Genomic DNA, 72,089 nt, shown 5'->3' with positions numbered 1-72,089 from the left:
TCGTGGATTGGGCCTTTTCGATCAGGTTGGGATCGAACCTGTGATGACCCAAAAGGTCATCACTCGTTTGAAAGTAAATTCTATATTCCGAGGCCTTAAAAACCTCTTTTGTATCACCTCGATTTGCTTGCACAGTCCGGGTGCATTTTCGGAAAGTTTTTATGTGAAATCTAAGTAAAATAAGGAAAATTAGCCTTTAAAATTTATAAAATTTGGCTTTGGTCAATATTCTTGGTAAACGAACTCGGGCCCGTGATCCAACGGTCTCGTAGGGTTCGTAGTAAAATATGAAACTTAGGCGTATGCCCGGAATCGAATTTCGAGGTCTCAAGCCCGAGAAAAGAATTTTTAAAGAAAATTATTTGCTGGAAAATATAAAGACTTTTAGAAGTGAATTGATGCAATTTCTTGATGGTATCGGGCCCGTATCTTGGTTTTGGATCTCGGTACAAGTTTAAAATAATAATTTTGTTGAATATATGAAATTTGGTAAGAATCGGAGTTTGTTTGGTATAAAACGGACCTATAGTTGAGAAAATAGAAATTTCAATGTTCTTGAGTGATTTCATGAATTTGAGGCTTAATTCATAGTTATTGATGTTATTTTGATGATTTGATCGCACGAGCAAGTCTGTATGATATTTTTAGACATGCGTGCATGATTGGTTTGAAGCCCCGAGGGCTCGGGTGAGTTTTGGATAGGCCACAGAGTGAATTTGGACTTAGGAACTTTCAGCTGGCATCTGGTATTTTGCCCAGGCCTCTGATCTCGCAATTGCGAGATCAGGCTTCGCATTTGCAAAGTAATCCGCTTGGGAAATGCGACCAAAGTGTCTCAATTGCGAACAAGGCCTGGGCAGGCCCTCATCGCAATTGCGACCTCAAGGCTAGGAAATGTGAACTCCCTTCATCGCAAATGCGACCTCTCCTTCGCAATTGCGAAGTTGACAGGAATTTGTCAGGGTCGCAAATGCGACAATTTCTTCGCATTTGTGAAGGCAGAAATTCTCAGGGTTTGCAATTGCAAACCACTGGTCGCAAATGCGACAACTGAGACTTGCTAAATGAAATTTTGATGGGATTTCACCCATTTTTCAAACTCTTTCAAACCTTAAACTCTCTTTGGCGATTTTCCAAAGAAAGATTCTTCTCCAAATCATTAGTAAGTAATTTCTAACTTATTTTCTTCAATCTATGACATCTTTTACATGATTTCATTTCAAAATCAAGGGTTTTCATGGGGAAACTAGGTGTTTTTGGGTACAACTTAGGATTTTCAAATTTTGGGGATTTGGACCTCGATTTGAGGTCCAATTTCAAAACAAATTGTATATTTGAGTTCGTAGGGGAATGGGTGATCAAGTTTTGACCAAGCGGACCCGGGGTCAATTTTTGACTTTTTGGGAAAATCATTAGAAAACCTATTTTCATGCATTAGAATTGGTTTATTTGATATTTATTGATATCGTCAAGTAAATTGTGACTAGATACAAGCGAATTGGAAGTGGAATTGAGGGGTAAAACGGTAGTTGAGGCTTGATTGTGTTCGTGGCATTGAGGTAAGTGTCTGATCTAACCTTAGCTTGAGGGAATAGGAGTCGTGGTCTTATTTGCTATGTGTTAATTGTTGAGTACGACGTATAGGCATGGTGACGAGTATTTATACGTTGGTGTCAAGCATGCCCGTGAGTCTTATACTATAATTATTGTGACTCTGTTATGTATTGTTCATGCTTAACATGATGATTATCAATGTGGAACAAAGCTTATGGAAGTATTCTTGGTAATTGACCATTGTAGAGCATTGGCTCAAGTTGAGATTTATGTTGTGAAGTGATTGTGGAAATGAGGAGAGGTTTATGATATTGTTTCCCTTGCCGGGATGTTATTTCTTATGATATTATTTTCCTTGTCGGGATATCTTATTGTGATTTTATTGATTCCCTTGCCCAAATTGCTTGTGATTGTTGCTTGGGTAAGGAAGAGTAGAAAGCACGAAGGGTGAGGCCGTGCTATGATACGAGTCATAATGTACGAAGGATAATGTCGTGCCATGATTATGTGAGGTAAAATCACAAAGGGTGATGTCGTGCCGAATCTATTGATTCTTATGGTGAGAACGAGAGTAAAAGTGCGAAGGGTGATGCTGTGCACTTGTTATTGTTCTCCTTATTCTTGATTATAGTTGAATTATTGTGTTCTTTATACTTATCTACTGAAATTCTATTTGTACTTGATATCCCCCGCGGCATGTTTCCCCTTCCCTTCTTTATTCGCAAGTTCTGTTATTATTACTTGCCGTATATGATTTAACTGCACAGGTTTATTTGGTAGTCTTGTCCTAGCCTTGTCACTACTTTGCCGAGGTTAGGCTCGACACTTACCAGCACATGGAGTCGGTTGTGTTAATACTACACTCTCCATTGTGTGCAAATCCCGGTGTTGGAGCATTTGGACCATAGAGAAGTTATTGCCTTCAGTCCAGTGGAGACCCGAGGTAGTCTTGCAGACGTCCACAGGTCTTGATGTCCCCTTCTATCTTTCCTATTTTGTTTTTATGTATTTCAGAGACAGACTTGTATTTTCCATTCAGACCACTGTTTGTAGTATTCCTAGATGATCTGTGACATTGTGACACCAATTCTGGGTAGAGTTGTATGTTGGATTTTGTACTAGTATTTGGTTGAACTATTAGATTTTGTCTTCCGCATTTCTATTTATTATGATTATTCCGCTATTGATCATATGTTAATTCGTAAATGTTAAAATGTTAAGGAAAAAGGGTAATAAAACTTGTAACACTCGGCTTGCGTAGCTTTCACGAGTAGGTGCCATTACGACTCCCGACGGTGGAAAATCAGGGTTATGACAAGTTGGTATCAGAGCTCTAGGTTTCTTAGGTCTCACAATTCACGGACAAGCTTAGTAGAGTTTGAGGGATCGGTATGGAGACGTCTGTGTTTATCCCCCAGAGGCTAAAGAGTTAGGAAAAACTTCACATCTGTTCTTTCTTGTCGTGCGATTTGATTTCTCAATGCTAATTGAACTTCCACTCTGTTCTTTCGCAGATGTGAGAACACGTACCACTTCATTAGCTGACCTGCAGCCTAAGCCCCCCGTAGCAGCTCCTGCGAAGGGCAAAGGCTGAGGCCGTGCTAGGGCCCGAGGCAGAGGCAAGGCCCAGCCCAGAGTTCGAGCAGCAGTACCAGCGGTGGATCCTCAGGTTGAGTTTGACGACGAGGTTCCAGCCCAATCAGTTCCAGCAGGACCAGATCAGGTCCCAGAGGGGTTCATCGCCACCCCGGTACTTCAGGATGCTTTGGCCCGTCTAGTGGGCCTTACGGAGAGTGTCGCCCAGGCAGGCTTACTTATTGTAGCACCAACCGTCTCTCAGGATGGAGGAGGAGCCCAGACTCCTGCTACTCGCACTCTGGAGCAGATGGCTCCCCAGTTTCAGACTCTAGCATCTCAACCAGTTGGGGTAGTTCAGCCGGGTATTGTGGCACAGACTGATCAGGGGCCAGTTATGTCTGTTGATGCCTTGTGGAGGTTAGACAGGTTCACCAAACTTTTTACTACTACTTTTGGTGGTACATCTTCTGAGGATCCCCAGGGTTATTTGGACAACTGTCATGAGGTTCTATGGAACATGTGGATAGTGGAGACCAATAGGGTCGACTTTTGTGTTTTTCGTCTGTCTGGATCTGCCAAGACTTGGTGGAGAGATTATTGTTTGGCTAGACCAGCTAGGTCACCGACTTTGACTTGGGATCAATTTTCTCAGCTATTTCTGGAGAAGTTTCTTCATATCACTCAGAGGGAGAACTATTGAAGGCAGTTTGAGTCTCTTCAGCATGGTTCTATGATTGTCACTCAATACGAGACTAGATTTATTGACTTGGCCCGTTATGCTCTTCTTATACTTCCGACTAAGAGAGAGAGTGAGGAGGTTCATTGAGGGACTCGCTCAGCCTATTCGATTGCATATGGCTAAGGAGACGGGGAGCGAGATTTCTTATCAGGATATGGCCAATGTGGCCAGGAAGGTTGAGATAGTTCTATCATAGGGGAGTGGTCAAGGGTCTGACAAGAGGCCTCGTCATTCAGGCAGGTTTAGTGGTGCCTCGTCTGGAGGTAGGGATTCTTTTGGTAGGAGACATCCTTCTAGGCCGTTTCATTCAGGACTATAGACTTCTCATGGTGCTCCAGGTGACCGTGTTCTCATATGCAGTATTCTGATCAGCTGCCCTACAACGCATCGCCAGCTCCTATCAGTGCACCTCCGCTCTAGAGTTTTTAGGGTCGTCAGTCCCAGCAGCCGAGGGCTTGTTATACTTGTGGCGACACAAGGCATATTGCTAAATTTTGCCCTCGAGCACTGAGCAGCTCTCAGCATCAGGGTTCCCGTGCCATAGTTCAGGCATCGAGTGTTCCACCGCCTGTTCAGCCAGATAGAGATGGAGGTAGAGGTGCTAGAGGTGGAGGTAGGGGTATTAGAGGTGGAGGTCAGGCTGCTAGAGGTAGAGGCCAACCAGTAGGAGGCCACCCTGGAGATGTAGTTCAGAGTGGTGGGGCCCAGCCCTAATGTTATGCTCTTCCAGCCAGGCCTGAGGTTGAGGCCTCCGATACAGTTATCACATGTATTGTTCTGGTTTGTAGTAGAGATACTTCAGTTCTATTTGATCCAGGATCTACATACTCCTATGTGTCATCTTATTTTGCACCGTGTTTGGTCATGCCTAGTGATTCCTTGAGTGCTCTTGTATATGTGTCTACACCGGTGGGTGATTCTATTGTGGTAGATCGTGTCCATCGTTCATGTATAGCTGTGATTGGGGGTCTTGAGACTCGAGTAGATCTGTTACTTTTGGATATGGTTGATTTTGATATCATATTGGGGATGGACTAGTTATCACCTTACCACGCTATCTTGGACTGTCATGCCAAAACTGTGACCTTAGCCTTGCTGGTTTTACCTCGTTTAGAGTGGAGAGGGACTTCTGGTTATTCCACCTGTAGGTTTATCTTATATATGAAGACTCGGCGTATGGTTGATAAGGGATGTTTGGCCTATTTGGCGTATATTCGTGATTCTAGTGTCGAGGTTCCTTCTATGGATTTTGTGCCTATTGTTCGTGAGTTTCCTGAGGTATTTCCTTCAGACCTTCCAGGTATACCACCCGACAGGAATATTGAATTTTGCATTGATTTGGCTCCGGGAACTCAGCCCATTTCTATTTTGCCATATCGTATGGCCCTGCCTGAGTTGAAAGAATTGTAGGAGCAGTTGCAAGATGACCTATTTGATAAAGGATTTATTAGACTTAGTGTCTCGCCTTGGGGTATCGTGGTATTTTTTGTTAAGAAGAAGGACGGATCGATAAGGATGTGTATAGATTATCGGTAGTTAAACAAGGTCACAATCAAGAACAAGTACCCATTGCCGAGGATTGATGATTTGTTTGATCAGCTTCAGGATGCCAAAGTGTTTTCGAAGATTGACTTGATATCTAGCTACCATCAGTTAAGGATTAGGGTATCCGATGTCCCTAAGTTAGCTTTTTGCACTCGGTATAGGCATTATGAGTTCTTGGTGATGTCATTCGGGTTGACAAATGCCCCAGCAGCTTTCATGGATTTGATGAACTGAGTGTTTAATCCTTACTTGGATTCATTCGAGATAATCTTCATTGATGATATTTTGATCTATTCCTGCAGCCGGGAGGAGCATGAGCAGCATCTGAGAGTTGTTCTTTAGACTGAGAGATAGTCAGTTGTATGCTAAGTTTTCAAAGTGTGAGTTTTGGTTGGGATCAGTTGCTTTCTTGGGTCATATTGTATCAGTAGAGGGTATTCAGGTGGATCCGAAGAAGATAGAGGCAGTCAAGGACTGGCCTAGACCCGCATCAGCTACAGAGATCCAGAGTATCTTGGGTTTGGTAGGCTATTATCGTCGGTTTGTGGAGGGGTTTTCATCTATTGCAGCCCTGATGAACATGTTGACCCAGAAGGGTGCCCAATTTAGGTAGTCGAACGAGTGTGAGGCGAGCTTTCAGAAGCTCAAGACAACCTTGACTACAACGCCGGTGTTGGTATTGCGTAGAGGTTCAGGGCCATACATAGTTTATTGTGACACATCTCGTATTGGACTTGGTGCGCTGTTGATGCAGGATGTCAAGGTCATTGTGTATTCTTCGCAACAGCTGAAGATTCACAAGAAGAATTATCCAGTTCATAATTTGGAGTTAGCATCCATTGTTCACACACTGAAGATTTGGAGGCACTACTTATATGGTATGTCATGTGAAGTATTCACGGATCACAAGAGTCTGCAGTACTTGTTCAAGCAGAAGGAGCTAAATTTGAGGTAGAAAAGGTGGTTGGAGCTACTGAAAGACTATGATATTACCATCTTATATCATCCGGGGAAGGCCAATATAGTGGTCGATGTTTTGAGTAGGAAGTTAGTCAGCATGAGCAGTATTGTGTATATTTCGGTCAGTGAGAGACCCCTTGCTTTGGATGTTCAGGCTTTAGTCAATCAGTTTGTGAGGTTGGATGTTTCTGAGCCCAGTCGTGTGTTAGTTTGTACAGTCGCTCGTTCTTCATTATTTGATCGTATCAGAGATCGGTAGTATGATGATTCTTATTTTTGTATCCTCAGGGACATAGTACGGCACGGTAATGCCAAGCAGGTTACATTAGGAGATGATGGAGTTTTGAAGATGCAGAGTCGAGTTTGTATTCCTAATGTAGATGGACTTTGAGAGTTGATTCTAGAGGAGGCCCATAGTTCCCGGTACTCTATTCATCCAGGCGCCACTAAAATGTATCGGGATTTGCGGCAGCATTACTGGTAGAGGAGGATGAAGAAGGATATTGTTGCGTATGTGGCTCAGTGTTTGAATTGTCAGCAGGTAAAGTGCGAGCATTATAGGATTGAGATTCCTGAGTGGAAGTGGGAGCGTATCACTATGGACTTTATTGTTGGACTCCCACAGACTCAGAGAAAGTTCGATGCAGTGTGGATTATTGTTGATAGGCTGACCAAGTCAGCACATTTCATTCCTATGGCAGTTTCCTATTCTTCTGAGAGGTTAGCCGAGATATATATCCAGGAGATTTTTCATCTTCATGGTGTGCCTGTGTCTATCATTTCTGACCGAGGAACGCAGTTTACCTTACATTTCTGGAGGGCAGTTCAGTGTGAGTTGGGTACACGGGTCAAGTTGAGCACAGCATTTCATCCTCAGACGGACGAACAGTCCGAGCGTACTATTTAGATTTTGGAGGATATGCTATGAGCTTGTGTTATTGACTTTGGAGGCTTGTGGGATCAGTTCTTCCCTTTAGCGGAGTTTGCCTACAGCAACAGCTATCAGTCGAGCATCTAGATGGCCCCTATAACGCATTATATGGTAGGGGCGGTATCGGTCGCCGGTTGGGTGGTTTGAGCCGGGAGAGGCTCGGTTGTTGGGTACGGATCTAGTACATGATGCCTTGGACAAGGTTAAGATCATTCAGGATAGGCTTCGTACAGCTCAGTATAGGCAAAAGAGTTATGCCGACCGTAAGGTTCGTGATGTGGCATTCATGGTTGGCGAGTGGGTGTTGCTTTGGGTGTCACATATGAAAGGCGTGATGAGATTTGGAAAGAAGGGCAAGCTAAGCCCTAGATTCATTGGTCCTTCTGAGATTCTTGATTGAGTGGGAGAGGTGGCTTACAGACTTGCGTTGCCACCAAGTTTATCAGTCATGCATCCAGTGTTTCATGTGTCCATGCTTCGAAAGTATCACGACGATCCATCCCACGTGTTAGACTTCAGCACTGTCCAGTTGGACAAGGACTTATCCTATAAGGAGGAGCCGGTAGCTATTCTGGACCAGCAGGTTCGTCAGTTGAGATCGAAGAGTTTTCCTTCGGTCCGTGTTCAGTGGAGGGGTCATCCTGTTGAGGCAGCGACCTGGAAGTCCGAGTCCAATGTGCGGAGTCGATTTCCCCATCTTTTCTCTAACTCAGGTACTTTTCTTATGTCCTTTTGAGGACGAACGGTTGTTTTAGAGGTGGAGAATGTGAAAGGTAATCACTCATTTTAAAAGTAAATTCTATTTTTGAGGCCTTAAAAACCTCTTTTTGTCTCACCTTGATTTGCGTGCGTATTCTGGGCACATTTTCAGAAAGTTTTTATGTGAAATCTAAGTAAAATAAGGAAAATTGGCCTTTAAAATTTATAAAAGTTAACTTTGGTCAACATTCTTAGTAAACGGGCCTGGACCCGTGATCCAACAGTCTTGTAGGGTCCGTAGTAAAATATTGGACTTGGGCGTATGCTTGGAATCGAATTCCGAGGTCCCAAGCCCGAGAAAAGAATTTTTAAAGAAAATTATTTGCTAGAAAATATAAAGACTTTTAGAAGTGAATTGATGCAATTTCTTGATAGTACTGGGCCCGTATCTTGGTTTCGGAGCCCGGTATATTTTTAAAATAATAATTTGGTTGAATCTATGGAATTTGGTAAGAATCGGAGTTCGTTTGGCTTAAACGGACCTATAGTTGAGAAAATAGAAATTTCAATGTTCTTGAGCGATTTCATGAATTTGAGGCTTAATTCATAGTTGTTGATGTTATTTTGATGATTTGATCGCACAACCAAGTCCGTATGATGTTTTTAGACTTGCGTGCATGATTGGTTTGGAGCCCCGAGGGCTCAGGTGAGTTTTGGATAGGCCACGGAATGAATTTGGACTTAGGAACTTTTAACTGGCATCTGGTATTTTGCTCAGGCCTCTAATCTCGCAATTGCAAGATCAGGCTTTGCATTTGCGAAATGGTCAGGCTTGGGAAATGCGACCAAAGTGTTGCAATTGCGAACCAAGCCTGGGCAGGCCCTCATCGCAATTGCGACCTCAGGGCTGAGAAATGCGACCCAATTCTCAAGATTCGCAATTTCGCAAATGCGGCAACTGAGACCTGCTAAATGAAATTTTGACGAGATTTCACCCATTTTTTAAACCCTAAACTCTCTTGGGCGATTTTCCAAAGAAATATTCTTCTCCAAATCTTTAGTAAGTAATTTCTAACTTATTTTTTTTCAATCTATGACATCTTATTACATTATTTCATTTCAAAATCAAGGGTTTTCATGGGGAAATTGGGTGTCTTTGGGTAGAACTTAGGATTTTTAAATTTTAGGGATTTGGACCTCAATTTGAGGTCCGATTTCAAAACAAATTGTATATTTGAGTTCGTGGGGGAATGGGTGATCGGGTTTTGGTTCGAACCTCGGGTTTTGGTTCGAACCTCGGATTTTGACCAAGTGGGCCCGGGGTCAATTTTTGACTAGGAAACCATTAGAAAACCTATTTTTCATGCATTAGAATTGGTTTATTTAATATTTATTGATATCGTTAAGTAAATTTTGACTAGATACAAGCGAATTGGAAGTGGAATCAAGGGGTAAAGAGGTAGTTGAGGCTTGATTGTGTTCGTGGCGTTGAGGTAATTGTCTGGTCTAACCTTTTCTTGATGGAATAAGAGTCGTGGTCTTATTTGCTAGGTGTTAATTGTTGAGTATGACGTATAGGTGTTGTGAAGAGTATCTATACATTGGTGTCAAGCATACCCATGAGTCTTATACTATAATTGTTGTGACTCCGTTATGTATTATTCATGCTTAATATGATGATTATCAATGTGGAATAAAGCTTATGGAAGTATTCTTGGTAATTGGCCATTGTAGAGCATTGGCTCAAGTTGAGATTTATATTGTGAAGTGATTGTGGAAATGAGGAGAGGTTTATGATATTGTTTCCCTTACCGGGACGTTATTGCTTATGATATTGTTTCTCTTGCTAGGATATTGTTGTTATACTATTATTCCCTTGCTGGGATCTTATTGTGATTTTATTGATTTCTTTGCCTAAATTGTTTGTGATTGTTGCTTGGGTAAGGAAGAATGGAAATCACGAAGGGTGATGCCGCGCGTGATATTTGTGAGTGAGTGTTAATGCACGAACGATGATGTTGTGCCGATATTATGAATGTAAAATCATGAAGGGTGATGTCTTGCCATGATATAAGTGATAATGCACAAAGGATAATGTTGTGTTATGATTATGTGAGGTAAAAGCACGAAGGGTGATGTCGTGCCGAATTTATTGATTCTTATGGTGAGAACGAGAGTAAAATCATGAAGGGTGATGCCGTGCACTTGTTATGTTCTACTTATTCTTGCTTATAGTTGAATTATGGTGTTCTTAATGCTTCTCTACTGAAACTATATTTGTACTTGATATCCCCCACGGCATGTTTTCCCTTTCCATCTTTATCTGCCAGTTTCTGTTATTATTACTTGTTGTATATAATTTAACTGCATAGGTTTATTTGGTATTCTTGTCCTAGCCTCGTCACTACTTTGTGGAGATTAGGTTCGACACTTACCAGCACATGGGGTCGGTTGTGCTGATACTACACTCTCCACTGTGTGCAGATCGCAGTGCTGGAGCATTTGGACCATAGAGAGGTTGCTGCCTTCAGTCCAGCGGAGACCCGAGGTAGTCCTGCAGACGTCAGCATGCCTTAGCGTCTCCTTCTATCTTCCCATTCTATTTTATGTATTTAAGAGACATACTTGTATTTTCCATTCAGACCACTGTTTGTAGTATTCGTAGATGGTCCGTGACATAGTGACACCAATTCTGGGTAGAGTTTTATGTTGGATTTTGTACTAATATTTGGTTAAACTATTAGATTTTGTCTTCCGCATTTCTGTTTATTATGATTATTCCGCTATTGATCACATGTTAATTCGTAAATGTTAAAAGGTTAAGGAAAAAGGGTAATAAAATCTGTAATACTCGGCTTGCCTAGCTTTCACGAGTAGGCGCCATCATGACTCCCGAGGATAAGAAATCCGGATCATGACAGAACCCATGGCGATCACGCGGTAACTAAGCCAGAAATAAGTCAGGATAGTTGGAACTCCCGAAGTATAGATGTTTTTTTATAAGAAAGAAAAAAAAAATTTCTTTTAAAATATTCATAAACTGCTATTATGCAATTATTTTAGAATTAATCTTAGAAGCATTATGTTTTCCATACATTTAGAATCTTTGCTCGTAATGTATAATTTATTAAAGTGTCATCCTCTGTTGTTGAGACTCACTGAGTACAATGGATTGTATTGATGTTCTCTATTGGGAGCCTATATTGGTCTATGGTACAACGTAGGAACCGATATTGCAGGCGAGCATGCTACTGGTTAGGACATCCATCTCTTCCAGTGCTATTGGTGAGCTCCTCTTTTGTTCGTGGAGTATTCCTTTGAGTCATATTTATTTAGTTATTTCTTTGTTTACTTGGAGAACCAGAATCTCATGTCCTGAGCAGTACATTATTTTATCATTAGAGGTTTCATAAAACAGTCAGTGGGGTAAGATTTAGATGCTTTTGATAATAACTTAGCGATATTTCAATGGTAACTACGAACAAAGTTTTGGAGTTGGTTTATTTTAGATATTTAAATTAACTAAAAGTATTTGGTTAAAGTATTGCCTTATTGCATATAAAGTTTAAAGCTACAACATATTTGATAAGCGCAGATGGTTCGCTCGGTCAAGTTTAGTGATCGGGTGTCGGTCAGAAAAGGTCGTGACAAACTTGGTATCAAAACGTTGGGTTTATGGATTCCTAGGGGTCTATGAAGCCATGTTAAAAAGCCTTGTTTATGGGTATGAAGCGCGCCATACTTATAAACAGAAGGCTACAAGCATTTAGGAAAAGTCTCATTTTTTTCATACTTTAGATCGTGCAATAGAGCCTACCTCTAAAAAATTATCTAATGTATTCGTTTCTCCAAAACTCGTAGAAATGGCTCGTACTCACAACTCTCACGCTGAAACTCAGGATGTTGTTCAAGAAACTATTGCTATTATTGTGGCTCAAGGTAGAACTAAGAAGGCTTCAACTCAGAAAAGGAAGGGTAAATCCACAAAGGGGTTCAAGTACCCACGGTTAAACATGAAGAAGGGGTGGAGCATGATGAGCAAATAGCTCAGGATCCAGTACCTTCCCCAACAATAGTTCCAACTCAGACAACTATATATCCATAGGTGGGTCAGATGTTTAATGTTGTTAATATTGCTATGGAGATGTTTAAAGCCTTCATGCCCAATCAGAACGAGAGAAGAGATGAGATTCCACCTCAATCAAACTGACAGAATAATTCTAAGTCCTCAAGAGTGAATGAATTTTTAAAGTTGAGTCCTCTATTGTTCTATGGTACTATAGTTGATGAAGATCCAATGTTATGGCTGGAGGGTGTCAAGAAAGCCCTCTTAGCGATAAAGGCATTTGATGATGAAGTTGTGGAGCTGGCTACCTACCAGCTTAGAGATGTGGGAAAAGGAAAGAGATAAAAATGATGGTCTGCCTACTGTGGAAGAATTTGAAGAGGCCTTCATGGCTAATTTTATATTAGAAGAGGATAAGGAAGCTAAGGCTACAACGTTCGAGCAGCTCAAGAAAGGGAATAAAAGTGTGCAGGAGTACTACATGGAATTCATAAGTTTGGATAAGCATGCTCTTCACATGGTTAAGATAGAAAAAGCAAAGATTTGTAGGTTTGTTAGCGGTTTGGCTTACCACGTTAAGGATACGACATCAGTTGCAGCAGTAGAAATGACAACTTTCTCCTCTATTGTGGGATTCGTCAAGCACTTAGAAAAAGACAAACAACAAAGGAGAGAAGAAAAAGAGCATAACAAGAAAGCCTAGACAACGGGCAGGTTTAATGGTACATCCAGCGGAGGATGAAAGGATTCCTTCAATAAGGAGTCATTAGCACCAGCTTGGTCCAGTTATCAGTTTGGTGGTGGGTCTTCCTTCAGACGTACTCAGAGTTATGGAAACCAGTCTCGCCAGAATCAGAATTTTAGGACACCATCCTCATATAGGCGGAGTCATGTTGAGCAACATTCACAATAACAAGGTCTTTGTGGTACATGTAAGCGAAAAAATTTAGGTTAGTACAAGCTCGAGTTTCACGGTTGCTATCATTATGGAGACATTAGTCATATAAAGGCCAACTGCCCAAAGTTGCAATGTAAATTTAGTGGGGAATCAACTCGTCCCTCTAGTTCCTCAGCTACTATAGCTACACCACCTCAGGCTCGTGGTTCTCATAATCAGGCAGGGCATAGAGAAGGCAGAGGTGCAAATCGAGTTACTCAGGGAAGGGGACAACCCCGTTTGTTTGCTATACTTGATTGTCAGAGTGCAGAGGCATCTGCAGAAGTTATTACATGTGTACTTCTAGTCTGCTCACATAATTTTTATGCCATAATTGATCCAAGTTCAATATTTTCTTACGTAACTCCATACTTTGCAATTAACCTTGGGCTAGAACCTGAATAGCTTAGTGAGCCATTCCTAGTATCTACTCTAGTTGGCGAGTTAGTGAAAGCCACAAGAGTCTATAGAGGTTGTATAGTTTCAGTCCAAGGTCGCAACACCGAGGCCGATCTCATAGAGTTAGAAATGGTGGATTTCGAGGTGATCATGGGTATGGATTGGTTGTCTTCCTGCTATGCCATGTAAGATTGTCGTGCCAAGATAGTCAGGTTCCAATTTCTAAATGAATGGAAGGGTAGTTCAACATTGCTTGTAGGTAAGTTTATTTATTACCTTAAGGCACAACGAATGAGCAGTAAGGGATGTCTCGCCTATTTGGCTCACATTATTAATCTAGAATCAGAACCACCAACTCTTCAGTCTATGCTAGTTGTTAGAGAATTTCCAAAAGTTTTCCCAGATGACCTTCCTGGACTTTCTCCTAAAAGAATCATAGACTTTGGCATCGATCCTATGCCAGGAACTCAACCCATATCTATACATCCTTATAGGATGGCTCCAGCTGAACTTAATGAGTTGATAGAACAGTTGAAATACCTTCTTGACAAGGGCTTCATAAGGTTGAGTATTTCACCGTGGGATGCCCCGGTCTTGTTTGTCAAGAAGAAAGATGTGTCTCTCAAAATGTGCGTTGACTATCGGCAGTTGAATAAAGCTACCATCAAGAACAAGTATCCACTGCCAAGAATTAATGATTTATTTGATCAACTTCTGGGTGCAAAGTACTTTTCAAAGATAGACTTGAGGTCGGGGTACCATTAGTTGAGAATTAGAGAAGAGGATATATATAAAATAGCCTTTCGAACTCGCTACAGGCACTATAAATTTTTAATAATGTCCTTCGGGTTGACAAATGCTCTAGCTACATTCATGGATCTCATGAATAGAATTTTCAAACCATTTCTTGATATCTTTATCATCGTGATTATAGCTGAAATTTTGGTATACTCTAAGAGCAAGGATGAGCATGCAGACAACCTTAGGATAGACTTGCAGACCTTGAAAGAGAATGAGCTTTATGCCATATTTTCAAAATATGAGTTCTGGTTGCAGTCAGTGGCATTCTTAGGCCTCGTGGTATCTAGTGAAGGCATAAAAGTGACCCTCAGAAGACAGAAGCAGTCAAGAACTGGCCAAGGCCGGAAATGCCAACCGACTTGGGGTTAGCTGGCTACTATAGAAGGTTTGTAGAGGATTTTCCTCACTTGCAGCTCCATTAACTAAGTTGACTCAAAAAGCAGTTAAGTTCCAGTGGTTTAACACTTGTGAGCAGAGTTTTCAAGAGTTAAAGAAGAGTTTGACCACTGCAGCTGTGTTAACCTTGTCGACAGGTTTGGGTGGGTTCACAATGTATTGTGATGCCTCCAGAGTTGGTCTCGGTTGTGCTCTTATGCAAAAGGAAAAAATTATTGCTTATGCTTCCAGGAAGTTAAAGAATTATGAGAAGAACTACCCCACACATGATTTGGAGCTTGCAGCAGTGGTATTTTCACTAAAGATATGACGACACTACCTTTATGGAGAGCATTCTGAAATGTTTACAGATCACAAAAGCTACATTTTCAAGCATAAAGAATTAAATTTGAGATAGAGAAGGTGGCTCGAGCTATTGAAGGATTATGACATCAATATCCTTTATTACCCGGGCAAAGTTAATGTGGTAACAGATGCACTTAGTAGGACGTCAATGGGTGTCCTGGCCCATCTTGTAGTACAAAGGCAAATTTTGTGTTGAGAAATTCAAACACTGGCAAATGATAGAATTAGATTGGATGAGACCAAAGAAGGAGGTATAACTGCTTATGCCCTAGCGCAATCCTCTCTTGTTGCACATGTTAAGTCTAAGAAAGATGAAGATCTGTACTTAATGAAGTTAAAAGAAGGATTCAGAAACAAAGAAATCACCGCTTTCACTCTAGGAAGTGATGGAGTTTTGAAGTTGAATGATCGGTTATGTATGCCTGATGTAGATGGTCTTACAAAGGCCATAATGGAAGAAGCTCACAGCTCGAGGTACTCTATCCACCCAGGTGCTACCAAAATATATCTGGACTTGAAAGAGTTGTATTGGTGGAAATGCATGAAGAAGCAAGTAGCAGATCATGTGGCTAAATGTTTGAATTGCCAGCAAGTCAAAGCCGAGCATTAGAGGCCTGGTGGCCTAGCTTAGGATATAGAGATACCATAGTGGAAATGGGAGATGATGAATATGGATTTTGTACTAGTTCTTACTCGCACATACCGTAAACATGATTCAATTTGGGTTATTATTGACCGACTGACAAAGTTCGCGCATTTCCTACCAGTAAAGACGACAGATTCTGCAAAGCAGTATGCGTAGTTGTACATCAAAGAAATAGTCTGATTGCATGGCACTCCAATTTCAATCATATCTAACAGAGGCCCCCAGTTCACGACACATTTTTGGCAGGAATTTCAGAAAATATTAGGTACCAAGGTCAATTTGAGCACCGCTTTCCATCCACAGACCATTGGCTAGGCAGAAAGGACCATTCAAAACCTCGAAGATATGTTGCGTGCATGTGTTATAGATTTTGGAGGTAATTGGAATGATCACTTGCCACTTATAGAATTTGCTTACAATAACAGCTATCGGACCAGCATTGGTATGGCTCCTTATGAAGTGTTGTATGGGTGAAGATATAGGTCTCTAGTGGGTTGGTTCGAACCAGCATAGGTGTCATTGATTGGTCCAGAGTTTGTTTGTGAGGCTTAGAGAAAGTCCAGCTAATCAGAGAAAGACTGAAAGCGGCTCAGAGTGGTCAAAAGTCCTATTCTGACAAGAGGCATCGTGACTTAGAGTTCATGGTTAGTGACAAGGTATTTTTGAAAGTTTCACCAATGAAAGAAGTTATGAGGTTCGGTAAGAAAGGGAAACTTATTCCTAGGTTTATTGGACCTTATGAGATTATAGAAAAGAAAGGAAAAATGGCTTATGAACTAGCGTGCCCGTTGAATTGTCCTCTGTTTATCCTATCTTTTATGAGTCTATGCTTAGAATGTACATTCATGATGAGTCACATATAATGTTTGCCGATACCATAGAAATTAAAGAAGGCTTGACTTATGAAGAGGTACCTATAGAAATTCTCGAAATGCAAGTAAGAAAGTTGAGAACAAAAGATATAACATCGGTAAAAGTTTTGTGGAGATTATTCAAAAGAGGCTACATGGAAGGTCGAGGAAGATATGAGGAAGAAGTATCCTTATTTATTTAAGGAACAAGGTATGTGAACCTAGGTTTGGCTTGGCATTTATATTTCATTTATTAAATACAAGTTAGCAAGTGTTTATGTCCTCCTAGATTTTACTTAGTTGTTGAAGTAATTTAGTTTATGCAGAGTACATTTAATTCATTAAAGTGATTTACTTTTGTTAAAGTGTTGTGCTTTAGATTCTAGTTGGTTATTGTGGTACCTCCTTGCCGGAGTGTGAGTAATCAATTTATGAGATGTGTATGGTGCCTAAGAATGTGTTGTTACGGTATATTTGGTTGTTGTTGGTGTAGTTGTGGTATTTTTGACAAGTATAATTTTTTTGATAGTCCAATTTACAAGGGAAACTCTGCTGAAATTTTTAAAAATTTAGGGAATTAAGCCAAAATTTTAAGTTTCTTGAGAAATTGAGAAGTGCGAAGAAAACTTAAGAAGTTCAAGGACCGAAGGAATGATTGTTAGCTTAAAAACAAGGCCCTAGCAACATTCGAGGGCGGATATTTTTAAGGAGAGAAGATTGCCACTCTCCTAAGTATATAAATGTTTCAAGACACGCTAAATATAGAATTTAATTTTTATAATCTTAAATTATACTTCTATTACGGATTTAAACCCCTGTGATTGATTTTTGAGTTAATTCTCTATTCATAAATAACTGGATATACAATTAGGGGAATATTAATAATTTTAATATTATTAATTATTAAAAGTAGGTATAACTAAATACTAGTTAAGTAAAAATAATAATAATAAAAGCACGTGTCAAGCCTAATCCTATAAAGGGATGTTGGAAGTCAAGAGGCTTAAATAACTTTATAAGAACAAAACAGAATTAACATTCTATTTGCTCAAGAAACAGAGGCAGTGAACTATTCACGCAGTCAATAAAAATTCTAGGGCTCTTTACAAATCACTAATTCTTGAATTCAGGTATATAAAATTCCATATTCTCAATTATCCTAGTGTAGGTAAAAATTGAATAGTTCATTCCCTTCTTTCTCTGTACCAATATTAAATTTCATGTCTAGGTGTGAAACTTTGAAATTAATTAAATGCACTGGTGGTTGTAGAGTCAATTGTTTGACGGGTATAAATTAGACTGGGGCCTACGTGTTGGCTCGAAAAGTTTTGAAGTGGGTTGATATAACCCTTTACTAAAGTGGTTTAACTCACAAAAGCATGGATACAAGGTATTTGATGAATTGCTTAAAAGAGTTAATATGAACTTAATTGGAGTGAGCTTGAAATCAAAACTATTAGATGTTATATCGAGTTGTTCTTTTGTGCTATACGGATTTTGCAACTGTGATTTTTTATTCATTCTTGCAATAAAAACATTAAACCTTATGAAATTACAAAACTACATTTGCCTGTATTTCTTGTTTGTGTTCTACCTTTCAAGTATCAATTTGATTGTCAGGTTCCTTGATGACAAATATCCAATGAAAAGGTAAGGTAAAAGTTCATTGAAGTAGAGTAGGAAAGTCTAGCTATATAGGAATATTATTCAAGAATCTAACATTAAATACCATTTACATGTTGCTTTCCCGTTTGCTTTAAACTTCATGGAGATGGTTGATTGTTCTGCCAAATATGACTCTCATTATATTGTGGAAATGTGGCCTTTGATCAAACTAAACTTTATGTATACGTAAACATTCAGTAATTGGTTATTACTTCTTCCGTAGGTTCTATGTTGTTAAATGGGTTTTTCTACAAAACAAACTACAAATCACATGATTAATGTATAAAAGATTTAGACTTGAAAAGTCACAAGAAGAAGTTTTAGAAAGAAAAGATTTTTAGGAGTATCCTCTATTCTGAGAAGGGGTCACGTCCAGGCCGAGGATCCTGACCAAGGCGTTGACTTCCTGAAACTACTTGTGCAAAAGTAGGGAGCACACGAGCCGAGGATCTCGTTGCTGAGAATTACTTAGCCAGGCTAAGGTATGATACATGAGCGCTGAGAACCATGAAGCGAGGGGCACCTCGTGGATTGGGCCTATTCGATCAGGTTGGGATCGAACCTGTGCCGATCACGCAATGACTAAGACATAAGTAAGTCAGGATAGTTGAAACTCCCGAAGTATAAATTACAATATTTTTTTATAAGAAAGAAAAAAAAATCTTTTAGATTATTCATAAACTGTTATTATGCAATTATTTTAGAATTGATCTTAGAAGCCTTATGTTTCCCCTATATTTATAATTTTTGCTCGTAATGTATATTTTACTAAAGTTTCATCCCCTGTTGTTGAGACTCACTGAGTACAATGAATGGTACTGACATTCTCTTTTAGGAACTTACGTTGGTCTACGGTACAACATAGGAACCGGTTTTGCAGGCGAGCATGCTACTGGTTAGGACATCCCTCTCTTCCAGTGCTATTGGTGAGTTATGCTTTTGTTCGTGGAGTATTCCTTTGAGTCATCTTTATTAGTTATTTCTTTGTTTACATGGAGTACTAGCCAGGCAATCTCATGTCATGAGCAGTGCGTCAATTTATCAGTAGAGGCTTCATAGCCACAGTCGGTGGGTTAAGATTCAGATGCTTTTGATAATAATTTAGCAGTATTTCAGTGGCTACTACGAATAATGTTTTGGAGTTGGTTTATTTAGATATTTAAATTAATTAAAAGTATTTGGTTAAAGTATTGCCTTGTTGCATATAAAACTTGAAGTTACAAATATTTGATAACCGCAGATGGTCCACTCGGTTAAGTTTAGTGATTGGTTGCCGGTCACGGCTTGTTCAGAAAATGGGTCGTGACATGGTATCAGAGCCATTTTTGTGTCAGCTTTACTGATGGTCGATCAGAGTCCAACTGAGTTTAGGCAAATTCCGGTTAGGCGGGGCAAACCTCAGTGCTGAGTCTAGGTGCATCCCATGCAATGAGGCAAACCTTAGGGAGGACACTGGGCTCATAATAGGGGGTGTATGCAACACCCCAGACATAAGACAGAGTCTCACATCGGCAAAACACAAGAGGGATGTTGGGTGTATGAGTTAATAAGTCTTAGACCCAAGTGACGCGTAATCTGTGAGGGCCTAAACCCAGAGTGAACAATATCACTAGCGGGCTGGGCTGTTACAAGTTAGGTGTGGTTGTCAGGAAGAGTGTGATCATTTATCAAAGGTTTATTACTCTTTCATTCATGTTAAAGGATAATCCTTTTAAATTTCACCTTAATATATCTGGATCTATCATGTTGCTTTTGGGATCTTTTTACCCATCAAATAATTAAGACTATATATAATGACAAGTAACTGCTTATAGTAATCATAATTCGATAACATAGAATAAAGTAAATAATACTACTCCGTACGTTATAACTAATTAAAATATACCATTATATAATGTAACAATCATTTTCGTCGTCATACATATATGTTGCAATACTCCATTTGCAGCGTTCTTTTTTCCGAGGTTTTCTTATTGGAGAAAAAATCATTAAGGAATATAATCACTCTTTGTTTACTATTATATATCATATTAGTTGCAATAATTATTTCTTCGCTGTCTTCTTCCTTGGATTATTCCCTCACGGGGTTTTGCTCGTGGTTTGTTGTATATGTACTTGTATATGAGTATATAATGTGTTACTCCGTGTTATTTAGATTTGTCTAACAGTTCAGTATATACGAAAAATGATTTTTCTTATATTATTGTATAACTAGAGAATTGGTCTGTGCTTCGCGCAGTTATAATAGAAATTATAGAATTTAAATAATTATTTATAAATTTAATCCAAATAGGAGAGATAACTTCTTTCTACTTAAATGCATATAAGAAACAATTCTATATATTGATCTAGTCACAAAATACAATATTTTTATAAGAAATTAGAGCTTATAATATTGTATTTTCCATCACCAGAACGTTTTTATAGGAAAAAAAAGAAAGAAGGAAATTTGTACTTTGTGTGGGGGAGAGGCATGTGCATATGATTTTAATACGCGATTCTTAGTTTAGTTATATATTAGATACATGATGTAATATATGCATTTAATTTATTCTATTAGCTAAAATAGTAAAAATTTAATTAAAGTGAAGTGAAAAGTAAAGAAACCAAAAATAGAAAAGAAAATCTCTTTACAATCGTTTCTTTTATTGATCTTCTTTTTCCTTCCATTTTAATTGCCTAATCTTCCTACTATTTTTCCTTTCCGTTTTCTCTCTACTCCTATCTTACACTGCTCTACAAACTACTTTTTCTTTCTTATTTATTTCTCTTTCTTACAATTCCTCTTTCAATTTGCCTCATTAAATTTAATATTTTGACAATATATTTCAAGAGGGGAAGAAGTTTTATTTTTTTTACCACATTCAATTAAATACTTGGAGTTACTATATATGCAAAACCTTAAATAAAAGAACTGAAAATAATTAAAATTATTACACTTCTAATTGGGAAGAAGAGAAAAATACCAACAAAAAAAGTGATGAAAAATAATTGGTCATTCTAATTATGGAGTTGTGCCACGTTATATCTCTACAAGTCAGATACGAATCGCATTCTTCACAAAATTACCAATAATCTATTAATCCAATATAAAATCCTTCTATACTATATATTTTCTACTCTTCCAAAAAAAAAAAATCAGAAAAATGCTTGTAATACAAGAGTACAATTGCAGCATAATAATCAATATACAACACACAAAGACAAAAAAACAACAATGACTTGAAAATGAAAGTTGCATACGAACTACAAGAGTTGCCAAACTTCTTCATCGTCTATCATTGAATAAATGCTTGCCAAACTTCTTCATCGACTCTTGAAAAGTAATAGAAAAATATTTTTAATATCACCATCAGCATCACCTTAGTCTACTCCATATCTACATACATAAATATAATCTAATATGTATAAGTATGGATATATGAACATTTGCTGAAATATTTGGTTTCAATATAATTTTTACAACATCTAATACGAAATACTGTTAAGGTGAAAAATAATTTGAAAACTCACCAGCCATATTGTTGAAATGTAACCAGAGACCACAATATATAGGTGAATTAGAATTTGGATGGTCAAGTAAAGAATGAGAAAGATCAAAAAACAAATAACTGATAAATATAATTTAATACTCATAATTGAATAATTACTTCTACTAACAATTGGACAAATGAAACAGAGAGCTTTCATCGGATTTGTGAAGAAAAATAGGAGGAGTGGGGAGAAGCCGTTTTTGATTTAATTGCTAATACTCCTTACCAGCGTCATTTTACACCTTTTCTTCTTTAAGTCATTTAAGCTGCTTATTTTTACCCAATTAAAGTGAATCTCTTCCTCTTCCTTATTTAATATTCATAATTAATGTATATAATAAAATATATAATTCAATTTCAAAATTTTCTCCTCTTTCCTTATTTAAACTCGTAACAATAAAGGAAAAACATTAATTCAATTCCAAAAATTTGCTCCTCTTTCCTTATTTAAACTCATAACAATAATTATGAGGATAATCATCATTTTAATAAATGGAGATTGTACTAAATTTAGGATGAAAGTGCAAAAAAATAGGAAAAAAGATACTCTCTTCGGTCCAAAATAAGTAATTTTTTGGCATTTTTTTGTGGTCCAAAATAAGTGATTTTTCCAGATTTCAAGAATGAATTAATTATTTTTTTCCTATATTATACTTGAAGTAAATAGTGTTGGAGTATGTGTTAGGAGTGTTTATGTGATATAGTAAAGGTTAATATGGTCAATTTCATTGCTCATTAATGTTAAAAGGTGAATTTCTTAATCTGTGTAAAAAATCTAAAAAATCACTTATTTTGAATCCGGAGGGAGTAAATAAGAATGATGGCTTTAGAGGACTGCCACATCATCTTGCCAATTCCCAACTTTATATATATATATATATATATATATATATATAGATCCTCATCTCTCCATTTTAATACTCGATCCTAACACCTAGTAAAATCAACCCAATCAATGCAAATCATTTTCTCCTCTGACGCTTCCTTTTTCATTAGTTTTATTATAATCTCGAAGCTTAAGTGTAGTGTACTATTTATTAAGAATTTCTAAGCAGAAGTGTGAAAAGAGATTTCCATTATTCTAAGGGTTAGGTCTGTGATTTCAAGTCCCAAGGCCAGCTAATAATTATTGCCTCAGTTTACTTTTATTTATCCAGTATTTTAAAAATAAATTTTTACTTTTACTTGTCACTTTTTGTATATCATGAGAAGATAATTTCTTTTTTTTGTTATACCCACAATATTAATTATTTATTTTAAATTATTTTCTCAAATTTATTAAAAATATGCATCAATTAATATGAGTATAATGGTAAATTATATATTTTATTTAAATTTTTTTTTTTAAGAGTTGAACAAATTCTATAGTGGACAAGTAAAAGTGAAATGAAGAGTACATACTTAAGAGAAAGCACGAGGGACAGTCCATCAACGGTGTAGCATATTGTAAAAAGCTTTCGGAAGAAAACATAATAGGAATCACAGAGTATTTCCTCTGCCCAATTTATGTAATTTACATTTTATAAATTATATGATTTTTTTTCGTTTTAATCGCAAATTAGCATACAAATTTTGTCTTTTTTGAAATAAAATTTATATATTTAAAATTTATTTTAAAAAAATTATAAATTATAATAATTAACAGTTCAATCTATTTAAATATCGTATAAAAATTGCGATAAAAATTTATTTGACTATTAAAATTTGAATCAAATAAACTGGACGGATGGAGAATTATTTAATTGTGACTACACATAATAAAGTTTTTCTTATTGAGCTTAATAACGGACTGCAGTAGTAAATCTTTTTTAAACATGAGTCAACTTTAGAGAATAAAAAGTAATAACAAAAAGATCCTAGCCCTACAATTGTTACTTTTTCTTGAAGATGTTTAGCTAACCCTGCAAAAAGCTTGAAAGCCATGACAGTGAATTTACGATATTATATCTCTACACCGCCTTTCCAATATCAATCATCTACAATAGACTCCTATTAATATAAAATAGTTATTACCCAATTAAATATCTGAAAATAGTCTTTGAAAATAAAATATATAGAGTGCGTTGTGCTTTTTTTTTTTTTTAAAGCTTGAAAAGGGGTCGTAAAATCTCAATAATGAGCAAAAGAGAATTGCTTTTACAAGATTTTCAAGAATGATATTACTAGTGAAACTACAATAATTTAATCCGTACGATATTAAGCTTTTTAAAAGTTCTTGACATTATCAAACTTTTGATTCGATTTGCATTACTTTGACTTAAAGACTCCTTCTATATTATAGGAGGGACAGAATAGATTTTTTGTGATAAATGATGTAATTTGAATATTTGATAAAAGTACGTTTATGTAACGAAGGTTTTGGGCCATTATTTTGAATTTCCACCTATTACCACACTTTGTTTCTGAAAACTAAGTTATACCATGTACATAACAATTAACAAAGTACAAATTTTCTCCCATCTTTTCAACTTATTATTTTTCTTCATCACACATTCACACTTAATTGTGATAAAGAACAACTTCTGAATTAATAAAACTAGCTCAGAGATAAAAAATAATTTTTTTTGGTTTTACACCCGATGTTAGGTATTAACTTTGGGATCGGCTAATTTTAATTTTCATCGAAAAGTTCTGCTTTGATGGATAAAGTAACCTCAAAGCCGATTTCATAATCATAATTTGAACGGAAAATTAGGGGATCAGGGGCGAAACGATATGTCAGTTGACTACCCTTCGTTGGAAAATTATATTATATATATAGGTAAAATATTACTCCCTCCGGTCCAAAATAAGTGATTTTTTGATTGTTTTCACACATATTAAGAAATTTACCTTTTAACATTAATTAGCAATGAAACTGACCATATTAACTTTTACTATCTCTTCACATAAACACTCCTAACACATACTCCAACATTAATTACTCCAAGGACAATGTAGGAAAAAAATAATTAATTCATTCTTGAAATCTGGAAAAATTACTTATTTTGAACCACAAGAAAAAACCTAAAAAATCACTTATTTTGGACCGGAGGAAGTAAGTTTTAAAGGTATATATCATATATTGAACATTCTTTGTCGGCGAATTTTTTCACTTCTTTCAAGTTTGAATACTCTTGAAGAAATTTCTGACTTCGCCACTGTTAAGGATGCAATAATACTTATTACTCACAAACTGTAGGTGGTAATAACTTTCAAATATTTAGAAGGACAAGTATATCTTTTTGATATCTATTTCTCAGATGGAGGTGAGTGAATTAAAACTAATTCCAAGAATATCCTACAAACAAATCCTTTGAAATAATACTCCACATGCATGAAAAAAAATAGTGGACACAAAAAAATATTTAGATAATTCTACAGTAGTAGTATTTCATTTTCTTAAAATAGATTTTGTGTTTTGTTCAATTATTTTATAGTAACAGTAGGGGTTTGATGCAGGCGTGGGTATAAATGCAGAGAACCTTTCTTCTTTAACTTCTCCCTCTCTTTCTCTATCTCTCTCTCTCTCTCTTTGACTCTGCTAACTTTCTAATATAGTGATACTTCTCTCTCTATCTTTATTGTTTTCTGGTTGTTTGTTTCTCTTAAAATCTTCCTACAGTGACTGTACATTGCAGTTTGTAACATCACCCTAAATTCAAGAAAAAAAGAGCATTGTACAGTTACTGTGTTACTGAGTAGCACACAATCTGAAAGAAGGTATCTTTTCTTCCTTCCTTCCTTCCTACTTTTGGTCTTGTCTTTCTCAGTTTCAGAGCTGAGCTTAGGAAGTTGTGTCTGTTTTACTCTGACTAATACTGTTTTTCCTGCTATGTTTTTAATAAATGAGTATTTATGATGCTGAAATTAATGTCTCTGGTCTTCAGTTAACTTGAATTGTGTTTTCTTGGACATTGGTTGGCACTTCTCTTTGTAATTTTGAAGCAAATTAAAGCTTTGAGCTTTGTTTTCTCCCTTATATATGTGTATTGAATTGGGATGTTGTTAGTTACCTCTTTTCCTATTGTTTTGGAGGGAGCTAGCTTGATTGGTTTCTCTGTTCTGCTTTTAGCTAAGCTTCTTGGAGGAATTTTCCTTAATTTTCAGGCGTAATTGCTTTCTTTATTTTATTTGCATTTGTTGAACTAGAAATTTTGGGAATTATTGTTCAGTCTTTATGCACAAATGCAGAATCTTGTTCCTTCAATCTCACTATTTGTGTGGATGTTTAATGCTTTTTCTCTTTCTTCTTTCTGTAGCCATCCTACCTCAAGGGTAAGCAGTGTTTCCTCATTAACTCTAATGTGACTCAAACTCCTGACTTATCAATTGGAAGTGGGGAGGCATTTCACTAGCTGAGCCAAACTCTATCAGCTCGACGAGGAACTTTTAGAAGTGGCCAATTGTTTGATTTGTATGTTATAGGTTGTTTCCTGGATTTTCTTTTTAGCTTGTGTAAATTTGATTCAATTCCAAATAATGGATATGAGTAGCAAGAATGATACTGAACAACTAAAGGTGAACGAGGATGCTGGGAATTTTCAGTTACCAAATATGTCATTAGAGTGGCAATTAAGTGACACCAACTTGACAAATGCATCCATTGGAATGATCCCTAAAAGTGATCCTACAGTAGATTCATTTTATCCCACTATTTGGGATCGACCTACTAATTCCCCAAACTTAAGTTTCTACGGTAATAATGTTCAAATTAATCCTAGCACTACAAATCCACACGGAATTGCAGAAATTGGCTCAGGCCGTGCAAGAGGTGGTGTTGATAGAACAGTTGGTATGAGTTGGAATCCACCGAATGCAATGCTGAAAGGGGGCGTGTTTGTACCGCCTAATATTGGAATGCTTCCTCAAAGCTTAGCTCAGCTTCCAGCTGATTCAGGCTTCATTGAGAGAGCTGCAAGGTTTTCGTGCTTCAGTGGAGGAAACTTCAGTGATATGATGAATCCTTTTAGCATCCCTGAGTCTGTGAAGCCTTGTTATAGGGGACTTGCGCCAACGTGCAGGTCAGAAGATGTTTTTGCAAGCAACGGATTAAACTCACCCTCTGCTATAAACCCTCAGAAGCAGCATATGAGAAATGCGGTTGAAAGTTCCAAGGATGTTGCTTTACATAGAGAGCATGAGACCAATAAAGAAAGCCCTCTCAAGAATGCGAAAAAGAATGAAAACTTTGGTAAGTCTCAGGGTGAAGGAAAAGAAGCAGTTGGATTGTCCGGAAATGAGTCTGATGAAGCTGAATGTAGTGGCCGTCAAGAGGAAATGGAAGGCGCTAGGGAGGAGTCTTCCTCAAAGGGCCTTGACTCAAAGAAAAGGAAAAGAAATGGTCAGGTAGGTCATTGTTAATAAGTATGTTCTGTCTTAATTACTATAGCTCCAAATAGTCCACATTTTCTCTGAAACACTTGGTTTATGCAATTTTGCAAAATGGTTCTTTGCTGAGTGTTCTTGTCATTTTTGGCAGGATGCTCAACCTGATCAAATGAAGGGAGCGCAACAACCGCCAGCTGAACATGCACAAGATCAAACTGAAATTCAGGGGGGACCAAACTTGAATTCAACTGCCAGCAAACCCGGTGAAAAAAACAGTAAAGAGAGGTCTCAAGCTTCAGATCCACCTAAAGAAGAATACATACACATTCGAGCTCGACGAGGCCAGGCAACGAATAGCCATAGTCTTGCAGAAAGAGTAAGACTTCATAGTAGAAGCTTTAATTCTTGGGATATATACTTGTTCTTGAAGATGAGTGAGGTGGTTCCGGTTGCAGGTAAGGCGAGAGAAAATCAGTGAACGAATGAAGTATCTTCAGGATCTTGTACCTGGTTGCAACAAGGTTTGTTTATTGTTACACTGTTACTAATATTTAATATTGCATTTTCTATGTATGTTACCTGGGGTTTGATTTTTCAGGTCACTGGTAAAGCTGTAATGTTGGATGAAATCATTAATTATGTACAATCTCTGCAAAGACAGGTTGAGGTATGGAATCCATTAAGTGATTATCTTCTGCACATTTTCTCAAAATATATCTGTTCTTCCCTTCAAAATTCAAGGAATAATTTGGTTGCTTCATATTCTGCTGTTGGATGTGAACTATTCCCTCCCCTTCTTTGGCCTTTCCTGGTTGTTTTATTAAGTGTTTTATTACCATATAACATTGACACGTATTTTCCTCTGCACATTTAATATCTGAACAATTTTTACTATTTGCTAATCTCATGCTAAGTAATTTTGCCATGAAAAAGTTCATGGCTCCTATGTATTTACGAATGGCTCTTATTGTTCTCACAGTTCCTCTCGATGAAGCTTGCAACAGTAAACCCACAGCTAGATTTTAATCTTGATGGGCTCCTTGCAAAAGATGTAAGAACTATTAAACTTTTCTGAACATTACATAAAGCAGAACACGGTGCATAAGTCCCAGCTGCTAATGCTGGGATGTACATTTGCATTTTATTGCAGATCCTCCAGTCGCAAGCAGGGCCTTCATCCTCACTTGTTTTTCCACCTGATAATATGACCATGCCTTATACTTCTTTGCATGCATTGCAATCCGGTCTGCTTCAGTCAGGTTTTCCTGGTGTGGGAAATTGTACTGATTCATTTCGTAGATCCATCAATTCCCATTACGCCTCTATGAGTGGTGGCTATAAGGATACTTCATCTCAGGTAGAATTTGACTAGCGCTACGCGTTCCAGGTTTTAAGTTGTATTGATCATATTTTCTCTGCCCTTCCAGGATAGGGATAAGGCTGTGTACATCCTACCCCCAGACCTCACTTGTGGGATTACACTAGATTGTTGTTGTTGTTGTTACTCGTCATAATGAGTCGTGAACAAAAGTAATATTGCTTTATGTTTTAAGCATTTGCCTTGTAATTCATATTGTCTTAGGTACCTAATATTTGGGATGACCAGCTACATAATGTTGTAGAGATGGAATTCAACTCAAGCGCGCCCCTCAATAGCCAGGATTTAAGTAAGTGTTTTCTATGATCCTGCATGATTCTCTTCTTCTAAATTAGCATTAGCTACTCTAAGAATCACCAAAACTCGCTGTATTTGTAGGTTCTCTGCCTCCTGGCCAAATGAAAGCAGAACCTTGAAATGTTTCGAACATCAATTGGATACACTTTCTGTTTCTTTGGGGACTAAGGTGCATAGATTATTTTGTTTTTGGGGCTCGAAAAGTTGAACATTTGGGAAGTTTTCACATTGAGAGCTCCTCATATTCAAGGTGTGCCTCCCCCCTGGCGGAGTTCTGAGTTCAGTTGTACAGCAAGTCCACTAAAAGTTTCTTTTTATGGGTCAATCTATATAAGCACTATATTATTGGCTCCAAGGACCGAAGATTTATACACATGATCGAAATTCTTCCTTCAACAAGAGCAAATGAGGGTTCAAGAATTTAGGCGTTCGGGATAATAAGTGCAAAGGAGATTAGTCAATCATTCATATTTAGTTTTAATCTTGGATCTTTGAGATGAAATGGTTATGTTTCTCAAATGTATTGGAGGAAACCTGAAAATTGTGTGCTTTCGATGATAGAAAATGAAGTTTCATTCTTTTGATTCCAAGATTATCCTTCTCTACATAAATATTTATGTAGTTCCTGAAAATTGATTAACCTTGGATTCCGGTGCGAATCCAGATTAGTCAGGCCAAGTGAATGTCAGATACTAGATGGTTAAAAAGAGAAGTCCGGTGGACTAAGCTCCCGCTAAGCGCGGGATTCGAGTAAGGGCCGAATCACAAGGGTCTATTGCATGCAGTCTTACCCTGCATTTCTGAACGAGGATGTTTCCACTTCTTAAAAAAAAAAAAAAAAGATTAGCCCTTGACTAAAAGCTCTTTCCCAGTCCCTTTATTGTTTTATTTTCTGTCATTGTACAGCAAATTATTTGCTAGAAAGATGCCATAATGATATCTGTACATCTTACCTACATTATCACATCAGTCAGTGAATGGGGTCATGGTATTTATATAACTGAGTTGATAAGATTCTCTGTACCAGATGTCTGATAATCTTACAAGTTTCCAGGAAATAAAATAAATTGTCTTGGTAGTTGGTGGGACAAAGGGAAAAGGAAAAAGCATGAAAATCTTCCAATATTCTGTCTGAAATGAGGATTCATTTATAATTTGAGGAATTAAAAAAATTACATTCTTTTTATTGTTTTCAGCAAAAATTCTACTAAATATGTTATTCTAATAGTCACACTTTCTGAAAGGGATCCAAAGGGATATACATTAGACTGTCACACAGATAAGAAAATCAGCAAAGAGACGCAAAAGAAATTTGGAGAAAGCTATGTACCAAGATTTATGAGATTCCAAGGTGATAAAAAGGTGGCTACTTTATTTTAGTGTTTATCCATATGCCAGATGGGGGTATGAAATAAAATTATTTTAATTCGATTTTGTTTGCATTTATGTGTAACACCTTCTTGCTGATTTCATTATGTTGAGAAAGAATGGGAAAAGGATACTAATAAAAGAAAGGATGAAATTCCATGTTTACACAAGGCTAATAGTTGAAACTGATGCACCATTATGCCAGTTCTAGTTATAGTGTTGAAACTTTTCTCCTTGACTTGAGGTTTTTTTCTTCTTGAATTGGATTCCATATTTTCTTTATTTGATGGTAGAAAAATGTTTTTTTTCTATTGATGTTTTTTGTTACTAACATTTATTTGTATTCAACTTAAATTTGCCTGGTTTAATCCACGGTTTTGTTTAATTGACATTATAAAGTAGTAAGAATTCTGGAAGTACCAAATTCTACTAAATATATTATTTATTTTACTAGGAACGTGGGATTCATTGTTGTTCATAGATGTCAAGTGGGGGGAAATATAATCATGGATGTAGATAAACATTGGATTAATTTCTTAACCACCCAGTTTGAGACTGGAAGAAGCAACCTACAAATGCATACATAACCATCCAAGGTTGTGGTTAGATACATAGGATTCATCTATCCTTAATCAGAGGTCGACAAGAGCAAAAGAAAACCTAGTAAGGAGGCGATTGCTCCTTTAATGAGCCTGACACGGCACAAATCCAGATTAATCAACGTCCCAAACAAAAAATGCGGGACACCGGGTGAGAAACTAAAAAAACACAAGCATGCATAGAAAAACAATAAAACAATTACTTGACTGACAAAAAATTTTAATTAATTGTTCATCCAAAATTCCTTTAACAAAAATTACAAAAATTTCTCGCATGCAACCCCTCTGCCTCCTTCCCTCCAAGGAACATAAAAAAATTCTCTCTTCTGACAATTATTGATGACATTAGGACAGAAAGAATGCCAAAACAAGATGCTTCAGAATCACTCCCAAAGATCATTACTCTCAGTTCTTACTTCTGATGGCTCAACAACTTGGGCCTCTGCACACTCCTTCAACTGTTCTGATGACTCTATATCCCCTTCCTCATATCTGCCCCATCTTCCTCCAAGAGCCATTGACATCATATCATATATCTTGTTACCTAATTCAGCTGGACTGTCAGGCTGTACAAATGAGTGCCACATTAAATTTGTGTATTAGCAATAAACAATCACGTATAATACTGATCTAAGATGAGCTTAAATGGAGTGAAATGGCATGTTAGGATTCATGTAGGAATAATTATTATTGAAAGAAATGTAATATTTGCAAGGTTTTCATAGTACTTACAGTAAATCCACTAGAGATCAATGCTGTATCATACAACAGTTCCACAGCCCGCTTGGCATCAGAACTATCAGGCGCGTTCTTGCATGCAGCCTGCAAAAGTGCACTCTCAGTGACAATGTCAAATAAAGAAATGAGACAAGTTCTAATATCAACTTTAATATTGACAAGTGGTCCTCAGTCCTCACACCCTATGTGTTTGTAAGTTTCTGCAAAGCAAAACTTAGCAGTAATACATGTAACTGATTTAGCATATCATCCATCTGCTGCACATATTTATAGAGTAAACTTCTATTATTATTAACATCTTATAAGTTGATAAACAGCCAATAAAATGCAACTTCACTACACTATTCCAGTTTTTTTATGAGAACAATGGTGCTTATGTTCCTGAAGTTCAAATTATTAGACTGCCTTCCTGACAAGCCTCAATTGTCTCTTATTTTTTTCGTTTAACATCTGATAGTTTTTCTAACACCCACGTCTTGCTTTCTATGCTATAAATGTTTCAAATATCTTTATATGATTCTTGAAAATTTAGAACACTAATTTAGATCATTTCACAGTTCAAATGAGGAACTTGAATAAATCATGTGCTAAAACTTACATTGAGGTCTTTGATGATTGGATGATCAGGATTAACCTCCAATATTCTTCTCCCTCTCATAAACTCCATGGCTGAAGTGTCTCCTAGGGTTTGAGCTTTCATCAACCTATTTAATAGAAAAAGATAGAACTTCAACTCGATCTAGCGAAACTAACAAACAAAACGAAAAAAGGAAGATTAAAAACCATAACCAACAGACCTTTCCATGTTGGCAGACCAACCAAACTTTCCAGATACAAGCACGCATGGTGATGAGCTCAACCGATTTGAAACTTGTACTTTTGCGACCTTTTCTCCCAGCTGTTGCTTTATCCAGTCACATAAAAGATTAAACTCTTGCTTGGTTTCTCGTTCTTTCACCTCATCCTCATCACCTGAAATTAATGTCAAAGATTGTAATATCAAAATTAATTTGGAGAAGGGTCAAATTCATTGACCCTCCCCTTCCCTCTTTCTCCTCTTCCCCTTCTACTCTTTGATTGAGTTTCAAGTACATGAAGAAAAACATAACAACTCACATGCTGGAGCCCAGTCAATGAATGAACAATGGTACTTACCAAGCTCCAAATCCTCCTTGCTTATGTCAACAAACTTCTTTTCCTTGTAAGTTTGTAGATTTTGGATGGCCACCTCATCAATAGGTTCAACGAGGTACAACACCTGTATCCCCGCAAAACATGTGCAAACGTTTTGATCAATGGACAAACATAAGGTGATTAAGTGGAGATTTAAGCCACAGAAGCTGATCCTCTGAGACCCGACAAACCCTAGAACATGAGATATCTCCTTGCCTTGGCAAACTCATTTTGATGAAAGTTGAAATTGTGTTTTATTTGGCATCAAGTATGAGATCACAAAAGGGCCAAAAATTTTCTCTTTTCAAGAAAATATATGTTGCCAAGACTATAAACTGTTCCTGAGATGCAAACAACGTATAATGCTGTATTATGGGAAGAAAACTTTATTAATGGAACCAACAAAGCAAGGTTCCAATCTCATTGCGATTGAAGGAGCAAGAAAACTTGGTAGAAGAATGACATTCTTCACCCAAACTTTAGAGAGAAGGTGAACGGAGAAAGACGTATAAATGGTCTAAGACATCCACGAAGTTGACACTTCAGTATTATTTTCGACCAACAGACTTGATTGCTTACACTTTTTATGAGATAAGTACATGATATTCGTAGCTCCCTTTTTTAATGGTTGAACGTCAATGCACTCTACTGAATGTTAAAAGAAACACAATCATCGAGCACTAACTTAGCTCGAGCTACATTCATAATCCATTTACATATATATTTTGATAGCACTGTATTCAAGAACTACATACCTCTATCCCTTTCTGAACCAATTTCTCCAAGAAAGGAGCAGTCTTGGCACTCTGCAAGCTATCTGTTGCCAAGTAATAAATGGCCTTCTGGTTCTCACCCATGTTCTCAACATAATCATCGAAGCTTATCAACTCTTCTTCACTCTTGGAAGAGAAAAATCTCAACAATGGGGTAATGCGCTTGTGGTTTCCGGTGTCTTCGATACATCCCAACTTCAAAAATTTACCAAAATTCTCCCAGAATTTTTTGTAATCCTGGATATCAAAATAGTCCCGCTCTTAAACTCTTCCAGGCAAAATACTAAAGGAAAGAATGCTTTGATTAGTTCATACCTCTTTGTTCTCACTTTCAGAAAGATCCTGAATCATGTCAAATGTTTTTCGTACTAGTCTCTTTTTCATTATCCTAACCTGGATGAAATCAGCCAAACACATTAAGCTCAAGAATGTATAAGCTTTGAACTTTTAATCATCACTGACATCATTGCAGATCATTGAACAGGAAAATGAAGTTTATAAAAATAGCAACTGTCATTAATTCACAAAAAAACAAAAAGGTTTGCCCTTACAATTCGGCTTTCCTGAAGGATTTCCCTTGAAACATTGAGAGGAAGGTCATTAGAGTCCACCAATCCTTTGACAAAGCTTAGGTACCTTGGAAACTGCGGTGCATGAAAATAAGGATGAATTGCCAGAAAAGATGAACATTGCTCGCCAACAGACAGTCAACGGCACATAAAGAAGCCTTTAGCAAAGAATAAATAAATACAATTAGGAGCACGTCACAAGTTCAAATCCTGCTGGAGAACCAAATCTGGTATTTAAGCAAATAAGGATACAGGGATACCCATTTTTAACAGACTTGAAGCTGAAAACACCAGATTTTTTGGTTATTGGAAAAAGAGAAAAGAAGATACACAGTGAGTGGTTTGTAGACCTTTCGAACAGATCTTAATAACAATATTTCAGCAATTTTTAGCAGTCCTATCTTGATACTATACTACGAATTCCATTTCAGTGTTACGAGATCTCTTGCTAGTTCTTCCCATTTGTTATCACAACTCTAATATACTCCATTAAATTAACTGCATCCAGTTGCAAAACTAAAGGGTGAATGACACCAGAAGCTTAGTATAAGAAATCACTCAAATCAATAGTTCAATGTCACCATTGATTATTCTCCACAATATTGCAGGTCAGCAAAGTGATAATACTTCAAATCAGGAAAGATAACACGTGTGTTACGAAACCAAACAGGGAAACATAATCTTCAATTTTCAACCTCATACACAAAAGTGTACCCGTGTAGTATGAAATAGCCTTGTGGAAGCATCAGAAAGAATTGGAAAGAGTTCCAACAGTCGATCTGCATTACAGTGGGTGATGGGAGGGAACAAGGATGTGGCCAGACAATTGGACTGGAGATGAACCATTGTGCATGAAATTCCCTGATCTGTTAACATTGGTGTTACACCCGAATGCGACTATTGCACACAGCAGAATGTGGAGCAGCTTGAGATTTGAAATTCACAAGAAACCTATTTGACTGAGAAGTGGAAGGAGCTGCTCAGCTATAAAACATCATGGAGTGGCTGAGCATACCGTTGGACAAAGGAGACTCTGTAGTGGAGAGCAGACAAAAAGGGTATTTTTTTCCATTAAGTCATGCTACAAACTCCTTTGTAAAGAGAGATGAATAGTGGTACATGGGCCATGGAGTATGATATGAAAATCAAAGGCACCGTCAAGAGCAAGTTTCTTTCAGTGGGTAACAACTAATGAGGCATGTTTGACACTGGAAATTTACAAGAATGGGTGTAAACTTGTAAGTCTGCCTAATAGGTGTTTTTTATGCTGCAGCAACAGAGAATTACCAGCACACTTATTACTACACTGAGTTTGTTAAGGAAGTTTGGAATATGTTCCTTAATGTATTAGGGGCGCAGCAGGTAATGCCGAGAACTGATTAATGAAGCATTGGAAAGCTGGCAAGCACAAAAAATAAAGGAAAGAAGTGTAAAGTTGTTTGGAAGATAATCCCTGCTTGCATTTTTTGGGCCGTCTGGGGGGAGAGAAACTATAGGTGTTCTGAAGATAGAAATACAGCCATTTTTTGTTTTAAAAGCAGATGCTTACAGATGTTAAAATCTTGGTGTTACCTTTCTTTTGACTGTGATGTAAATGCTTTTGTGCATTTCACTGCACGTTTAAAAAGGAAGATGGAATCTTTTTTCTTTACATAATATGACCAGCTTGGTACAAGTGAAACGAATATTTGCTATTACCTATCAAAAAAATATTTCTTAATTTTCTTCTTCATCTATATCCTATATCAGAAGTTGAGATAGAGCTAGAAATTCAACTTACCAATTCCCCATCAAAATCATCAGAAATGAATACACGCTTCACATACAAACGAATATTTTTTGTCTTGGGATTTGTAACATCTTCATTGTTAAGAGGAGCCATTCCAGGTATATACAGAACACTTCTAAACTCCACCTCACCCTGCACATATCATTCTCAGCGTTAAAAACCTCAAAATAACAAATGTATTTAGTCTTTTCTAATACGAGAGTGTTACCTCTGTAGTGAAATGAGTATAGGTAAGTGGATCCAAGAACTCGTTGAAAGTTTTCTTGTAGAATTCCTGGTATTGTTCTTTCTCAACTTCCTTTGGATTCCGCATCTACAATTTTACAAGCACTTTATATCACGCAGATGCACACTAGGCATAAACATGTGCCTTGTTTGCTGATAGGAGTACAAAGTTGAGCTCATAATAGTAACTTTCACATGTAAGCTAAGTAGTAACATACCCATATTGGTTTTGTCTCATTTGTCAACTCCCAATCCCAGTACTTCTCAGTTTTGGTCTTCTTTGTCTTTTTCTTTTCTCCCTGTTTTTATGAAGAGAAAGGAAACATGAATCTCAAAGGCCTTAGCAAGCTTCCAAAAGAAGGAAAGACAAAACACAGTAATCACATATATGAAGTCATCACCTCTTCTTTTTCTTCTCCCTCCTTTGGTTCTTCCTCTTCTTCTACCTGTCGAAACAGCACCAATAATCAACGAAAAGCTACCAAGTTAAGTAACAAAATAAGATAAAGCACTAAGACATAATTAAAACAGAAAATCCCACACTCAAACAAAATAATCCCAGAAAGTACAACAATCTTTTACAAGCAACGCATCGTGCTATCTCCAATTGATGAAAATTATACTTAATTTAAGTCTTAATTAACACTTCGAATCCTGTTTCTGCCACTACAGAAATCTCATGCAAAATCACAAGGGTCATCCAGGGGTGCTAAAATTTATTTGAGCCTACCCACCCCACCCCCTCCCAAGAGAAAAGAGGAGATGAAAGAAGAAGTGAAAGGTAACTTAGGTTTTAGTGTAGTCATAGACAGGTATGTTTGTTAAGGCTAAAGAGAGACGAATTTAAATAACGAGAACTATGGAAAACATATTAGGAAGAAGGAATAAAGAATAGACGCCAACACCATAGCTGAAACAACACACTAATTCTTCCTCCAAGACATCAGCAAATGTCGGAGGAGGAGGTTAAACCAGTTTTTATATCTATCAAAGCACCTCACCTCAATGGTTCTTGACTTCTCCTGCCATGTGTAGATGGGGAAAGAAACAAACTGCGAGTAATTCTTCACCAAATCTTGAATCCTCTTTTGTTCTGAAAACTCATATTTGTCGTCATCCTACAAGAAAAAGATTACCCTATAAGAATGCAATCCAACATAAGGAACAAAAACGTTCAATGATAGTTTACCAACACAACTGATAAACAGCTAAGAAAATCAATTATATATTGATTATTATTAGAGCAGTGTCTTATTATTAGTATTCTGCACCCCTTATCACGCAGAGAATTTACCAACTCCAAGATTTTCTTTACCTTTACTTCATCACGATAGGTACACATGGTCAACATCACTCGGAGAAGATACAACAAATAGATTAAAACAGTAAAGACAGCATATGCCAACCCCTGGGACTTGGCAGTGAACAAAGCCACGAAAAAGAAGCAGAAGTACCCACTTACCCTTAAATAAAGTGTAATTTCTGTTCCTCGGGATAGGAGGTTTTCAGGATTAGTTTCCTCTCTAATAACATATGAGCTACTATCAGCCTCAGACTCCCAAACATATTGTTTATCTGACCTTGGGCTCTTTGTTGACACCACCACCTAAATGTAGAAATAAAAACAATTAGCACAATCGTAATTTATATTTCCTGGAAACTAGTAGGTAAACAAAAACCATGTGTAAGAAGAATTGCACCTTTTGAGCAACCAGAAATGCAGAATAGAAACCAACACCAAATTGACCAATCAATCCATTGTCAGCTCCAAGGTCCTTGTTTTCCTACAGATAGGATTGGTACAACTGTTAGAGATAATGCTAAGTCTTAGACCTTGAAAAGTCGATCCAACATCATGGAGATACTCCTCAGTACCTTCAGAGCCTTCAAGAATTTTGAAGTGCCACTTTGGGCAATAGTCCCGAGGCATTCTATAAGCTCCTCCTTGGTCATTCCAATACCAGTATCCCTGCATAGACAAGTTAACTTTTTAAGTTCCGTTTATTAGAAAAGCATTATGTGGCTAGCATCTTAACAAACATACGTAATGGTAATAGTTCCATTGTCTGGGTCACATTTGATGCGAATCTCCAGCTCACCAGCATCCCCAAGTAAAGAAGGTTCAGTCAAACTCAGAAACCTCAACTTATCAAGAGCATCACTTGCATTACTGCCAAATAAGGAGCCAAGTCAGAAATAAACCTCAAATAGTTTGAAAAGAAAATTCCTGAAGTCACTTATTAGAATCCTAAGGGACTTCAGATAGTGCACCGAAAACATAATTCTATGAATGACAAAGAAATAAGCCCTCAGGGCCATCTAGTAATGGTGATCAAAGTTACAGCACTGCCACAAAGCTTTCCAAAATTCACAGATGGAACTCAACACACACATTATAAATCTCGACAGCAAAGTGAAGATCAGTAATTGTTTAACAAATAGCAATAAGCCAATAAAATATTGTAACCAAGAAACAACATAGTAGTAAACAAGAGATGGCCTTACCTTACAAGCTCTCGGAGGAAAACCTCCTTATGACTGTAGAGACTGTGAACTATCAAGTCCATTAGACGACTAACCTGCAATAATCAACATTCCAACTTTCAGCCCCACAAAAAGAGAAGCATAAAGATATGAAATTCAAAGATTTGCCAATTAAATAAAAACAAGGCTATCACATTAGTTATACTAGGCGTTCAGTAACTCCCACAACTAACAATAACAAAAGATTAAATATTTCATATGATACCACAAAAACAGAAAATAACGCTATAAAATTAGTTCTACTAGGGACATTCAAGAACTCCTCACAACTGACAAAAGACTAAATCTTTCAAATGATACACAAAAATAGAAAACAAGGCTATCACAAATTAGTTCTACTAGGCGTTCAAAAGATCACACAATTGACCAAAGATTAAATCTTTCATGTGTTTACAAAAAACGTTATCTAGAGTACCATATCCTCATTCCCTAAAAAGCAACATCCAAAATTCCAACTTCCAATTCCTTATTCAAAGGCCCAATACAGGTAAAAACTGAAATATTCAAACTAAAGTTCATAATGAAAGTCAAAAACCCACCTCAGCCTGGTACTCATGAGTCTCTCCAGAGCTCTCAGGAGCTTCCTTTTCAGCTACAGCAGTTGCTGCCTCACACCTTACCACTACTCTGTTGTCTCTCTTCTCCAGCTTTGTCTTTAACCCATATTCACAAAATCTATTCTTTGGCAAGAAAACACTTTTGAAGCAAAACCTATTGGCACTACCACTCCTCAATGAAAACGATGCCGTGTAGGGGAGTGAAGACATAGAAGCAGAGGTCAAACTCCTGCTTAGTACTGGTGCCATTGGCTTAACTTTTGAGAAAAACCCACAACGAATTTTTATGTTTGAATAGGTGTTTTTGGTGTGTTCTTTGTAAAAGAGATAAAGGGTTGGTTGGGAAGAGTGAAGAAATGGGGAGTAGTGTTTTAAAACCCAAGGAAGGGTTTAAGGGAAGAAGTGGAGGGTTCTAAAAAGGGAAATACTTTAATGAGAAGGGGGTTTTGTTTGGGAATTGTAAGGGGAGGATGTTGCCACTTCAGCAATCAAAATATCCTCATAGCTCATATTATTTTGAATTCTTTTTTTTTCCCCTCTTTAATCTTTATTTACCATGTTATAATGTACACTAACTTGAAAATTAAAGCAATCTTTGCGTCTAATAATTCTTCTCAAGATCGCGGTTATATTGAAGTTCTCACCATTGTAATCAAAATAGTATGAGCTGATGATTTGCTTAACTAAAGGCAAAGTGAGGCCATGACCTCTCAATTTAACTAAAGTAACACCAATATTAAATATAGTAATAATATTGAATAATTTCATTGGCTGATAAAGGCGCTTTCTGTAGCTGCCTTAGACAGCTTATATCTCTAATGGGCAATCTTACTCTTTTGATTATGTCATTTACTTTTTCTGGCATCCAAAATCATTCACGCGGGTTCTTGGCTACCGTGAAAATTGTTAAAATAGCACGGGTTAGCCAGTTTTCAAATCGATCATTTAAAAATAGTCAGTGTTTATAAAATCATTAAAAAATGGTTACTATTTTACTGTAATAGGGACCGATCCAGCATAATATTTCTACTATTAATAAACGGTAATGAGAGGTGCATCCAGTTATGAAAAAAGAGCAGCATCCGATTCCAAACGGGTCAGAAGGGTGATTTTGTAAATATAATAATATTGAATAATTTCCATTGGCTGATAAAGGCTGTAGCTGCCTTGACAGCTTATATCTCTAATGGGCAATCTTACCCTTTTGATTACGGCATTTACTTTTTCTGGCATCCAAAATCATTCACGCGGGCTCTTGGCTACGGCGAAAATCGTTAAAATAGCACGAGCTAGTTATTTTTTGGATCGGTCATTCAAAAATAATCAATATTTGTAAAATTATTAAAAAATAGTTATATTTTCCTGCAATAGAGACCAATCCGTCATAATATTCCTATTATTAATAAACGGGAATGAGAGGTGCATCCGATTAAGAAATAGAGCAGCATCCGGCTCCAAACGGGTCAGAAGTGTGATTTTGTAAATATAATAATATTGAATAATTTCCATTGGCTGATAAAGGGGATTTCTGTAGCGCCTTAGACAACTTATATCTCTAATGGTCAATCTTACCCTTTTGATTACGTCATTTACTTTTTCTTGTCACGATCCTAAAACAGACCCGATCGTGATGGCGTAAATCGTGAAATTAGGTCAGTCGACACAAAGCCCCGAACCAACTAAACAGTTATAATAAATCAGTTAAAATCATAATAAACTAAAAATCCCAAAATAAAGAGTAGAATAGAACAGTGCGGAAACAAACACAACCCGACATCGGGGTGTCACCAGTCATGAGCATCTAAAATTCGTCTAAGAGTATGAAAAGACAATATAGTCTGATACAAAACTAGTACAAAGTGAAATAAAGATAGGAAGGAGAAGCACTGGGCTTCGAACGCCGAGCAACTACCTAGTCAACTCCGAACAAGCCTGCTGGAAGGCAAATCAGCACTCGCTAGCGTGACCCGAGACTCCTGGATCTGCACACAGGGTGCATGGAGTAATGTGAGTACGCCAACTCAGTAAGTAATAAAAGTAAAGACAGCTGAGCAGTAAGAAAACACGTAAAACACAGCATAATGCTACAACAAAATAGTATAAATCTAGAACAATGCAGTAAAACATTAAAAACTCGTAAAACATCTCAGTTCAGTAAAAACCTTTTTAAAACATCTTTCAGTAGTTCAAACGAGTGATGACTGACAGTAAGGAAAAAAGGTAGTAACATAAATCAGCCCCTCGGGCAAAACAAGTACCATAACTGCCCCTCGGGCAAAATACCAACAGAACCAGCACCTCGGGCTACTTTACAATCAGTCGTATCAGCCCATCGGGCAATAACATGAAACAACAACAGCCCCTCGGGTAATATCACATCTCATACTGGGAACCCGTGCTCACTAGGGGTGTGCAGACTCCGGAGGGGCTCCTACAGCCCAAGCGCTATATCAAGCCATCTCGTGGCGTAACAAATCAGGTCATCGGCCTCATAATCATGAATCAGTACAACACTGCTGCGGCGCGTAGCCCGATCCCATAATATCCTCACAACACAGACCCTCGGCCTCACTCTGTCAAAAATCTCTCAAGCCACTCGGGCAACAGTAAAACATGATGCTCAGCTCAAAATATCATTTAAAAATGTCAAAACGGAGTAAATATGGTTGAGTTATGAAAAAAGTAGAATACAGCATGACTGAGTACAAACATAAAGTCAAAACAGTGAGGAATAGTAGTAAAAATCCCCCTAGGGGTCCAAAACAGTTGGCACGAGGCTCAAATATGGCATTCAGCCCAAAACATGATAATACTTTCCAAAACACAATGATAGCAAACAGTTTTCAATCAAATACGCAGTTTAACAGTCATACGGGACAGACTAAGTCACAATCTCCAACGGTGCACGACCTCACGCTCGTCATCTAGCATGTGCGTCACCTCGAAGTAGCACAACCTGTGAAATCTAGGGTCTCATACTCTCAGGACAACATTTACAATCATTACTTACCTCTATCTGGTCCAAACTCTAGCCCGCAATGCCTTTGCCTCTCGACTCGGCCTCCGGATGCTCCAAATCTATCCAAAAACATATTTATACCATCAAAATATGCTAAGGGAACAAAGTCCACTCGAAAATAATCAATTTACATCAAAAAATCCGAAATTGGCCAAACCCGACCCCTGAGTCCACGTCTCGGATTCCGACAAAAATCACAAAACTAGAATCCTTACACTCTCACGAGTTCATACATATCAAATGCATCAAAATCCGACCACAAATGACCCCTCAAATCAAAGTCTCAAATTTCAAGCCCTAACTCTCCAATTTTAGGCTTTAGATTCCACAAATTTCATGTTTAATTAGGTAGAAATCACAATATGATCGAGTATTGAGTCCATAAATCTTACCTCCAAGTGTTTCCCTTTGATTCCCTCTTCAATCCTTCTCAAAAAGCTCTTGAATTGCTCAACAATGGTGAAATTTAGACTCAAAATCGCGGAAGTGGTCTTTTAAACATTCTGCCCAGCAATTGAAATCCCTTCTTCGCGAACGTGGTCAACGCTTCACGTTCGCGAAGCACAAAATTCTGTTGACCACTTAATCCTTCACTGCGAACGCGACACCCCTAACGTGAATGCGAAGCTTTAGCTCCTCAACCTATCGCGAACGCGAAGCACAATTGGACCTGGACCCAGCTGCTCACCTTTACTCTATGCGAACGTGGTAAAACCCATCGCGAACGCGATGAACATTGACCCCAATACTTTGTGAACGTGGGACCCCCATCGCGAACGCGAAGGCTAAACTTCCTGCCTCACACCGTAACCCTTCGCGAACGCAAGATCCCACTCGCGAACGCGAAGACCAATTGTCTACACACCAGCAGCAGATTTTCTGCAACTTTTACAACTTGAACTTGATCCGTTCAACCACCCGAAACTCACCTGAGGCCCTCGAGACCTCAACCAAACATGCCAACATATCTTATAACCTCATTCAAACTTGTTCCAACCTTCGGAACGCTCAAAACAACATCAAAACACAAATTGACATCGGATTCAAGCCTAAGAATTCCAAAAACTTCCAAATTTCGCTTTCGATCAAAAAGTCTATCAAACCTCGTCCGAATGACCTGAAATTTTGCATACACGTCACATATGACACAACGAACCACTCCAACTTCCATAATTCCATTCCGACCCTTATACCAAAATCTCACCTATCAACCGGAAAACGCCAAAATTCCAATTTTGCCAATTCAAGATCTACTCCGGACCTCCAAAACACATTCCGATCACGCTCTTAAATCCCAAATCACCTCTCAAGCTATCCGAATCATCGGAATTCACATTCGAACCCTTTTTCACATAAGTCAACATCTGACTAACTTTTCCAACCTAAGCTTACTCAAAAGAGACTAAGTGTCTCATTCCTTTCCAAAACCTCTCCGAATCCGAACCAACTAATCCTATATCACATAATATAGCTGAACAAGACAATAAGAAGCGGAAATGGGGGAAACGGAGCGGTAGCTCATGAAACGACCGCCGGGTCGTTACATTACTGGCATCCAAAATCATTCACGCGGGCTATTGGCTGCTGTGAAAATCATTAAAATAGCACGAACTAGCCAGTTTTTGGACCGGTCATTCAAAAATAGCCAGCGTTTGTAAAGTTATTGAAAAATAGACACTATTTTGCTACAACAAGAACCGGTCCAACATAATATTCCCACTATTAATAAACGGGAATGAGAGGTGCATCCAGTTAAGAAAAAGAGCAGCATCCGGTTCCAAACGGGTCAGAAGGGTGATTTTGTAAATAATAATATTGAATAATTTTCATTGGCTGATAAAGGCAGTTTCTGTAGCTGCCTTGACAGCTTATATCTCTAATGGGCAATCTTATAGCCTGTTTGGCCAAAAGTGGTGCTTTTGGCCAAAAATTGAGGTGTTTGGCCAATCTTTTGGAAGGAAAAAAAGTGCTTTTGAGGAGAAGCAGAAGCAGTTTTGGAGAAGTAGAAAAAAGTAGTTTCTTTCCAAAAGCACTTTTTTGAGAAGCACTTTTTGAGAAAAATACACCTAGAAGTAGTTTTTTTAAAGCTTGGCCAAATACTAATTACTGCTCAGAAGTACTTTTCAAACTAATTAGACAAACACAAACTACTTCTCACCAAAAGTACTTTTGAGAAAAGCACTTTTGAAAAAATGCACTTCTCAAAAATAAGCTGATTTTTGCAGCTTGGCCAAATGGGCTATTACCCTCTTGATTACGTCATTTACTTTTTCTGGGATCCAAAATCATTCACACGGGCTCTTGGCTACTGTGAAAATCGTTAAAATAGCACGGGCTAGCCAGTTTTCGAACCGATCATTCAAAAATAGCCAGCATTTGTAAAGTCATTGAAAATAACCACTATTTTGCTGCAACAGGGACTGGTTCAGCATAATATACTAGAGATCGGTGCACCTGTGTATGAACTTCTAGCATATTATGCTGGAACTCCAACACGCGGAAAGTTCCAACCTAATATACTAGAGGTTGGAGCATCTGTGTATGAATTTCTAGCATATTATACTGGACCAGTATATTATGCTGGAACTCCAGTATATTATGCTGGAGTTCCAGTATACTTATGCTGGAACTCCATCATAATATACTGGAGTTCCAGTATACTTATGCTGGAACTCCAATATATTATGCTGGAGTATTTTCCTGATTTTGAACAGTATTTTCGTCAAATTTATTTTTATATGAAAAATGGCTAAAGTTTGATTACTTTTGAAACTGTGGCTATTTTTGAATGACCACTTGTAAATCTGGTTATTTTAAATTTCTCCCGTAAAAATCATTAATAGCCCAGTAGCTCCGTTACTTTGTTATTTGTCTTTTCTCTTTCCAACTTTTCAAAACATGGGATTTCCTAGCCACTAATAATCATAGCATTAGATTCAATTAAGAGAATGAAACTGAATGGCCTTGAAAGCATCTATGCTTACTTTGAATTAAGTTTTGTTTAAATAAAATTAACATGGAAATTTATAAGGCAGATGGAGTACTTTGATGTTGTATTGTATATTTGTATTCTTATCAAATATCTAAATTAGATCTTTTACTAAAATATACACTTTTTAATGAAACTAAAATATGTACATAAAGAAATTTAACTCTAAAAAATATTATATATATTTGGGTGATTATAAATAATCGTATTAAAATTACTGAGTCATACCATGAAAGTGTGGGAGAGGGTGGTTGAAGCGAGGGTTAGGATGACAGTGTCTATATCCGACAATCAGTTTGAGTTCATGCAGGGTCGTTATACTACAAAAGCTATACATCTTATTAGGAGGCTGGTGGAACTGTACAGAGAGAGGAAGAAGGATCTGCACATGGTATTTATTGACCTAGAGAGAATGTATGACAAGGTTCCTAGAGAAGTTCTCTGGAGATGCTTGGAGGCAAAAGGGGTGTCGGATCTCTACATTATGGCGATTAAGGATATGTATGATAGGGCTAAGACTCGGGTTAGGACAGTTGGAGGCGACTCTGACCATTTTTCGGTTGTAATGGGGTTACACCAAGATTATGTGCTCAGTCCGTTCTATACCTGCAGGCATGAATGCAGCGTCCCCAACAAAAGGACGTCTGTACGAATAATGTACCAAATATTTAAGGCGGAACTGAAACATAACAGTAATTCAACATTTAACTAAGTACATGGAAGAAACATGGAGTAAAGGACTCAACATATAAGTCTGAATAACTCTGTAAATCATGAAATATTTATAAAACCATGCATATGCGTATAAATGCCTTGTAATGCATAGGCCTGTACGTACATAACACCATCAGGCCTCTGAGGGCATCCCATCATATCATCTCGGCCATTGTGGGCAAATCATCAATGTATACCAGTTGATCAGGCGATGGTGTATATATAACGCCGTAACCTTTTTCCATATCCCATATACATATATACGCATACATAATGCCGTCTGAATGATGGGTCAATGTACATATATAAATGCATGAAATGCATAAGAAATACGTTAATAAGATTTTCTCGGAATGCCATAATACTCAATATACCTTTCGGATAAACTTTATCAAATACGTATTTTTCTGAGACTCATGAACATATAATAGAATAATATAACACATGGGAAATAAGCATCTATAATATTTCTAGGAATAGAGTCTTTATGAAAATTGTGCATTTGCTCATTTCATTTGTGTCGTATAGATCATGTCAAAAGAAAGAATGAATAACCTTAATATACCTAAGCCAACGAAAAGAAAGTACAAAAACTAACACTTGCACCATTGTTGTTTACTTGTACTTTATGTGTTTTTCTTTTCCCTTGAAAACGTTGCTTACTGCTGGAAACACGATACTCCACACTAACCAGGAATTGATAACATTTACAGATAAGAAATCCTAGATCATCGAGTTATGTGAAACGGTAGTATATATGCATCCAATTTTTCAATTTGTTGTTTGGCTCCAACAATTTGCTTATATTTCACTGGAAACATTGAGCCTTAATGATGATGCCTCCTTGAGTTTGAATTGATCTTGTACAAAGTGTGATCACTAACAGCTGGTCATCACACGTAAAAAGCTTGGCAGCCATATGCAGATGAAACGTGGACTTTTCATCTTTTATAACTGATGAGTCATGCTCTTTGCATGGAGAGAATTCTCTGTTTCCTAGGTGTAGAATTGCGGCCACGTAATTCCCTTGTGGGGTTAATCTTATCCCCTAACTTATTAATTAAATAGGTAATGAACTGTTATCCGATAATTAATCAATTACTCACGTAATTAATAATTATCTTAAATTACTTAAAATACTATTCACTTTTAATATATTTTATATAACTTACTATCATGATCATGTAGTACCATATAAAATCAATACATACACTATTATTTTATTAAAATATTCATGTAAAAAAATGCACATATTTTCTCAACTTTTAATTTTCCTAATCTCATATAAAGAGTACAAATTTTCGTACGCTTAATTCTTAGAATGGTAAAAAGATAACCTTATTTTCTTATGAAAAAAATAATCATATATTTACAATAAAGAAAATCTCATAAACTTTCTTATATTATTAGTATAATTTACCATATCTGAAAATAGTAATAATGGTAACTATCCAAAATTATAGTTATAAAACTTTTACTAAAATACTTCACTTAAAAAGAAATACCACACTAACATAATATCTAACGGTATTAAGGATGTTAAACTTACGGGGTGTAACATCCTTCCCCCTTTAGAACATCCATCCTCGAATGTTAACTCTTAGAGATTTACAAAAATTTTACTAGTGTCTCCTTTGTAAATAATCTAAGACCCAAATTATATCTGAAGTCTCGACTATTCACAACCTTTTGTACTCGAGTATCTCGTATTCTTAACCTTTACCTTACTTATTTTTCAATCTCGCATCGTATCTTCTGTTTTTTTCATAATCTCCCTTCAACATAGGTGGAAATTACGCCTTAAATCACTTGCTATGATACCTGCACCCCTGGTGCATACAAAATCTCGCGACAACTCTATACTGACTTCTTTCGACTGAGCTCTATGGCACGATCTGGAAACAAAAAAAGGGTAACATTTCCTAAATGCGCTATAGCCTCTCAATTATAAATGTGGCGCGCAACACACTCATACGTAAGACTCTACTAGGCACGACTTTGTAGACTCCCTAGGACACGACCTGCTCTGATACCACTTTGTCACGTCCCAACCTTGGGAGGCGTGGCTAGTACCCGGTGCTGCACTGGCCTGAACGAACCACTCGGTAACTCATTCATTCCTTTTGTAATTATCATGGGCCAACATGGCCACAACTCGTAATGTATAATTGTAAGTGGGCAAATGTTATATCAGTGAACCATCGTTCATAAAATATGAATACATATGGGCCGTCAAGGCCTCTGACATACTGTACATAATAAACTTGTGTCTATAAAGCCTCTAAGATTATTTGACATAAAATGGGACAGGGTACCGGCATACCCATAAGTCTGTAGCAAAACTCTGATACGATGACTTATAGACACGGCTGCACTCCGAATGAGGTGGAGTCTTACCGATCCTTCATCGAATGCTAACCTCGTCTACTATGAGGGCTCGTCAAACTAATTGTCTATACCTGCAGGCATGAATGAAGTGTCCCCAACAAAAGGACGTCAATATGAATAATGTACCAAGTATGTAAGGCGGAACTGAAACATAACAGTAAGTCAACATTTAATTAAGGATATGGAAGAAACATTAAGTAAAAGATTCAACATGTAAGTCTGGATAACTCTGTAAATCATGAAATATTTATAAAACCATGCATATGCATATAAATGTCATGTAATGCATAAGTCTATACGTACATAACATCATCAAGCCTCTAAGGGCATCCCATATATCATCTCGGCCACTATAGGCAAATCATCAACGTATACCAGCTGATCAAGTGGTGGTGCGTATATAACGCTGTAACATTTTCTCATATCCCATATACATATATATATACATATATGTTTACCCCGAAAAATAGGGGTACCAATTAAATGTAATTTGTGATTTTAAAGATATGTGATTTATTCTTATACTAGTGAATATACAAGTAATATTAAGTTTAAATAAGAAGAATTGATGAATCAAACCAGTGTTGATAATAATGAGGACCTCGAGCTCAACTTTATTGGTAGCCTCGAGGTCAGCTAAGAGCGATGAAGTATGAATAATAAAGTAAAACCAATAAAGCTAGAGAACAGTTGTTGAGCATGTTAAGCAAGAAAAGTAGAGTAGAATATTATATTGTAGTGAATAATGTGAGATGATGCTTACAAAACGATTGGGGTCCCTTTATATAGGAGGAGAAAACCCCAATATAGTACATTCCTAATTGTAGTAAAGAATTCTATTGGTACAGGTGTACAATAACCTAGTACGGACTTGTACCGTTTCGTACAAATCATATCCTTTAATCTATACCCTGACTCATGTGTCTTTGTGAAATTCTCGCTCTTTCTTGAGTGACCTCAAGATTGTACTACCCTCGATATCGGTTGTGCTAGGCCTTCGATCTACTTCCTCGAGGTGTGCGTTCCTTAGTCGGGTTCGACCCCTAGTTCGAGTTGCCCGGACTCGGATTCATAGCCTAATTTTAAGACTTCAAAATCGAGCTCCTTGATTTTGACTGTATACCGATAGTCCCCACATTTCTTAAAATGAAATAATATGAAACGATTTGGATTCTCGAAGCCCCTAGCGATGATGTCATCCTCGTGATGCTAGCTTTGGAAGTGACCGAAACGTCCCATCGGCCCACTTCCCCAAAAACATTGAATGCATGCCAGTGTTGGACGACCACTAATGCTACCGAACCGTCGCTGCCCCTCTATAAATATGAGGCGGTTTCTCTAAGCAAAGAACTTTACCCTTTCTTCAATCCTTTCTCATCTTCATCGTTCTTCAATCACTCGCTTCCTCCGCCTCTTTAAGCGCCGGAAAACACCAAGCTCTTGCCAGAAACACCACTTCCCTGTGCACCCGCATTCTTTAGCTTGCAACCATGGCCAAAACTTCCAAGACGGTCCCCAAAAAGGATAAAGCATCATCTTCCTCCGCCTCCCGGCCGGCCAAACCGATGGTGCCGCCAACACTTAAGGAAATCACCCCTGGTGATTGCATTATCAAGAAGGACTTTGGTATCGCGAATCCTCCCGATGTTGAAGGTCGATGCAAACACGTATCCCGATATATTAGCCTAGTAACAGAGTAGCTCACCAATGAAGTAAATAAGGATTGTCGGTGGGGAGACGAGGTCGAGTTTCAAATCCTGAGGCTTGATGAAAGCATAACTACCCACAAGGAGAGGTTTTTGAGTGTTTACACTTACCTCTTCACAATGGGTCCTCTCGATCCGGTGGTGATCGACTTCTGCAAGATGTACGAAGTCACCCTCGGTCAAATCCACTCTTCCTTTTGGCGTATCATGATCATGTTGCGGTACTTTTCCAAAAAGGCCGAGGGTTTGGAATTCACCCTTAGCCACATGGTTCGGTTGTATCGACCCCGGTTATTTCGAGGGCTCATCAAGCTGCAACTCCGAACAATGAAGTCCTTCTTCACTAGCACCGACGAACCCAAAGACCAGGGTTGGATGAGCCTATTTGTTAGAGTAAGAACTTCGGATATCATCCCCGAGGAAAAATTGTCATTCCCGGAGAAGTGGAACTTTAACCGTAAGTGGAGTTCGTATTTCTTGTATGTATTCATATTTTTTCATGTTCCATAACGCTCTTATCTTTCTTTTGGCAGCCAAAGCTTGGGCACCCCTAGCGGTGCCCGACCTCGAGGATTGGGTCAGAAAGTTAGCTTCCACTTCTTCCTATGACAAGCGCAAGTGGTGCAAATTAGCGAAGGGCCAGTAGAAGGCCAAGAACCACGGTAAGTGCCTTTCCATAGTTTCAACACTTTCCATGCATTTGGCAATATTTTTACTTACTCACGCTTGCCTATGCAGGCCTTGGATATGCGTCCGATATGAGACCTCCCCGCCCGGGGAAACAACCAAGCCTTCTAACCCAAAGCCTGAGAAGGATAACAAAAGAAAGAGGGTCTCGAAGCCCAAAGACCCCCAAGACAAGAAAACCTCCACTCGAAGGCTGCGGAAAAGGTTTGCTCAAATGGGCATAGACTCGGCCCATGAATCCCCAGATGGTAAGGAAAATGATGATAAAGAATCGGTGCTAGTGACTCCGATCAAGAAGCCAGTCGAGGCCGCCGAGCCTTCCGAACTAGAAAACCCATCCCGTGGTGAGGAAACCCGGATGTAAGAAATAGGCAAGGTCCTTATGTCCCCAGAGGTTAAGATTGTCCCTCCATCTTCAACGACTATACCGGAGGGGGTAAACGCTGAGTCCCCCAATACTAATGAGAATGCCCCTAGTGAAGATTAGGTTTCTTTCTTGTGCAAGGGCCCCTTGTTGTAATATGTTTTGTAAATTTCCTTAATGAATCATAAAATATCTTTTTGCTCTCTCCTTGACTTGTGCTGACTTTTATTCTGTCCCCATTTATTAAAGATTCCGATGATTCAAATACTAAGCTGGAGTATCGGTCTAGACTCATAGTAAACCCTTAGGTTTTTATTTCTCAAGATCATACCCCTTAAGGTTTTAGATGATCCACGAGTTAAGCTTAAAATTACTTTGATGCGAGCTTGGAATGATGGGGCCTTTGGGTCCGAGATAAATGAGAACAGAGTCTCGGGCTCCCATAAGCTTTTGGCCCTATACCATTTTTAAGCTGGCCCTTAGACTCTTTTACAATTGGCCCTTAGGCTCTTTAAATTGGGTTGTTTCGGCCTCTAAAATGGCTATATAATTTTTCCCTCATTTCGGCTAAAAGACTTAGTGAAATTTTAGTTATTCTTTAGCATGTGTTTTTGTACCCGTTGGGTTTTCCGAAGGCTCGACATATAAAAACCTTATTATTTATTTTGTTTGTGTAGACATAATCAAACACCTTTTAAGGTTTTTCTGAAGGCTGGTATTATCGAAGCCTTTGGATTATCCGAGGGCTAACTTATCGAAGCCCTTAGATTTTTGGGGGGTCGAATCTATCGAGGTCCCTTAGATTTTGCTTTTGCCAGGGATAGCCTGACTTAACCGATTTTTTAATGTTTGAAGGCCTTTAATTTTATAGCAAAAGTCATACGTCTCTGAATCGCATTATTTTGGTCGTAGCCTTTGTGTGACCGTAGTCTTTAGTATGGTCGTAGCCTTCGGGTTTGTCACTTGGACTTGTTTCCCGATAACCTTTCCGAACTTGTTCGAAAGGTTAGTCCCATAGTGTATTATCCTTGGCCTTTGTTTCGAGGGGGTGCCTCTTTGAGGTCTTATGAGTCCGAATTTTTGATGACTCGGATGTATTGACTGTCAATGTCAGTCCTCGGGTATTTCGAGGTGCTTTGGCCCTTGAGCCACTTCCCGTAGGATTGTAAGTGTAGAGCTCGTATGATATACAAAGTGCTTTTGATATAACCATAATGCTTCTTTAAATTGTTGGTACATGCGTACATGTTTTGCCATTGAGGCTCAACTATTCTATATGGACATGGTTCATTTGACCATTTGGCCCATTACAAAGTTCTCCTATCGAGGCCCTCTTAGGCGTGAAGTATCTTTTCAAAAATGTAACCTCCGAGGGTGGCGCCCCCCAGTATTCGAGGTTGATCAAAAAGAAGCCTCAAATACTTGTTGAATGTTTCTTAAGTAGCATATAGGTGTTACCTCATTAAAAACCTTGCCAGTAAAACCCATTTGGAATAAAACCCGATCTAAGGGAATAAGAGCGTAACGCATGCTTTCAAACCCAAGGCCTTCGAGCTGATAGATGCCTCAATATCTCCTATCGAACATCTGCAAGGAGTTAGTTTTAAATACAAATGGAAAAGGGGAGAAGGTCATAGCTCATCATTAATATCGCTTGAGCATCGATACATTCCAATTGTTTGGTAGTTGCTCGCCTTCCATTGTGCTAAGTTTCTAGGATCCTTTCCCTACGATTCTGAGTACACGGTACGACCCTTCACAATTGGGACCTAGCTTCCCTTTGTTTGGGTCTCGAGTGTTGAGACTGACTTCCCTTAGGATAAAGTCCCCGACTCTGAAATATCGAAGGTTCGTCCTTCTATTGTAATACCTTTCGATCCTTTGTTTTTGCGCGACCATTCGAATCAATGTGGTCTCACGTTATTTATCAAGTAGTTTGAGAGAAGTGTTCATAGCTTCGTGATTTGAGTCCTCGGTGGCATGCTGAAACCTGATGTTAGGTTCCTTGACTTGGACTGGGATCAATGCTTCAGATCCGTATACCAAAGAAAACGGGGTCTCCCCCGTGCTCGACTTCGAAGTTATTCGATATGCCCATAACACCTCGGGCAACACTTCTTTCCATTTCCCCTTAGCATCATCTAACCCTTTCTTTAAGTTTCGAATGATAGTTTTGTTTGTGGACTCAGCCTAGCCATTTGCACTTGGGTGGTAAGGTGCTGATAGAATCCTTTTAATTTTATGGTCCTCGAGGAATTTTGATACCTTGCTGCCGATGAACTGCTTTCCATTGTCACATGCTATTTCAACGGGTATCCCGAACCGACATATGATGTGGTCCCATATGAAGTCGATGACTTCTTTTTCTCTTATTTTCTCGAAGGCCTGCGCTTCTACCCATTTTGAGAAGTAGTTGTAGATATGTGATTTTTGACCCTTCCCAAGATTTTACACATTTTTAGCGTAAATATTTAGCTTAGGTTTAATATCGCTATTTTTAAGTAGTTTTGGCTCTTTTACTTTATTTTATCACAAAAATAAAAATTACAAAATTATTTTCTTTTATTTAGCTAATTAACATTTTTATCTAGTTACTTTTAATTTATCTACTTTACATAAAATTCAAAAATTCAAAAATAGTTCCATTTTGTTTTTAGAAATATTATTTTAATTTTTGTAATAATTTTAATCTAACTCCATTTTTATCTTTTAGTATGTTATTTGAAAAATACCAAAAAAAATAGGTTTGTTTTAACGGTTAGTCTTATTTTAATAGTTATTTTATTTAAGTAGGATTAATTAGTAAATAAGGTAGTATATTAGTCTTGTTCACGGAGAAAGAATAAAATTTGGGCTCACACGACCCATTTTTAGGCCTAATTTTCGGACCTAGCCCGTAGAAACCAAGCCCAATACCCCTAAAACCCTAGAAAGAAGCTTAAAAAGACCCTATACCTAAAACCTAGGGAGATAGACATCGGATCAGCCGCTTTTCCTCATCTGATTTTGCTTCTTCTTCACTCTGAATACACACACACACACAGAGAAACCAACGAGGACCCTGCCCTTCATCTTCAACCTTCAGCCGTTTCTGAGGATCAAAAAACCAAAAAATACCTAAGGACCTAATCTTCTCCAAAAAAGAAACAGACACGAAAAATCCTAAAACCTAAGAGAATGGCAAAAAGGGAATCGAAAAATTCTGAAGCTAAGGCAGGACCCCTAAGAAGATCTCTCTACCACCGTCTACCCAAAAACCCCATCTCCCTCCCTTGAGAAAAAAAGAATTCACAACCCACACATATATAGAGGGAGGGAATGATAGACAGAGTTCAAGCGGGTGGGAAACGAGAGTGAAAGAGGTAGGACGATTTTCAGTCCAAGGAACAAAAAGAAAAACGGAGAGCTAGAAAAAAATAGATAGACAGAGTTCAAGCGGGGGGGGGGGGGACGAACATAAAGGGAACGGGAATAAAACACAGAGGAAAAGTAGAGCACATAGTAGATAAAACAGACGAAAATCTGGGCAGAAAAATCATGGGCAGAAGTTAAAAATGGAGATGAGCCGAAGTTGATTCTGGTTTGAGTCAGTGAGGCTGACGCTCGGGTTTTGATCTCACGATCAAGGTCATGTTCTCTGTTTCATTGTTTAATCCATTCAGTCAAAGATTTTTGAGGTCCATATCTTGTCCTCTTTCTTATTAATGAGTTTTTACGCCTCTCTTAGTGGAATAAAATAATGCTCCTCATATTGATATCTTCTAGTATGCTTACTTCAATGTTTGTTTACGATAATTTGTTTTGATAGTAGTATTTTTATAATTTTTTCTAGCCTTGATTGATTTAGGTTTGGTTTAATGAAAAGCAGAATTCATAGGAAAGATTGAATAATGAAATTGTACTAGTAGTAACTTTAAACGTAATTTTGGACTTTAAGTGTTGGGTTCTATTCGATGTGGCTTTAAAAGAATTTTCATTGAAATACTTTATGTATTGGCTCAAATCTATACCGTGTACATTCAATTTCTCGTCAAGAATTAATGACCGTACCAGGAAGGCGAAAGGTGGGGACTCAAAAGTATAAATTTTGACAATCAAGCACAAGTTTGTCATAAAATAAACAGATGGATGATGCTAGTAAAGTTTTCTGAAACATATCAATAAGCTAGATTCATTCTGTGATTCATTTTATATATTGGACATTGATATGACAAGCGTGGATTAGACTAAAATCACAAAATAAATCGTGATTGCGTATGCGTTCACGTGACATATATGATTTTCAAAATAAATCAAAGTATGCGTTCGTGCAACTTTGACTAAACTTTCTTAATAATAATAAAGTGTCACTAATTGTAGACACGTTCGCGTGACATGATTTTTGACGCGCCAAACAAATGGGTATATGTATGCGTGACCTGTTTCAAAATAATTTCTTAATTAAAAGAGACAAATGTACATAGGTTTTAAAATGAGTAATTAGACAATTTGATTAAGCCAAGTACGATCAAAGCGACCGTGCTAAAACCACAGAACCCGGGAATGTCTAACACCTTCTCCCGGGTTAACAGAATTCTTTACATGGATTTCTGTATTCGCAGATCATAAATAAGAGTCAACTTCCTCGATTCGAGATTTTTAACTAGTGACTTAGGACACCATAAATTATCCCAAGTGACGACTCTAATTTTAAATGAAATAATCCCATTTCAATTGTCACTTAAATTGGAAAAAACTCCCTTATATCCCTTTCGGGGTAGTAAAAAAGAGGTGTGACAGCTCTGGCGACTCTGCTGAGGATAAGAATCCAGAACTTCTGGTTCAGGGTTCAAGAATTTGAGCTTGTTTTTATGATTTTTACTTGGCTTTATTTATTGTTCATATTATTGTATTTGTGGACCTAATGTGCTAAATGTTGTTTATTTACCACTTTCATATTACTTGAACTGTATTAAACTGTCTCCCTATGACTCCTTTCTGAGTTTTCTAAAAATGGTGCACACGTTCGCGTGACCCACTTTTTATGTTAGAAGTTATACCAAATAGAACAAGGCTGGGCCAGCAACAAGGCTGAGTATACTTTTGTTCTCCCGGTACGTTGCCCCCTCTTCGGCTCGAGCTATCCGCTAAGGTAAGCCAGGTCTAGAACACAACCCTAGGTTTAAATCTAGAATAACATAGCCTCATGTCGGATCCCTAGTAGGAACGTTTATTTTCATCACGTGCATTTGACTTAGGGGATTCAACACAGGGGTTGGGTCCGTCTAGGACAGATGTACCCGAAATAAAAGATCATCCTGATGCATCCTATGTGCTACATGTTGCATTTCTTCAAGGTAAAAGAGTCATTTGGCGGACCAATTATGGTTAAGGGTAAATGATAAAAAAAGAGGGTGAAGTGTAAAAATAAATCAAGTAGGGGCTCAGTTATATTTTTTCACATTTTTTTTAAAAAGAGAAAGACAAAAAAAAACATGAAAAATCCAAAAAGATTTTGCACTTTCCCATCATTTTAAAAAAAAATCAAAAAAGGGGAAAAGAAAATCTAAAAAGAGTTTACATGTTTCATCATTTTTTAAAAAGATAAAAAATATATTTTCTCTAAATTAGTTGTTTTTTTAAATTCTCGATCGTATCCAATCTGCCCGAACTATGATACCCGATTCTCGTCTTTTGGGGCATGATACGTAGGCAACCCACATATGGTCTGGTCTTCCTAGTAAGTCTTAGGTTCTTGACTTTGTGGAGTCTTATCCAAATCTTGCATTTTTAGCCACTTTTAGCTACATAGGTTAATTTTGGAAAAATAGTCACAATCATGTCTTGCATGTGTCTAACATGAAGGGTTATTGTCTCACATAGCGTCCTAGGTCTTTAATTTTATTTTGTCTTAATTTTCTCATACAGGTGTGGATATACTTACCGGAGTTTGGGCATGACATGCGCCTTAGGACCATCCAGTCAAGATCGCTCATTCAAGAGTTTGCTTAAGGATTTTTTTAATGTTAAGTTTTGAGTCTATTTTCTTTTTATGTCGTCTTTTACCTTCTAGTTTTGTTTAATAATGTCAAGTCTTTTAGGTGATATTAGAGTCTGTCATAGGCTAGTTAAGTTTGTTGAGTCTTTTATTATTGTATTTCCTATTTTGTATTTGAAAAAGATGTGTTATAAATCAAAATTCCAAAAAAATAAATAAGAGATTTTGCTTTTTATATTTTTGTTACATCTTTTCTTTAGAATACTAACTCTAGAAGTTAAAAAAAAAAAATCTTTTGTGGTTTTCCTTATGAAATTAATGTCTAAAACTCAAAATAAAAATTGCTTTTATATTTCCTTTAGTTATTAAGACTAAAAATTCAAAAAAAGAAGAAGAGAATTACTTTTAATACCTCTTTAGAAGTTTTCTTAAGATATTAATTCCAAAAATAAAATAAAAAATTCTTTTGAGGTTCTTCTTTTGGGATATATATATATCTATATATATAAAACAAAAAAAAAATCTTTTATTTTCACTAGAACTTTAGGACATTGTACATATAAGAAAAAAAATATACTTTATCTTTTGTTTATCCTTAGAATTTCTCCTTTAGGTAATCAAAAACTGAAATTCAAAAATATTTTTTTATCTTTTTCATTTCGTGTTTCGAAATCTTTCTTCAGGATATCAAGTGAAAATTCAAAATATTTTTCTTTGGTTCATTATTTAGATTTTCTTCCTAAAAAAGAATCAAAAAATATTTCTCTTCTAGGAGTTTTTGCTTAATAATTTCTCATAGAGTATCTGTTTCAAAAAGAAAGAAAAAAGAGAAAAAATACATGTTCGAGTTTAGAATAGGTTATAGAACATTAAGTCTAGAAAATTCAAAAACAAAAGATTTGCTTCTTTTATTTCCTTTTTCTCGTCAGAGTAGTCATTAAGGTAAAAAAGAAGAAGAGAAAATTAGTTTGTTTAGTCTATTCTCGATTTTTCTGAACTACGCAAAGATCTGATTCATGAGGCGTCATGATACGTAGGCAACCTACATAGGGTTCGATCGAATCATTTTTTTATTATTACTAAAATAAAAAGAAAAAAAGAAAAAATGAGAGGTGAAATTATGGGATGTGAGAAATGAGAGGAAATAAAAGAGTGATAATTAGAAAAAAAAAGAGAAAGGAAAATGAGCAAGCTAAGAAGTGCTAGAAAAGAAAAGAAAAGATAAGATTGAAATGAACAAATTGGGATGATGCCAAGTGACCTTATGACCCTCGAAGTCATTCTAGAACCGTTAATTGTTGCTAGGTGCATTGCACGCAATGTGATATTTTTAGCTATTAAATGCTCTAATGCTAACAGGATGTCCCCATTTTGTTCCTTTTGTTATCTTCATTGAGGATAAGGGTGGTTGATTTGTGGTTTTTAAGTAACTCGTCCATACAACACAAGGTCAAAGAGCAAAGTAACCATGGCTAGCAAAGAATTGGACATAGGGGTTATTGATCCGTCTAAGGGAATTGTTGAATCAGACTCTGAGTTGAAAGAAGAGGTCTTAAGATTGAAAGGACAGATGACCGAAATATACCAAGCCTGGATTAGTAGGCGTCCTCCACCATCAGTTCCCACTAACTATATTGAAAGCCTTGTCACCATTCTGCCACTGTCAAAGTCTAGGATATCTCCCCACAACCTTTTCACACTCCACCCCAGAACCACCTCATATCCCGCTCCTTTGACCACTCATGTTTTTGTAGCTCATCCATCAGCTACCTTTCCTCGATCCTCTAGCGAGACTGTGTTCAAAATTCCCGATGCCAACACTGTGCTCCAAAACCAACGTTCAAGGTCTCGGATCCATACTCTCATGCTCCTCATTTTGAGCCTCCCGGTGAGACTGAAAAGCCTGCTAAGACAGTGGAGCAAGATGAGATATCCAGGAAGTGAAAATCTTAGAGCAGTTTTTAAGAAACATGCAAGGGATAGGGAGCCAGATGAGAGTGTCTTACAAAGACTTGTACTTGTTTCCCGGCATCCAATTGCCTGCAGGGTTTAAGATGCCAAAGTTTGATTTGTATGATGAACGTGGATATCCAAGAGCCCATCTAAGGGGTTATTGCAGTGAAATGAGAAATGTTTGCGGGAAAGATGAATTGTTGATGGCACATTTCAGTGAGAGTTTGAGTGGGGAAGCCTTGGAGTGGTTTACTCGTCAAGATATCAGTAAGTGGCATGCTTGGGGTGACATGACTCAAGATTTTGTTCGGCACTATCAGTACAATGTAGACATTATCCCAGACCACTCTTCCTTATATCAGATGGAAAAGAAACCCGAGGGAAGTTTTAGGGAGTTTTGGCTCAGATGGAACAAACAAGTTGCTAGGGTCAGTCCTCTGATTAGTAGGAAAGATGTTGCTAAGCCCCGCCAACGACAGGATCCAGTGGGCATTCCTGCTGAACGCTTTCAGCCTCAATTCCGATCCTATGAATCTCCTCGTACTCCAGATATTCCTCACCAATGCTACTTTCCTCCACAAAATCCCCAAGGCTATACCTCACCTTCCCAATACTCTATCTACAATGCATCGCCATATGCTCCACACCCACGAGACCGGCAATGGATTGCACCACCTCTACAAATATCTTACCCGCCTCCTCAAGCATATCAACCATCCACCCGAAAGAGGTTCCAACCAAGGCTGGAGTTTAAAATGAGAAGGCAACAACAAAGAGAAAAGTCTTTCACTCCTATTGGAGAATCATATGCCAGTTTGTTCCAAAGGTTGGGGCAATTGGGCATGTTGAAGCCGATTCAGATAAAAATACCGAACCCCCTTTCAAAGAATTTTGATTATTCTCAAAGGTGCGCATATTGCTCTAATGCCCCGGGGCACAACATAGAAAAGTGTTTGAATCTGAAAAGAGTAGTCCAGAAGCTTGTTACTGTAGGTGACATTACCGGGCAAAATCCAGATGCAACAAATACTAGCCAAAGTCCATTGCCTGTTCATAATGAGACACATAAGGTGGGCATGATTTGTGTTGAAAATGAATATGAAAACTCTTTTGAGTTCCTTGGAAGGCCACTTGCTGCAAAGTTTTCAGCGCTATCAGTCTCGATTCCCGAAGTTGATCTTAAGAACGAGTGGGCAAAAGGGACCCAAAAGCAATTCGCTAAGGTCAATGTGATAGAGACTTGTGAAGGTAATGTTGATGCGGAACTCAGTGGCTAAGATGTCGAGTTTGGTGATTGGAAAGATGCTCTTTTCTTGGTTAGCCGGGGAGGAGTTTCTGGTGGTTTATTTTGTTGTCATTTCTGTTGTCCGGGTTATTTCAGGGTTGTAATCTGGATATTGTCTTGTGACTCAAACCCTTCTATTCTTTTACTTTGTCTAGTTCGTTTAGTCGTAGTGACTCGTTTAGTGTTATCTAGGTTTGTTCTAGGGTTGTAACCCCAATTTAGTTTGCTTGTTTCATTGTTCAAACCCTTTCACCATCTGTCTAATGCAATTTTCTATTTTCTGTTATTTCTAGTCATTTTTTGTCTAGTCCTCTTTTCCTTTATAGTTATTTTTCTGCTGATTCTAGTAACATGACATGCACGCGTAATTCCCAGCCTGGTTTTAAAAGTTAGTTTAGTCATGAAGCAATGAAACAAGTTTTAAGATGATAGGGACATTTGAGGGAAATAAGTACATATTTGGATATTTTGAGATCATTTAAAGCCCGAACTGTGTGAAACTGGGGCAGATAATTGGGGAAGTTAATAGGATGACAAGAATTCATTAAAGGAGAGTGCATCCCAGACAATTTGAAGCGAGCAGTTTTGAGTTCAAGTGTACATCAAGTAACAAGATAAAGCCAATGGAGTTTGCTCTGAATTGACAGAGGGTATCCATTGTGAAGAAGAAATTACCCAACCAGAGTTCTGTACTTGACAAGGCGCTAAAGAAAAGTGGAAGGCATATTAGTGATATCAATGCCGAAGCTGTAAAAGAAATGTTGTGCATGATATTCTTTTTTATTCTCAAGTTGAACGTATTGTACTTGATATTTTTAGGGATTGGAAGGCCTCTTTCAGCTATCCACACACTTATACCATTCGATACCTTTTGAGCATGTACTTATTTCTTTGATCTCCCCTCTTTTGGAATCAAGTTAGAGTCATACGGAAAAAAAAAGAAAAAAAAGGGAAGAGTTCATGTCCCCGTAGGTTTATTTTAGAAAGTTCATTCCAAAAGGAAAATTTAGAAAAGAAGAAGAGAAAAATAGAGATAAAAAAAAGGGAAAAAGAAAAAAAAGAAAAAAAAAGAAAAAAAAGAAAAAAAAGAAAAAAAAGAAAAAGAAAAAAGAAAAAGGAAAATAGTAACAAGAAAGTATCTATGTGAACTACATTTGACCTGATTCTTGTCACCACAAGATACATAAGCAGCCTAACGGTTCGGTCATACCAAATAAAATATTTCATAATCCCACGTAGTAGAAAGTGGGACAGTCTTTCTTAGTAACTTCATCAAAAGAAAAAGAAAAAAAAGAATCAAATTCCCTTGTTTTAGAAATTGGGGCAAAGTTTAAAATAGATTCCAAAAGTTCTAAATAAATTAACCCTGTTATCTTAGTTATTTTGAGCCTTTATGATATCCTTTCTTTCCAACCCTGTCCAAAAACCACATTATAGTCCAAAAAAGACCTCCCAGATAATCTTTGAGAGTGCTAAGTTACCGTGCCAAGAGCATATGATATTTTTACCATGGTTAATGCCTTGTCATCTGCAGAATCAAAGGAAATAGGAAGAAAAGAACAAAATGAGAGAGTTTTATTGGTGAAAACCTTTACAGGCACCATAAGACGACGAAGTTGAAAGAAAGAAGAAAATGAGAGAGGCTTGGTGGTGAAAACCCTTCTGGCACTACAAGTCGAATAAGGACCGTGAATCAGATAGGATAATCGGAGCATGGAAGCCCAGTTTCACGACTCAGAGGTGCAACAAGAGTTGAACATTAGATTTGCTTGACAGATTAGGCCACTTAATCCAAAGGTGCATGTCATGGTCATTAGAGTTGGTATCCACATTTGATAAATTTCTACTTTGTAATTTTCTTGTTAGGTATCATCTCTTTCCATTGTCCCTTACTCTGTTCCTTTTGTTTTGTTTACTTCCCCTTCTTGAGTCTGTTTGGTCAGAACAAGTGAGAAATAACTTCAAAATTTGCTACTAGCTTTCCAATTGAACAAAACGGAATCTGACTAGCACATCAAAGTAGCATAAGTCAGGAAAGAACAGTATGCACACTGAGTTGGTAACAATTAACGTGCTTTGGGATTCACGTGAAATACAAAGGTTCGATATATGTCAATTCATGAATAATACAACAGATAGAGGGTGTTGGGTTTGAACGGATCAAAGGTATTTTCTAGATAAGGTTGACAGAGAAAGTGGTTAAAGCAAGGTCTGCCAAGTGGAAATCAGAGTTATCATGGCAAGTGAAGGAGCAATAGATCTCAAGGCCAAGGCCAGCGGCATACGTCAGGAAAGAACAACAAGCACACTGAGTTGGTGAAAATCAACATGTTTTGGGATTCATATGAAGTACAAAGGTTCGGTAAATGTCAATTCATGAGAAAAATGCAACAAATAGAGGATGTTAGGTTTGAACGGGTTAGAGGTATTTTCTGTGATAAAGGTGACAGAGAAAGGGGTTAGTCAATAAACAAGCAAGGTCTTTCGAGTTGAAATCAAAGTTATCATGGGAAGTGAAGGATAAATCACTCTCAAAGTCAAGGCCACAAACCAACCACCATGTTTAAACTCACAAGTTTTCTTTGTTTGAAACAGGCACGAAGACTATGTCCAAATCAAAGCTTGGAAGCTTGAATTTTTCGAGTGTCGTGCCCAAATTATGTTAGCACAAAGGCGGTTTGAGAAGGGGAAAGAAATTTTTTCGATCTACAGGAACCCTCCATGAGGAAAACACGTTTCAGGGGCAAGGAATTTTGTTCGTTCCGCAGAGATCCTCCAGGAAGAGAGCATGGCTCAGGTAAGTTCATTCTCGGCTATTAAGGACCCTCATGGATAATGAGATTTAATTTCAAGTTTTCAGGACCCTCCTGGATAATGGGATTCAATTTCAAGTTTTTAGGACCCTCCTGGATAATGGGATGTAGTTTTTAGTTGTCAGGACCCTCCTGGATAATATGATTTAATTTTTATGTTTTTTAGGATCCTCATATATAATGAGATTTAGCGTAAGTTTTACCTTTAGGAAATAGAATTTAGCTTTCAAGTTTACACTCTTAAGATGAGATTTAATTTGAAATTTTCAGGGCCCTCCTTGATAATGGGATTTAGCTTTTAAATTCTTGGAGCTCTTTTGGGTAACATGATCCGATTAACACTCACAGATGTGCCCAGATACTAAACTGGGGCAGAAAAGTTTCTTTTGTTTTGTCTATTTTGTTGTAATGTCAGGCGCCCACCTAGAGAACAAGGGAATACAGTTTGAGATTTGGTAATCAGGCACCCACATGGAGAATAACAGAATATAGTTCAAGTTTTGGTAGTCAGGCACCCACCTGGAGAACAAGGGAATACAGTTCAAGTTTTGGCGATCAGGCGCCCACCTGGAGAACAAAGGAATACAGTTCAAGTTTTGGCAATCATGCGTCCACCTGGAGAACAAGAGAATACAATTCAAGTTTCAGGAATCAGGCGCCCACCTAGAGAACAAGGGAATACAGTTCAAGTTTTGGCAATCAGGCGCTCACCCGGAGAACAAGGGAATACAGTTCAAGTTTTGGCAATCAGGCCCCCACCTGGAGAACAAGGGAATACAGTTCAAGTTTTGGCAATCAGACGCCTACCTGGAAATAAGGGAATACAGTTCAAGTTTTGCAATTAGGCGCCCACCTGGAGAATAAGGGAATACAATTCAAGTTTCAGGAATCAGGAGTCCACCTAGAGAACAAGGGAATACATTTCAAGTTTTGGCAATCAGGCGCCCACCTGGAGAACAAGGGAATACAGTCCAAGTTTTGGCAATCAGGTGCCCACCTAGAAAACAAGGGAATACATTTCAAGTTTCAAGTCAGTAGCAGACACCCACCTGGATAACAAGGGAAGTCATTTCAGAATTCAATTCAAGTTAGAAGTAGCAGAAGTTCGCGGCAAGAATGCGAGTCAACAGTCCGAGATGATCAACAAAAGTTAGTCACAATCCATAATTAAAAAAAAAGTGATTCCAAAATGCAGAAGTAGAGAAAGGTGTGAACTGCTCAAGATATGATGGTTGAAATCACGAGCATTGCATGTCCGATTTTGATCCGAAGAAGAATAAACTAGCACCTGTAGGTAGCAAGCGTCGAGGTTCAAATCTAAAGTCTGCATGAAGAACCATTCAAGGATCAAGATCAAGCTTCAGAAGACTTATAGATAGGAATCTTGTAACTCGTAGTTGACAGGCTTAGTTAGTCTTTTTCATTTTGATTTTTGATGTAATAACAGGAACCGCAGACCGGAAGCTCGATGGCACCTCAATCGGCTTTCCACCTCAGTATACTCCATCACCGTTTCTAATTCTAAACTACACGTGACCTGATTCTTTTATAGCCAAGGATATGTAGGCAGCTCAGATACCAGGGCTCGATCATAGTCTCCTTTCTTTTCGCTTTTGATCTTTCTAAATAAGGGTCGGGTCAAAAAACCTGTCTAGTCGTTCTTTGTCTGAAAATACTTCGTGTATCCAGTCAAAGATGGGCAGCTGTAGACATGTGATTTTTGACCCTTCCCAAGATTTTACACATTTTTAGCGTAAATATTTAGCTTAGGTTTAATATCACTATTTTTAAGTAGTTTTGGCTCTTTTGCTTTATTTTATCACAAAAATAAAAATTACAAAAATATTTTCTTTTATTTAGCTAACTAACATTTTTATCTAGTTACTTTTAATTTATCTACTTTACATAAAATTCAAAAATACAAAAATAGCTCCACTTTGTTTTTAGAAATATTATTTTAATATTTGTAATAATTTTAATCTAACTCCATTTTTTATCTTTTAGTATGATATTTGAAAAATACCAAAAAATAGGTTTGTTTTAACGGTTAGTCTTATTTTAATAGTTATTTTATTTAAGTAGGATAAATTAGTAAATAAGGTTGTATTTTAGTCTTGTTCACGAAGAAAGAATAAAATTTGGGCTCAAACGACCCATTTTTAGGCCTAATTTTCGGACCTAGCCCATAGAACACAAGCCCAATACCCCTAAAACCCTAGAAAGAAGATTAAAAAGACCCTATACCTAAAACCTAGGGAGATAGACATCGGATCAGTCATTTTTCCTCATATGATGTTGCTTCTTCATCACTCTAAATACATACATAGAGAGAAACCAACGAGGACCCTGCCCTTTATCTTCAACCTTCAGCCGTTTCTGAGGATCAAAAAACCAAAAAATACCTAAGGACCTGATCTTCTCCAAAAAAGAAGCAGACATGAAAAAATCCTAAAACCTAAGAGAACAACAAAAAGGGAATCGAAAAATTTTGAAACTAAGGTAGGACCCCTAAGAAGATCCCTCTGCCACCGTCTACCCAAAAACCCTATCTCCGTCCCTTGAGCTAAAAAGAATTCACACTCCCACACATACATAGAGGGAGGGAATGATAGACAAAGTTCAAGCGGGTGGGGAAGAGAGTGAAAGAGGGAGGACAATTTTCAGTCGAAAGAACAAAAAGAAAAACTGAGAGCTAGAAAAAAATAGATAAACAAAGTTCAAGTGGGGGGGGGGGGGGGCGAACATAAAGGGAACGGGCATAAAACAAAGAGGAAAATTAGAGCACATAGTAGATAACACGGACGAACATCTGGGCAGAAAAATCATGGGTAGAAGTTAAAAATGGAGATGAGCCGAAGTGGATTCTAGTTTGAGTCAGTGAGGTTGCCGCTCGGGTTTCGATTTCGCGATCAAGGTCATGTTCTCTGTTTCATTGTTTAATCTATTAAGTCAAAGATTTTTGAGGTCCATATCTTGTCCTCTTTCTGATTAGTGAGTTTTTACGCCTCTCTTAGTGGAATAAATAATGCTCCTCATATTGATATCTTCTAGTATGCTTACTTCAATGTTTGTTTATGATAATTTGTTTTGATAGTAGTATTTTTATAATTTGGTCTAGCCTTGATTGATTTAGGTTTGGTTTAATGAAAAGCAGAATTCATAGGAAAGATTGAATAATGGAATGGTACTAGTAGTAACTTTAAAAGTAATTTTGGACTTTAAGTGCTGGGTTCTATTCGATGTGGCTTTAAAAGAATTTTCATTGAAATACTTTATGTATTGGCTCAAATCTATACCGTGTACATTCAATTTCTCGTCAAGAATTAATGACCGTACTAGGAAGGCAAAAGGTGGGGACTCAAAAGTATAAATTTTGATAATCAAGTACAAGTTTGTCATAAAAAATAGATGGATGATGCTAGTACTATTTTCTGAAACATAACAATAAGCAAGATTCATTCTGTGATTCATTTTATATATTGGACATTGATAGGACAAGCGTGTATTAAACTAAAATCACAAAATAAATCGTGATTGTGTATACGTTTGCGTGACATAATTATGATTTTCAAAATAAATCAAAGTATGCGTTCGCGCAACTTTGACTAAACTTTCTTAATAATAATAAAGCGTTACTAATTGTGGACATATTCACGTGACATGATTTTTGACGCACCAAACAAATGGTTACATATACGCCTGACTTGTTTCAAGATAATATTTTAATTAAAAGAGGCAAATGCACATAGGTTCTAAAATGAGTAATTAGACAATTTAATTAAGCCAAGTATGATCAAAGCGACCGTGCTAAAACCACGGAACCCGGGAATGCCTAACACCTTCTCCTGGGTTAACAGAATTCCTTTCCCGGAGTTTTGTGTTCACAGACCATAAATAAGAGTCAACTTCCTCGATTTGGGATTTTTAACCGGTGACTTGGGACACCATAAATTATCCCAAGTGGAAACTCTGATTTTAAATAAAATAATTCCGTTTCTATTGTCACTTAAATTGGAAAAAACTCTCTTATATCCTTTTTGGGGTAGTAAAAAGGAGGTATGACAGTAGTCAGTCATAAACAAAATAAATCTAGCTTTACATGGCGCCGTTGGTAGGGGGATAAAGATGTCCATCCCTCATTTCATGAAAGGCCACGGGGATAGGACCGAATGGAGTTATTCACCGAGTTGATGGATTATCGGTGTAAAATTTTGGCATTTGTCACATTTTCGAACGAACTCCTTGATATCCTTTTCTATGGTATCCCAATAGTACCCCGCTCTGATCATCTTACAAATCAGAGAGTCCACACTAGAATGGTTCCCACAAGTACCCTCGTGGATTTCTCGTAGTACGTAATCGGTATCCCCAGGTCCCAAACACACTACCAGTGGTCCATCAAAGGTTCTTCTGTACAACGCTCCATTTTCATCGAGTGAGAATCGAGCTACTTTAGTCCGAAGTGTTCTCGATTCCTTTGGGTCTGTGGGGAGCTTTCCATGCTTTAGGTAGTCGATGTACTTATTCCTCAAATCCCAAATTAAACTTGTTGAATTAATCTCTGCATGGCCTTCTTCGTCCACCGACTCAGGGTTCAACCTGGATATTAGGGCAGCAGTTTCATCAGGACAGGCAGTGGCCGCCCTGTCTTTCCTTTTCTTGTTCATGTCAGGCCCTAAGGCCTTCGCCTCACCATCGGGGGGTGGCCTCATCTACATATTCTCTCCAAGGCCTACACCAACATAATAAACGCGACATGTCATTGCTTAGAGCTTGGAAAGGAACACAAAAGGTGGAGCACGAGTGGTGAAGAAACATCACCGTGTTTCTTAGCCACCCAACGCTCCTTAGACATGATAGTCTAAGATCGGAGACGATACGGGAACCTTTCATCCAAACGCCTGATCCATCCCGCCAAATCTGGGACCACCTCGGGATGCCAAGCAACAACTGGAGAGAGCACAAAAGGGTTATCGTGACAAATTAAAGAATAATTGAGAAGTGGCTAAAGGGAAGTTCACTTACATCGATCATTCCATCGCTCTGGAAAGGGCATCCTCCGGGCTGGGATGATATCTGAGGTCCTCACTCGAATGAACCTGCTCATCCATCCCCGGTCCTTCCCCTCATCAACACTTGTGAAGAAAGATTTTTTGGACAGTTGTCGAAGCTTAATTAAGCCTCGATGCAGCCGAGGGCGCTATAGTCTGATCAAATGGCTGAGGGTAAAAACCTCACCTGTAACCCCTTCGGTAAAGTGCCTGAGCATCAACACAATCCTCCAAAAGGACGGGTAGATCTGACCGAGGGTCACCCGATATTGAGCGCAGAAGTCAAGGATAACCGGATCGATTTCCAAAAGAGGAGATTCGACAGATTTATCAGGACCCAGGGTGAATGGGTAAATATATATGTAAAGAAAGACATCCTTGAAGTCGGTAATATTGTCGCTGGGGTCAGGAATTTCTACCTTCACTGCCTTGCTCCATCAGCAGTCCTCCTTCACTTTGTCAACATTGGTCATGACGCTAACATATCGAGACATGTGCTCACATCGATCCGGTGTAGACGAGGGAGTTTCAATGTCGAAATCATTCGACGTGTCAATATCGGGAGGGGTCCATTTCTCTAAAGTAGGAACCAATTTATTTTTCCCCTCAGACAATCGGGACGACGACACAATATCATTCCGTCGAGGGACCGTCCTAGAAGTCCTGGCTATGAAAAATGGTAAAACCTTTCCGTAAAGAGAAGGAAGGATGTAAAGGTATCAAATAGCAGAAATTTTGGTTTACGAGCCTGAAGGAAGGGTGAAGATAGGGAGTATTAGGCAGTCGAAGCATTTATAAGAACCGCCGGGGAAGCAGAAGAGACGAACCTACGACAATTCATGGGTTTCTCGATTATCGCATTTGACGGTAGCCCTACACGGTTCCCTGGGACATGGCATTTAATGCTCTTAGACGGTTGACATCATGGCAATAATGGCCTCGAGACGACGATTCAATATTGTTTCCTATCACTCTATTCTAGGAAACGCGGAGACTATCTGTGTGTGGTGAAATCAGGGGAATCCATCTCCCACCATTAAGGTATATTCAGAATGTCGCAACATCACCTCGAGGCTGTGGGATCATGATCGGGCTCTCTATCTCGAGGATCATCCGCGGCCCTGCAGTGGCTCTGAGGTTAAGGGATCTGTCCGCGGCCCAGCAAAAGCTACAAAGACGGGGAACTCCCGAGGCAAGCAGCTAGAATTAACAGGCTCTGGTGTCTTGTCTAGCCGTCCCATCCCCATATCTTTACATTTAATGCACTCTGTACCATACTGCGTTCCCTCGCCTATATAAAAGGAACCCATACTATCTTGAAAAGTGTTGATGTTGCTCTATTTCTCCACAAGTGCAATAATATCTCTTTCTCTCGCTTCTCTTCAAAGTAGTTTATTCTCACTGGCCCGAGGCCTCCTTAACTTTTATCGTTTTCTTATTTGTTCTTCACCATATCGTCCAATATTGGCAATATAGAGCCTCGCTTAATCATATCTCTGCCTTTTATCTCGCTCTCGATTGCCCGAGTAGCTCAAGCTCGGTTCGAGCCTTGGCCCCGAGGTCCCCATCGATCGTCCTTACATCCGGGCAACATGCCCCTCTAGTTTGATTATTGCTTCGTTTTAGCTCGCATTTTATAATTACACTTCACGTTCTTAGCATTAACTGCTGTAACAACTAGCTTGGGAATAGATCACGTATTTTTAGAATCTCATTTATAAATTTAATTGTCGTTACCATTTTCATGGTAAACAAACGGGAAGGGGCAACATGCTCAGAGGTACTAGAATAAGAAATCACAGTAGTAACAGAAATTAAAAAATTAGTGCACTTGAACCGATAACAACAAATAATCACAACAAACAGAAAATGCACGGCATCACCCTTCGTGCTTTTACTCTCAATCCTCACCATGCAATCAATAATAGAAATGTAAATGTGCACGGCATCACCCTTCATGCTTTATCACTCTTCCTCACCATTTGAATAATAGAAATGTGCACGGCATCACCTTTCGTGTTTTACCTCTCTTCCTCACCATATGCATAGATATAAATGTAAATGTGCACGGTATCAACCTTCGTGCTTTATCACTCTTCTTCACTATATGAATAATAGAAATGTTCACGGCATCACCCTTCATGATTTAACACTCTTCCTCACCGTAACAACAACAACCCGACAAGGGCATCCCAATCAAACAACATTGTGTCATCACTTAATTTCACAATAGGAATCCTAAACTTGAGCCAATACTCAACCAATATCCAAACCAGGAACAACATAGTAAAACTTGTCAACATGAACAATAACTAGCTTAAGCAGGAAATACACGTATAAAGAAACACAACTGTCACAAGTATAGAACTCACTCGCATGCTATGACCCGACAACGACGTATAGATACTCGTCACCACACCTTATACGTCGTACTAAACAACTAACAAGTAGCAAATAGGGCAAACAATACCTAATCCCTCAAGTTATGGTTAGCCACAACACTTACCTCGATTTCACGGCCAAAATCAAGCCTCAATTACCGCTTTACCTCACGGTTCCACTTCCAATCCGCTTGTATCTAGTCATAATTAACTCAATTCCAATGCTTAATTTTAGGGTTTCCAATATTTTCCCCAAAAAGTCAAAACCCGACCCCGGGCCTGCTTGGTCAAAACTCGAAGTTCGGACCAAAACCCGATTACACATTCACCCCGAGCCCGGATATACAATTGGTTTTGGAATTCGATCTCAATTTCAGGTCTAAATCCCCAAATTTCGAAATTCCTAAATTCTACCCAAAAACACCCAATTCCCCCATGAAAATCCTTAGATTTAGTGAAGAAATCTTGTAAAAAGATGAAATAGATTGAAGGAAATGAGTTAGAAGTTGTTTACCTATAATTTGGGGAAGAACTTTCTTTAGAAAATCGCCTATGGGAGCTTAGGGTGAGAAAATTTGAGAAGTGAAGTGAAAATCCTGTCAAAACTTGTTTTTGAACAGTTGCAGGTATCACATTTGCGATCACAGGTTCAAAATTGCGAACTCGCAAATGCGACCAATGCTTCACAAATGCAAAACTTGGCCTGACTTGCTGCCTTCGCAAATGCGAACTTCTGTTCGCAATTGTAGCCACTGTTCATGTCGCATTTGCGACGATGAACTTCACAAATGCGAAGGTCCCCTGCCCAGCCCAATCATCGCGATTTCGATGATGCTTCGCAATTGCGGTGCTCGCATTTGCGAGCCAGACTTTGCAATTGCGAAGTCTGCAGATCTGTAACACCAACAAATTTCCTTAAGGCTCAAAACATTCTGTGGCCTATCCAAAACTCACCCGAGCCCTCGAGGCTCCAAACTAAACATGCACACAAGTCTAAAAAAATTATACAGACTTGCTTGTGCAATCAAATCGCCAAAATAACATCTTAAACAATGAATTTAACACCAAAACTCATGAAATTTTCAAGATAGTTCAAACTTCCTATTTTCTGAACCAAAGGTCCGAATCACGTCAAATTACTTCCATTTCTCACCAAATTTTACAGATAAGGTTTAAATATTATAATGGACCTATACCGGGCTCCGAAACCAAAATACGGGCCCGATACCATCAAGTTCCAACATTATTCAATTTCCATAAACTATTATATTTTTAAGTTAACAATTTTCTTTAAAAATTCATTTCTCGGGCTAGGAACCTTGGAATTTGATTTCGGACATACGCCAGGTCCCATATTTTACTACGGATCCCCTGAGACCATCAAAATGCGGGTCCGAAACATTGACCGAAGTCAATAAAAATCATCTTTTAAGCCAAAATTCATTATTTCCTAAAATTTTCACATAAGGGCATTCCGGATATATGCCCGGACTGTGCATGCAAATCGAGGAGAATGAAAATGAGTTTTTTAAAGCCTTGAAAAGCGGACCTGACTTCTAAAACAAGAGATGACCTTTTGGGTCATCACATTCTACACCTCTAAAATAATCGTTCGTCCTCGAACAAACATAGAAAAGTACCTGAGTCGGTGAAAAGATGGGGGTATCTGCTCTGTATATCGGACTCGGACTCCCAGGTAGCTGCCTCAACAGGCTAACCTCTCCACTACACACGAACCGAAGGGTAACTCTTTAATCTCAACTGTCGAACCTACCGGTCTAGAATAGCTATCGACTC

At 37.9% G+C, this 72,089-nt stretch overlaps 2 protein-coding genes across 3 annotated transcripts; one reads left to right on the top strand and one right to left on the bottom strand.

Moving 5' to 3' along the window:
- The first annotated feature begins 25,124 nt into the window (after positions 1-25,124).
- LOC104226467 (transcription factor bHLH49-like) lies at positions 25,125-29,220 on the top strand. Of its 2 annotated transcripts, none has more exons than XR_011403505.1 (9): positions 25,125-25,347; positions 25,887-26,973; positions 27,107-27,331; positions 27,411-27,476; positions 27,554-27,622; positions 27,935-28,006; positions 28,106-28,312; positions 28,383-28,622; positions 28,712-29,220. XR_011403505.1 is itself a non-coding variant. In XM_009778484.2 (9 exons), exons 2-9 carry the CDS (start codon positions 26,107-26,109, stop codon positions 28,747-28,749), a joined length of 1,629 nt encoding a protein of 542 aa, XP_009776786.1. In that variant the 5' UTR covers positions 25,125-25,347; positions 25,887-26,106; the 3' UTR covers positions 28,750-29,220. The 2 variants fall into 2 exon arrangements, 1 of the variants encoding a protein (XP_009776786.1); XM_009778484.2 differs by having other exon boundaries at positions 28,538-28,622.
- A 1,555-nt stretch (positions 29,221-30,775) lies between these two features.
- On the bottom strand, positions 30,776-39,373 carry LOC104226478 (heat shock protein 90-5, chloroplastic-like). Its single transcript, XM_009778491.2, has 19 exons — positions 38,948-39,373; positions 38,370-38,443; positions 37,909-38,034; positions 37,740-37,833; positions 37,565-37,648; positions 37,327-37,470; positions 36,866-36,982; positions 36,266-36,310; positions 36,083-36,163; positions 35,848-35,952; positions 35,631-35,771; positions 33,833-33,925; positions 33,597-33,674; positions 33,264-33,518; positions 32,491-32,593; positions 32,133-32,307; positions 31,934-32,039; positions 31,330-31,419; positions 30,776-31,163 (listed from the first exon to the last, which is right to left on the bottom strand). The coding sequence occupies exons 1-19, from the start codon at positions 39,212-39,214 to the stop codon at positions 30,981-30,983; spliced, it is 2,361 nt and encodes a 786-aa protein (XP_009776793.1). The 5' UTR covers positions 39,215-39,373; the 3' UTR covers positions 30,776-30,980.
- Positions 39,374-72,089: the final 32,716 nt, after the last annotated feature.

This window comes from Nicotiana sylvestris, chromosome 11, assembly GCF_000393655.2.
Source record: "Nicotiana sylvestris chromosome 11, ASM39365v2, whole genome shotgun sequence".
NCBI lineage: Eukaryota > Viridiplantae > Streptophyta > Magnoliopsida > Solanales > Solanaceae > Nicotiana > Nicotiana sylvestris.
This window is presented reverse-complemented; position numbering and strand designations above follow the sequence as displayed.

Bases quoted from the DNA above. Each gene is read 5' to 3' on its own strand.
- LOC104226467 (XM_009778484.2), top strand. From the start codon at position 26,107: ATGGATATGAGTAGCAAGAATGATACTGAACAACTAAAGGTGAACGAG. The intron at 27,477-27,553 runs GTTTGTTTATTG...TTGATTTTTCAG, and splicing joins TTGTACCTGGTTGCAACAAG to GTCACTGGTAAAGCTGTAAT. The intron at 28,623-28,711 runs GTAAGTGTTTTC...CTGTATTTGTAG, and splicing joins CCTCAATAGCCAGGATTTAA to GTTCTCTGCCTCCTGGCCAA.
- LOC104226478 (XM_009778491.2), bottom strand. From the start codon at position 39,214: ATGGCACCAGTACTAAGCAGGAGTTTGACCTCTGCTTCTATGTCTTCA. The intron at 37,834-37,908 runs GTATGTTTGTTA...TTGTCTATGCAG, and splicing joins AATGGAACTATTACCATTAC to GGATACTGGTATTGGAATGA. The intron at 31,420-31,933 runs GTAAGTTTTAGC...GCACTTTTGCAG, and splicing joins CAATCATCAAAGACCTCAAT to GCTGCATGCAAGAACGCGCC.